We start from the raw sequence: 72,089 nt of genomic DNA on the forward strand, positions 1-72,089 counted from the left end.
GTGATTGAAGCGTGGAAGCATTCTATTTTTTGTGCAAGAATTATATTCTTAGCGAACTGGATGATAATCTGTATAATGTATACAGTGGCGTGGAAACGTCAAAAGAATTGTGGAATGCGCTTGAAAAGAAATATAAAACTGAAGATGCCGGGATGAAGAAATTCGTTGCCGCAAAATTTTTGGACTACAAAATGGTAGATAGCAAGTCTGTTATTACCCAAGTCCAAGAATTGCAAGTGATTATTCATGATCTACTTGCTGAAGGTCTTGTCATCAACGAAGCATTCCAAGTAGCAGCAATGATTGAGAAGTTGCCTCCGTTGTGGAAGGACTTCAAAAATTATTTGAAATACAAACGAAAGAAAATGTCCCTTGAAGATCTCATTGTTCGGTTGAGAATCGAAGAGGACAATAAAGCTGCTGAAAGGAGAGGCCGTGGAAATTCAACAATAATGAGAGCAAATATTATTGAAGATAACAAAAAGAGGAAGAAGGCTTCTGGTCCGAAATACAACCCAAGCAAGAAGCGGTTCAGTAGAAATTGCTACAACTGTGGGAAAACCGGACACAAATCTACGGAGTGTCGTGCTCCGAAGAAAGACAAGAAAAGGGGTCAAGCAAACATGGTAGTAAACCATGATGATGTTGATAGCTTGTGTGCCATGCTTTCTGAATGTAACTTGGTGGGAAATCCTAAACTGTGGTGGTTTAATTCAGGAGCCACTCGCCATGTTTGTGCAGTTAAAGAAGCTTTTGCTACTTATGCTCCTGCTGGACCCGGAGAGACAGTTTATATGGAAAATGCTTCAACAGCAAAAGTTGAAGGATATGGGAAGATATTTCTAAAAATGACTTCTGGCAAGGTCATGACTTTGAACAATATCCTTCATGTTCCCGAAATGAGAAAGAATTTAGTCTCTACTGGACTTCTTGTTAAGCACGATTTTAAGTGTATTTTTGTGTCCAACAAGGTTGTCATTAGTAAGAATGAAATATTTGTAGGAAAAGGTTACCTCACTGAGGGCCTTTTCAATCTGAATGTAATGGTTATGGAAAACAATAATAATATTTCAGCTTCTTCTTACTTACTTGAGTCAAATGATTTATGGCATGTACGTTTGGGTCATGTCAATTATAAAACCTTGCGAAAAATGATTAACTTGGAAGTACTGCCCAAGTTTGAATGCGAAAAATCAAAATGTCAAACATGTGTGGAATCTAAGTATGTTAAACATCCTTATAAGTCAGTTGAAAGGAATTCAAATCCTTTAGACTTAATTCACACAGATATTTGTGACATGAAGTCAATACCATCTCGCGGTGGAAAGAAGTATTTCATAACTTTTATTGACGATGGTACTCGATATTGCTATGTTTACTTACTGAATAGTAAAGATGAAGCAATAGACGCATTCAGGCAATACAAAAATGAAGTTGAAACGCAACTTAATAAGAAAGTAAAAATGATAAGAAGTGATAGGGGTGGTGAATATGAATCTCCTTTTGAAGAAATATGTTTAGAATATGGAATTATTCATCAAACAACAGCCCCTTACACGCCCCAATCTAATGGGATTGCGGAAAGAAAGAATCGCACATTAAAGGAGATGATGAATGCGTTGTTGATAAGTTCTGGTTTGCCACAGAACTTGTGGGGGAAGCCATTCTTACGGCTAATTGAATATTAAATCGAGTGCCCCATAGCAAAACACAATCCATTCCATATGAAAAATGAAAAGGAAGAAAGCCCAACTTGAATTATTTTAAAGTGTGGGGGTGTTTGGCAAAAGTGCAAGTTCCTAAACCCAAAAGGGTAAAGATAGGACCAAAAATCGTTGATTGTGTTTTCATAGGATATGCGACAAATAGTAAAGCATATCGATTTCTGGTTCATAAATCAGAAAATCCCGACATTCATAATAATACGGTTATAGAATCAGATAATACTGAGTTTTTTGAAAATATATATCCGTATAAAAAGGAATGTGAGTGTTTGGTGAAGGATCTAAACGACCTCGGGAAGAAACAAAAGAAAGTACATATAATCAGGAGGATCCAAGACGTAGTAAACGTCAAAGAACGTCTACTTCATTTGGACCAGATTTTGTGACTTTCTTATTGGAGAATGAGCCTCAAACATTTAAAGAAGCTATGATTTCTTCGGAATCATTGTTTTGGAAAGAGGCAGTTAATAGTGAAATAGAATCCATATTAAACAACCATACATAGGAATTGGTTGATCTTCCTCCTGGAAATAAACCTTTGGGTTCTAAATGGATTTTTAAGAGAAAAATCAAAGATGATGGCACTATTGATAAATTCAAGGCAAGGCTCGTAGTCAAAGGGTATAGACAACGAGAAGGTCTAGACTACTTTGATACATACTCTCCAGTTACAAGAATTACGTCCATACGGATGTTAGTAGCATTAGCTGCAGTGTATGGTCTTGAAATTCATCAAATGGATGTTAAGACGGCCTTCTTAAATGGAGAGTTGGAGGAAGAAATTTACATAGAACAACCTGAAGGGTTTGTGGTTCCAGGTAAAGAAAAGAAGGTATGTAGACTTGTTAAGTCTCTTTACGGACTAAAACAAGCACCCAAACAATGGCATGTGAAATTTGACCAAACAATGTTGTCAAATGATTTTAAGATAAATGAATGTGATAAATGTGAGTACATTAAAAATATTCCAAATCACATAGTCATTGTTTGCCTATATGTGGATGATATGCTGATAATGAGTAATGACATTGCCAACATAAATGCTACTAAGCGTATGCTCAATAGCAAGTTTGATATGAAAGACTTGGGAGTTGCTGATTTAATTCTGGGAATTAAGATCCATAAGACTCCTCAAGGTCTGGAATTGTCACAATCTCATTATATTAAGACAGTACTTGAAAAATTCAAGCACTTGGGCTTTAAAGTTGCAAAGACTCCAATTGACGTGAATCTTGCATTAGCAAAGAATAAAGGCCAAAGCATATCACAATTGGATTATGCTCGTGTGTTGGGATGCTTAATGTATATCATGAATTGTACACGACCAGATATAGCTTGTGTTATAAGTAAACTGAGTCAATATACGAGCAATTCAGGCCAATCTCATTGGATGGCAATGAAACGAGTTTTGGGATATTTAGAACATACCCAGAACTTTGAATTGCACTACAGTAAATTCCCTGCGGTGATTGAGGGATACTGTGATGCAAATTGGATCACCGGTTCAACTGATTCTAAGTCCACGAGTGGATATATATTCACTATTGGTGGAGGAGCGGTATCTTGGAAGTCGTCCAAACAAACATGTATTGCCCGCTCTACAATGGAGGCTGAATTCATAGCCTTAGATAAAGCCGGTGAAGAAGCTGAATGGCTCCGAAATTTCTTGGAAGACATTTCATTTTGGCCCAAACCGTTGGCACCAATATGCATACATTGTGATAGTCAAGTGGCAATTGGAAGGGCTGGGAGCGTTATGTATAACGGTAAATCTCGTCATATACGACGAAGACATAAAACCGTTAGGCAATTACTCTCTAGAGGAATTATCACGATTGACTATGTAAAGTCAAGTGATAATGTGTCGGATCCACTTACAAAAGGCCTAACTAGAGAGGTAGTTGAGAAATCATCAAGGGGAATAAGGCTATGGCCGAGAACAAGTCATTGTGGCGGTAACTCTACCTAGAAGACTGGAGATCCCAAGATCTAGGTTCAAGGAGATTAAACAAAGTCATTAATGACGGTTCAACATTGTCAAATAAAATTTAAGTCCGTTCTCATGATGAGACAATGTTCAGTACCAAGGATAAAGCATTAAGGCTTTTTAATGATTTCTAAATTTGATACGGGGTATATCAAATAGTGTATCTACAGGATGACACGTTTAGAAATCACCTATGTAAGTGTGAAGTGCTAGCCGCTTCAAGGAAAACTTTGTAAGGCCAGTTCTCTACGCACTTATGAAACCAGGCGGTGTTCATGGTTGAAACGAACACAACAATGAGAACCAAAGACGGTTAAGGGTTGATTGTGTGACTTATGGTTGTCTAGGTATACACCAAAGATCGACGGTTCAAAGATATCAAATCTACCGATTGACCGAGTATATCCGACATAAGTTTACTACGGAAAGTTCAAAGGGAAACCTACTTATCCAGATGCGATTAATCCTTGCTTGTAAATCACACAGTTTTTTCATGCATACTTCCGTGATATAGCCATTCCCCATTCATGTGGGGGATTGTTGAGGTTTTTGGTTTTAAGATGAAATAGTCTTAAAATGAGGGTGAATGGGAAATGGAGGGAAAATGAAATTTTTGAGTAAAATTTTAAGTTTTCCCCTCTTGACAATGAGACATTGTCCCATATTGGAAGAGGAAAAGATTTTTGGTGGGTATATATATAATTGCTCTTCTTGTAGCTCTTAAAGAGTTAAGAAGAAAGCAAGCCTCGCGCCGTCGTCGTCGTCGCTCGCTCGGCTCGGCTTCGGCTACGGCTACGGCTTCGGCTTCGGATTTGGGTTTGGATTTGGATTTGGATTTGGTCAAATGATCGATTGATTGATTAATTTTGACACCAAGTTAATATCAAAATGAATATCCCTGTCGGGTGGCATGCCCGGTGGGTCTGCAGAAAACACATCTGTAAAGTCTCGCACTATCAGAACAAAATCAATAGTAGAAGTATCAGCACCAACATCCCTCACAAAGGCCAAATATGACAGACACCCCTTCCCAACCATCTGTTGGGCCTTCAGATAAGAAATCACCTTGCTGGGAACATAATCTAGAGAACCTCTCCACTCGATCCTAGGTAACCCCGGCATCACCAATGTCACGGTCTTAGCGTGACAATCTAGAATAGCATGACATGGAGACAACCAATCGAGTAAATATTAACGTAAGATTATCCGTATTTGTAACGGATATTTTCCAATCCGTGTATTGACCACAAGGCAGCCGCCTAATGCTCTTTCCACCATGATTGTGCTTGCTCCACAAACAAGCTAATGCTTGCTCCACCATGGAGTGTGGACGATTGTTCTTCTTCAACATTGGCTGCTATATATATGTGCAGCAGCTGTTGAAGAAAGACACTCAACACACAACACACAAGAAACAAACTGAAAATCGCTCAACAGATTTGGCTATACATTGCACTCCTTCCTCTCAGCATTTCCATACGATTTTCTGAGTTTCTACTCCCTCGTTCTGCATTGTTTTTAACTTCAAACAAAGCAATTGTAAGTGTGATTTGCTACCGAACTTTGTGTTCGCTGAAACACTGAAACACTGGGGTTTGAAGTACCGCTATACCAGTGTGTGATTCGTTCTATCCTGGGAGGAAATAATCCATTACCTTGGGTACTAGGAGGGATTAAATTCCTTAAAAAAACACTGTGAATTCAGTGGGCTCGAATTAATTACTGTTTCATTACGTTTACTTATATTTTGCAGAATTATTATTTATAAATACAGCAATATTGGCGGGAATAACAAATTTTAGATTGGAATGAGCACAAGTATCTAATTAAATTTTAATGGTTCATCCTCATAGTTAAGACGATATCCAATTATTTGAACTCGACAAACAAGTCATTTTACGAAAATTCATGTTGGTTAATTCACAAAAACGTGTACTTTGTTCTTCCATATATAATTATTGATTCAAATTTTTATTTAAAGTTTGATATTATTTTACAAAACTGTATACTTTATGATTCGGTATATACATAACGCACATGTCAAGAAATTAGTTCTGATAAATTTTTGTAATGCCTTCAAAATAGAATGAAATAAACAAGTATGAAGTCTAATGCCTTCAAAATAGAATGAAATAAGCAAGTGTTGTCATAAATGTGGAGCACTGTCCATATTCTTTAACAATGCTCAGTATTTATAGTTTTTTTCTTCTTCTTGAGTGAGGTAATTAATTAGGTTTCTGATCTTATAGTTCAAAATATTTAAGTAACTTTACACCAAATTAGGTCCTTCAGAATTAACAATAGTGCGAAATTAGACATCACAAACTGACGCCTCTAAACTGGCACCTTTAATGATCCTTGCTGTAGTATTTTGAATCCCATTTCGTTAAGTCAAAACAGATAAAGAGAAAAATAAGGAAGTACTGTAGTACAAATAAGCAATTGAAGTCGTATACGTCCACGTCATATTTTTCCCAAGAAGGCAAAATGAAGCATTAAAAACAAATTGCATACTCTGTTATTTCAATTTAGAGACACACTTTTATTATTAATCTGTTCCAAAAAGAATAACGCATTTCTATAATTTGAAATAATTTAAAATTAAACTTTTTATTTTACCAATTTTACTCTTATGGTGTATTTGGTATGAAGGAAAACATTTTCCGGAAAATATTTTTCAATTTTTTCATGTTTGGTTGGTTTAAGTGTTTTAGAAAATATTTTCCTAATATTTTCTTTATCAAAAGAAGGGAAAACATTTTCCAAAACTCCTTCTCAACCTTCTCCACCCTATTCCCCAACCAACCCCACACCCACCCATCCACCTAACCCCACCCCATGCATATCCACCCCACCCCCTCTCTCCAAAAAGGCTTCTTTTTCTTTTTAAATTTTACTTTTTTTCCATTACCACCCATCCTACTAACCCCCGCAAAAAAATATTTTTTTTACCTTTTTTTTTTGTAATTTTAAATTTCTGCTTTTTTCGTTTTTCTGCACCACCCATCCCCGTCAATCCCCCCACCCCACTGCTCCCCCTCCCCCGCACAAAAAAAAATTACTTTTTTTGTAATTTTCAAATTTTTATTTTTTCTTTTTTCTGCACCACCCACCTCCCACTCCCGCCCCCGCCAACCCAGGTCAGTTTGCATGTAGTTTGATTCCTTCGAACAACGACCATAGCAAGGTGTCGTTCTTGGGCAGAATGAAGGCACACCTTCACCATGCAAAAGAAAACAGGTTTAATGCCACACGGCCTTCGTACTTGCTCCCCTCCAACACTATAAGAAGGAGGCCTCAGTCTCTCTAAATCTCATCCCATCTTTGTAGTTAACAAATCAATCCTAATTAGCCATGGCGTTCACTACTAGACTCCTCTTAGCTTTACTCCTCTCTGCTTTTCTCTTGTCTGCAACAAATGCAGTTCGAGATTACCAGGGTCAGCAAGCTGGTCAGCAGGGGGAGAGAGGCACTCGTCTGACTGAAGCCCAACAATGCCGTTTAACAAGGCTCACTGCTAGCCAGCCCACTAACCGAATTGAGTCAGAGGGCGGCGTCACTGAGCTGTGGGACGAGAACGAGGAGCAATTCCAGTGTGCTGGAGTTGCTCCCATGAGGAGTGTCATCCGCCGCAATTCTCTTTCCCTGCCTAATTTCCATCCCATGCCTCGCTTGGTTTACATTGAGCGGGGCCAGGGACTGATTGGCATTACTTACCCTGGCTGTGCTGAGACTTTCCAATCTCAGTCTCAGCCCTTCCAGGCTGGCCGAGAGCCAAGGGAAGAGAGGGGCCGAGGCCGCAGAAGTGACCAACACCAGAAGGTCCACCGCATTCGCCAAGGAGATGTCGTGGCACTTCCAGCTGGCGCTGCTCATTGGTGCTATAATGATGGTGAGGAGGAGCTCGTTGCCGTCTCTGTCAACGACCTCAACCACCGGTCCAACCAGCTTGATCAGAACTTGAGGGTAAAATTCATTAGTTTCTACAATTTGATGACTTTTTGTTCATGCAATTTCATAATTGGTTGGCTATGTCTTTGGACTGCAGGCATTCTACTTGGCTGGTGGAGTACCAGAAAGTGGAAGGCAACAAACTCAAGAAGGCCAAAGACTACAGAGCAGGCAGAGGTTCCAGAACATTTTCCGTGCTTTCGACGCAGAATTGATGGCTGAGGCCTTCAACATCCCAGCCGAGATTGTAAGGAGGATGCAAGAAGAGCAGAGCGAACGTGGACTAATTGTGAATGTGAGGGAAGGAATGAGAATGATTAGGCCCGACGAAGAAGGAGAATTTGAAGAAGAGCAAGGGCGACCACGACGAGGACAGCAATGGTGGGAGGAAGCAACCGGAAATGGCTTGGAAGAAAACATTTGCACAATGAAAATCCGCACCAACCTTGAACACCGAACACAAGCTGACATCTTCTCAAGGCAAGCCGGCAAAATTAACCATGTCAATCGCCAAAAACTTCCCATCCTTAAATACATGGACATGAGTGCTTCTAGAGGCACCCTCTATCCGGTAAATCTTTGTTTAATTTTCTCAAGTTGATTAAACTGAAAAAACCTCTATTACTATGACTTAATTATACTGAATTGGTGGATGCAGAATGCATTGTTGACCCCACATTGGTCAGTGAACAGCCACTGCGTGGTGTACGTGCAAAGAGGAGAGGCACAAGTGCAAGTAGTAGACCACAGCGGACAACAAGTGATGAACGACAGAGTGAACCAGGGAGAGATGTTTGTGGTTCCTCAGTACTTCGTTTCAACTGTGAGAGCAGGACAGAATGGATTGGAATTTGTAGTATGGAGGACAGGCAGTGAGCCCATGAACAGCCAACTAGCAGGTTACACATCAGTGATTAGAGCCATGCCTATTGAGGTCCTCACCAACGCTTACCAGATTTCTCCGAATGAAGCACAGCGCTTGAAGACGAACAGGGGCGGAGAGAGCTTCCTCCTATCTCCCCAGCGAAGGTCCTTTTAAAATGGCTTACAATGTGTATCATCTAGCCATGTGTGCTAAGTAGTAAATATGGTTTCTCGTTTTTGTTTCTGAGCAAGGAAATTGCAGGTAACTTGTACGAAGAGTTGTGTTTAGTTAAGAGCAAGTAATAAAATCAATAAAGTACCTGCCTTTTTGTTACTGAAATTCTAGACTTCCTTAATCTATCTGAGCTGTGTGCAAAATGTCTGATCAACTTTTACTTAGCCTGAAGTAACCGGTCAACTCACGCGAGATGTGGGAATTCCTTTACAGACTGAACAAGGAGAAAGAGAAATTGATATATGCAGTCAAAAGTTCAGTACGCAAGGCAAACTAGGCATATTTTATGAGTTGTGCCATATAGAAAGATGGTAATTCATTAATTTCTCTGGGATAATATGGTAACTCATTAGTTATGGCCTATGGGGTTAACTTAAATGTAGCATATTTCACAGGCAGAAGCGGGAGAGAAAGAGAAAGCCAATAATGGGGCCTCATTAGCTGTGGCAAATGTTGGGCCACAATACCAACACCGGATCTTTATTCCAGTCTATCAGATGGTAGGATGGATAAGCAAAAATAATTTTAGGATAAGAATTTAGTATACAACATACTAAACAATCAAACCAAATAACCCCTAAGGGCTCGTTTGATATGAGGGATGAAGAATAATTAATCTCGGAATTAAATTTGAGATGAGTTTATCTCATGTTTGGTTGTGATAAAATCGTGATATAACTAATCCCGAGATTGTAGTATTTTTTTATCCCTATGGGAACGTGGAATAACTAATCTCAGAATAATTAATCCCGATATAATTAATCATGAGATAACTTGTTTCCCAACCAAACGACCCCTAAGGGTCCGAGGGATGATTCTTTAAAATCACTCTTAAAAATATTAAATATTAAATATTCCGCTAAATAATAATTAAAAATAACTTCAATCATGAAAACAGTGTTATTATCATTACTGTGGTTGTTTTAGTGATTTTTCCTTAATATTAATGCTAATGTATGAGCGAAGCAGAGGCACAAAGGGTTTATCTCAATTCTCTTTATCGAAAAATTATATTGTTTATATAAGGTCAAAATTACTTTTTATGTATCCTCTAAGCTAACGGGAAACTAAGATAGAATAGGACGATTCTTTTACTAAAGGTTGAGTGTAAGCATGTAAATATTGGGATAGACGCTTGTATGTGCACATAAATATAGATTTTAACTGAAAAGTTAGTGAAAAAAAATAAAAGAGTGCTGGAGAAAATGTGGGGGAATACAAGTAACTACTATGTGCATATAAATATAGATTTAGTTAGAAAAAGTTAATGAAGACTGAAGAATACACAATAAAGAGTAGGGGTGTTCATGGTTCGGTTTGGGTCGGTTTTTCCCTAAAAAGAAACCAAACCAAGTAAGTCAGTTTTTCAAATATTGGAACCAAACCAAACCAATTAAGTCGGGTTTTTATCGATTCGATTTTTGTCGGTTTTTTGTCGGTTATTTTCTTAAATATGAGACATACACTACCAAACGCATATTCCGGCGAGTACATTTTCAACGTAACGCTATCAAACCAATTGCTTTTTGAGAAATCTATCATTTACCAATATATATTGATGATAATTGACTCAAATAGTGATGAATAACTTAAGTACTCAATTAAAAATTGATTATTTTTAACACAAAATAAATTTTTGTACTTAATAAAAGAAAACTACCAATCGAACTAGAAGGCAAAGAATTAGATTATTATAATAGCAAAGAACTAGACTACAAATACAAATGACTAATATGTACCATAAAATTTTAGAAACTTTATATAAAAATATACATATATATAGGTGTAATAATAAATTTAAATAGTTACTTTTATAGTCGGTTTGATTTGGTTTTTTCTTTTATTAAAACCAAAACCAAACCAAATTTGATCGGAATTTAAAATTTAAAACCAAAACCAAACCAAACCTAAAAATATCGATTTTTTTGGTCGGTTTGGTTTGATTTTCGATTTGGTTCGATTTTTCGGATTTTTATGAACACCCCTAATAAAGAGAACTGGAGAGGTGGTGGAATACAACTAAGAACACTTCTGATCCTAATTTTTCTGAAAAAAAATAATTGTGAAACACTCTTGAAAAACTAAGCTGTTTGTTGAAGAAAAATAAATTGTTACTGTTAACCACGGAGAGAACATCGGGGTTAAGTCACAACTCATTTGAAGCGTGTTCACCATAATTATAAAATGATAAGTCTTAAATTGAATGAGGTATTTCCCCTCTCGTGCGTAGCGTGAGAAAACTCAATAGTTTAGTATTATCCTCTACTCTCCTTCGAAACATCGGCGAAGGTAAAATTGCTCATATCCGAGTAGTAGATGGATAAAATTGCTCCAAACGAATAGAAAAGGGGTAAATTTGGCCCAAATAAGACAAAAAGATAATTAAGTTTTTGACAAGTTTCCACGTGGCATCCACTTGAGAAAATTGCTAGAACTTTCTAACGTTAGCGGAGAGGATTACTTTTGGACCTTTAGGTAATAGTAGGAGCTTTAATTTTTTGTTCACGTAATATAAATGTTTGGTCAAAATCGGGCTTGACTTTCGTGTGACTGATCGAGACTAGAACATGGTAGGGTAAGGTTCAAACTCGTGTTATATCGAAACATGGTGCGAAAGTTAGATTGCCGAGCTCGTGACCCAGAGATCGATTAAGATCGAGATCGGCCAAGATCGAGACTGGCCAAGATCGAGACCGAGCAAGATAGAGATTGAACGAGACCAAGAAAAGCTTACCGAGCCAAATAACGGAGAGCCGAAATATCCGCAATCGGGCGAGGATCGCGGCGGAAATCCCAGCACGTATCAAGGAGAGGCCGATTAATTAGCCTATCATGGGATTCCTTACTGTATTTAGAATTGTATCAAAAGTACGACTCCCCTACTATATAAAGGGGGTATGATCATTTGTAAGGGAGATCACATTTACGCAATACAAAGCAATATACTGCCTCATTTTAGCTTTCAATATCTTGTTACTCTGTTCTTATATCATTTGAACATTCACTTGGTTTGAGGGTGACCGAACTCAAGGGCCAAGTCTATTCGATTCGTTTGGTTTTGTTTGTATTTATTTCTTTCACAGTCAATTTTAATATTAATATATATATATATTCTCAATTTGTGCCAAGTTATATCACGTATCCTTAAAATTGTGTATAAATTCAATTGTTATCCGTTTTTTGGGTAAACAGTTTGGCGCCCACCGTGGGGCTAAGGATAATAATGATCGCCTGGTACTAACTTTCGTAACACACACTATTTTACACTTGTTCTTATGAGTATTTTTGATTCCAGGCTAAAAAACAAAAATGTCAAACTCTCAATCAGCGCCTCTACATGTTGACAACGAGTCCGGTCACCAAGGTGAAAATAACAACATAGCGCCTGGTAACGAGATACTGCTTGCTGATCTCACAGGAATTCCGATCGCAGATCCGATCGACGCTAATTCACATGTGGCTATCGATGCAAATTTGCCTACCGACCCCGAAAATAGCGTTCGTGGTGGAGCCCGGTCGGTGACTCGGAACGCACAAAACGTTGAAGGAGACGGGATCAACCTACGAACGATCTTTGAAATGTTGCAGGCTCAACAGACGGCGATAGCTCAGTTACAGAACCAAAATCGCGCACCAAGCAAGGCTGAGCCCGATCCTCCCTGGGAAGTCACCCGCAGGGATGAATCAGTCGTAGAAAGGTCAAACGAACGTGAATCGGGGGCTAGCTCCGAAGTTATAAAGATGCTTGAGGAGCTGACGAAACGGATAGAATCAGGGGAGAAGAAGATCGAGGCTAACGACAAAAAGGTAGAAACTTACAATTCCAGGGTAGATCAAATCCCAGGAGCACCTCCGATATTGAAGGACCTGGATTCCAAGAAGTTCGTACAAAAACCTTTTCCTCCGAGTGAGGCTTCGAAGCCGATCCCTAAAATATTTCGCATGCCCGAGATTCCTAAGTACAACGGAACGACTGACCCAAACGAGCATGTCACCTCTTACACATGTGCAATTAAAGAGAATGATCTAGAGGACGACGAAATCGAATCCGTGTTACTAAAGAAATTTGGGGAGACCCTGTCAAAAGTGGCTATGATATGGTACCACAATTTACCACCTAACTCTATCGAATTTTTTGCTATGCTTGCAGATTCTTTCGTAAATGCACACGCCGGAGCCATCAAGGTTGAAACCAGGAAATTAGACCTTTTTAAGGTAAGACAGAAGGACAACGAAATGCTCAGAGAATTCGTGTCTAGATTCCAAATAGAACGAATGGACCTACCACCGGTCACCGACGATTGGGCAGTTCAAGCTTTCACCCAAGGACTCAATGTTCGAAGCTCGGCGGCTTCGCAGCAGTTGAAGCAGAATTTGATAGAATACCCGGCTGTCACTTGGGCCGATGTACATAATCTGTATCAATCGAAGATCAGGGTCGAAGATGACCAACTCGGGGCTCCTCCCGTTGTCCGCTTATCCTATCAGACCCATCGACAGAATTAAGAGGGATATCGACCAAGAACCAAGGTCGAACAGGGATCGATACCAACCGTATAATAGAGATCGTAGGGGCAACGGAACTGGGCGCAACACTGTACGAGGTGAAAGGAAAAATGATCGAGGCCAGAGCTCTCGAGGGCTCATGAGCAAGAATGGTTTCGACAGGCATACCGGACCTAAAGAAGCACCACGATTGTCAGAATATAACTTCAACGTCGATGCATCCGCCATCGTATCGGCTATCGGACGCATCAAAGATACTAAATGGTCTCGACCTTTACAAATCGATTCAACACAAAGGTATCCCAACAAAATATGAAAATATCATGGCACACATGGCCACAGAACGGAGGATTGTCGACAACTGAGAGAAGAAGTAGCCCGGTTATTCAATGACGGGCATCTTCGAGAATTTCTGAGCAATAAAGCTAAGAATCATTTCAGAAATAGGGATTCCAATAAATAGAATGAATAAGACGATCCCCCACACGTCATTCATATGATCATCGGAGGGGTCGATGTTCCTCAAAGTCCGATGATAAAGCGCACCAAAATACCAATCACAATGGAAAAATAGACTCGAGATTACATACCAGAAGGAACTTTATCTTTCAACAGCGATGACGCAGAAGGAATCATACAGCCCCATAATGATGCATTGGTAATTTCTATACTCATGAATAAAACTCGAGTTAAACGTGTGTTTATTGATCCAGGTAGTTCGGTCAACATCATTCAATCGAGGGTCGTAGAACAACTCGGCCTACAGGACCAAATTGTGCATGCGACCCGAGTTCTAAACAGATTCAACATGGCTTGTGAAACTACTAAGGGAGAAATAACGTTGCCAGTAAACGTGGCTGGTACCATCCATGAGACCAAGTTTTATGTGATCGAAGGAGACATGAGGTACAATGCCCTATTCGGGAGACCGTGGATCCATAACATGAGGGTTGTGCCCTCGACCCTTCACTATGTATTAAAATTTTTGACACCATAAGGGATAAAGATGGTTTATGGGGAGCAGCCCGCCACAAAGGAGATGTTTGCAGTCGATGAAGTAATTCCAATATCAACACTCTCATCGACAATGGACTCAGGTTCGGAAGTGAAACAGGAAGCCAAATAGCAATCATCGATGCCAGCCTCGACCCAATCGAACAAGCAAAGGATTGACGAAGACGACGATTACGGGGTTCCTCGATCCTTCATAATCCTCGATGATTCTGACGCCACCGAATCGATGGTCGAAGAACTGGAGCAAGTCATACTAATCGAACATCTTCCCAAACAAAAGGTATACCTGGGAACAGGGTTAACTCCCGAGCTCGGGAAAAAACTTATATAATTTCTTATAGCTAACATGGATTATTTTGCTTGGTCCCATCTCGACTTAACAGGGATCCCACTGGAAATCACCACCCATAAATTAAGCTTGGACCTAAAGTTCCATCCGGTGAAGCAGAAAAGAAGACTCCAGTCCGAGATCAAGCATGCCTTCATCAAAGACGAGGTAACCAAGATTCTTAAAATAGGGTCCATCCGGGAAGTAAAATACCCTGAATGGTTAGCAAACGTAGTGGTAGTCCCTAAAAAAGGAAACAAACTTAGAATGTGTGTAAATTACAAAGATCTAAATAAAGCATGCCCCGTGGATTCTTTTCCTTTTCCTAATATCGATTGCAAGATCGATGCAACAACCGGCCACGAGATCCTTAGTTTTTTCGATGCCTATTCCGGGTACAACCAAATACAAATGAACTCGGATGATCAGGAGAAGACCACGTTCATCACTAAGTATAGAATCTACTGCTATAACGTAATGCTATTTGGATTAAAAAAATGATGGTGCCACGTACCAACGCCTAGTAAACCGGATGCTCGAAGAACAAATAGGGAAATCTATGGAAGTGTACATAGATGATATGTTAGTTAAGTCCCTGCGAGCAGAGGACCATTTGAAGCATTTGTAGGAAACCTTCAGTATATTGAGGAAATACAACATGAAGCTAAACCCGAAAAAATGCGCGTTCGGGGTCGGGTCAGGCAAATTTCTCGGATTCATGGTATCCAACCGAGGAATCGAGATCAACCCCAACAAGATCAAAGCTATCGAGGACATCACGGTAGTAGACAACGTAAAGGCCGTGCAGAGGTTAATCAGGCGCATAGCAGCCCTGGGGCGATTCATCTTGAGGTCCTCCGATAAGATCCATCAATTTTTCTTGTTGCTCAAGAAGAAAAATAACTTCACATGGACCCCGGAATGCCAGCAGGCCTTGGAAGAGCTTAAACGTTACTTATCGAGCCCGCCACTGCTGTACTTATATCTGGCAGTATCAGAAATAGCGGTAAGTGGAGTCCTGGTCCAGGAAGAACAAGGTACGCAATTTCCAGTTTATTACATTAGCCGGACCTTAGGTGAGGCCGAAACTAGGTATCCCCACCTAGAAAAGTTGGCCCTCATTTTGATAAGCGCCTCTAGGAAACTAAAACCGTACTTCTAATGTCACCCCATATGTGTTGTAACAACTTATCCACTTCGAAATATTATGCATAAGCCCGAGCTTTTGGGGCGGTTGGCTAAATGGACCGTAGAAATCAGTAGGTATGATATCGAATATCGACCCCGAACAGCCATTAAATCTCAAATTTTGGCAGACTTCATGCCGGCCCTAGTACCCGAAGTTAAAAGAGAGCTTTTTGTAAACTCGGTACAACCTCAGGAATCTGGACCCTCTTTACGGATGGGGCTTCAAATGCAAAAGGGTCCGGACTCGGTATCGTACTAAAACTGCCCACAGGCAACATGGTTAGACAATCTATTAGAACTGTGAAGTTGACTAATAACGAGGCCGAATATGAGGCCATGATTGCAGATCTCGAACTAGCAAAAGGCTTGGGAGCAGAGGTGATCGAAGCCAAATGCGACTCCCTCATCGTGGTGAATCAGGTTAACGGAACCTTTGAAGTTAGGGAAGAACGGATGCAAAGATACCTAGATAAGTTACAAGTAACTTTGCACCGATTTAAGGAGTGGACTTTGCAACATGTGCCTCGAGATTAGAATAGTGAGGCCGATGCCCTCGCAAACTTAAGGTCATCGGTCGAAGACAACGAGCTCAATTCAGAGGCCATCGTGCAACTCACGAGGTCAGTAGTCAAAGAAGGCCACGCCAAAATAAACTCCACAAGCTTGACCTGGGATTGGAGAAATAAATACATAGAATATTTGAAAACCAGAAAGCTTCCCTCAGATCCAAAAGAATCGAGGGCCCTGCGCACGAAGGCAACACGATTCTCCTTATTCGAAGACGAAACCTTGTTCAAAAAAATGTTCGATGGCCCATTAGCGATATGTCTGGGACCAGGAGACACCGAGTATGTTCTGAGGGAAGTTCACGAGGGCACTTGCAGAAATCATTTCGGTGCCGAATCATTGGTTTGAAAGGTAATCAGAGCCGGCTATTATTTTATAGATATGGAAAAAAATGCGAAGGAGTTCGTTCGAAAATGTGACAAATGCCAAAAACATGCACCGTTGATTCACCAACCTGGGGAACTACTCCATTCGGTCTTGTTACCATGGCCATTCATGAAGTGGGGAATGTATATCGTTTGGCCCTCTTCCATGGGTACCAGGTAAAGCTCAATTTATTTTGTCTATAACTGACTATTTTTCTAAGTGGGTTGAAGCACAGGCCTTCGAGAAAGTTAAGGAAAAAGAAGTCATCGACTTCATTTGGGATCACATCATATGTCGATTCGGGATGACGTCTGAAATTGTGTGTGATAACGAGAAACAATTCATCGGCAACAAAGTAACCAAATTTTTCGAAGATCATAAGATCAAAAGAATCCTATCAACACCTTATCATCCTAGCAGGAACGGGCAAGCCGAATCGACCAACAAAACCATCATCCAAAATCTTAAGAAGAGGCTAACCGACGCTAAAGGAAAGTGGAAGGAAATTCTGCCCGAAGTTCTTTGGGCATACCGCACAACCTCGAAATCCAGTACCGGGGCTACCCCATTCTTATTAGTCTATGGCACCGAAGCTCTAATATCAGTCGAAATTGGAGAGCCGAGTATTCGGCTCCGATATGCAACAAAGGAATCAAACGACGAGGCCATGAATATAAGCCTAGAACTATTGGATGAAAGGCGTGAAGCTGCCCTCATCCGGTTGGCCACCCAAAAGCAACAGATCGAGAGATATTACAATCTAAGAGCCAATCTTCGATATTTTAACATCGGGGACTTAGTGCTAAGGAAAGTCATCCTCAACACCCGGAATTCGAATGAAGGGAAATTGGGTCCGAATTGGGAAGGACCGTACCAAATTCTCGAGGTTACCAGAAAAGGGTCCTACAAGCTTGGAACGATGAATGGAGAACAACTATCGAGCAATTGGAACATATCTCACCTAAAACGGTATTACTGCTAAGGTACGACTATTTTGCATTTCCTTTTCTATTTCCTTTTTTATTTTTCAGACTAACACTTGCAGGTAGTCAACAAGAAACGACAATGGATTTTTTGGCGAACGGCAAAAAGTTTTTAGGTATGAAAGCACGTGTTGCACTCTTTTTCTCTTAGACCGGTTTTGTCCCAAATGGATTTTTCGGCGAGGTTTTTAACGAGGAAACTATGAATCTTGCTAACTTAGAATGGAGCCTGATTATGAATCAACACCGAAGATCAATTCAACAATATCAGAGGTCACTTTGCAATCAACCTCGAATACTGGGGGGCTACCCTCCGATATGCATTGTCTTCGAGTATCAACTCTAGCGAGAAAACTACTTCATAAAGGGAGGGTCTCGATAAAAATGATTTATAGTAAGGGCCAAATGGTCAAAACGAACTGTGCCCATATAGATTGCTCGAGCCTTGGCATAAAACATGTACGCATGTATGATTATTTCGATCGAGAATAAAGAGAAGTACTTTCCTTGCAATCATATTATGTTTTAAAAATTTTCCTCTTTACCCCCCTTTAAAGAACTTCGTACTTTCGAAAATAACAAGCCGAAGGGCAATACATAACCAGAATGTGAACGACCATCCCAACTCAAACAGCCCGAGTCATCGGGCCTCGGCGAAAAAAGACCTATTAGGAAACTCCCTAATTTCTAAAAGGCCACGGCCACCCCAATCAGGGACTGCTATCTCGAGCAAGCCCCGATGACTCGAGAAAATAAGCCCAATGGAAAGTTTTTGAACTAAAAAGGCTATGGCCAATTTAATACGGCTCGGAGACGTCCGAGACCCGTAACAAAAACAGGCCTTCGAAAAAGAGAAAATGTTTCACAACCGGTTCTAAAGGCTGCTCTCGGCAAAGTTATAAACTCAAGATATTTTCAGGGTAAAATCTTTGGTATCATCGAACCCCAATAATGCCTCAACCCAGAAAGGTAATAAAGGTAAGATTTGTTCGAACCCTCGAACACAACCTTATTATTTCACGCTAAGGTATTCCGACCTTTGTGAATACAAGTAATAAAGCAAAGATAAAATTTGAGAGCCTAAAGGGAAAGAAAAGCCTTATATATATATATAATAATAATTTTTACAAAGGCCGGATCGGCCTAATAAAAAATTTTACAACGGCCAAAACGGCCTCAAAAAAGGTGCTAAAGAAAGAAAAAATATAAAGGCCTAAGTGGCCTGGTCCTCATCGGGGGTAACATCACCATCCCCGTCTTCGGATTCGGTTAAGCTATCGGAGTATTCCTCAGGAAAGGCCAGCTTCCAGGTCCTGGTTTCCTCTGCTTTGGCGTTCTCGATTTCGGCCATAACATCGAAGCCCTGAGCGTGAACTCCCTTGAGGGCTTCCCTTCGAACTTGCCATTTTGCATGATCCACCATGCTCTTAGCCTTCGCCTGGATGGCCTCGACATCGACCTTAAATTGGGCCACTTTGGCATCAGCTTTGGTGTTGGCCACGGCAACCTCAGATTTGGCCACTTCGAGTTTGCTAGCCAAGTTTGCCTTATCAGAAACAACCAAGTCCAATCGAGATTAAAGCTCCTTGATTTTCTCGACTTGTACCGAGGCCTTCTCTTTTGTAGCTTGGATCTGGGTCTCGGCCGACTCCAGTTGTGATTGGACAGCTTCCTTTTTTGAGGCTAAAATGTCCATATTCTTCTTGAATTCTTCAACCTCGGCTTGTATTGTATCTACTTGTTTCTGAAGCTCCCCGATCTGTTCGAGCCTCTAACGGACCTGCAGGATCGGATAGTTATTTACTATCTCCAATTCATCTTCACTATCGTGAAGCACTCGGAATACCTGCTCGGCCATCTCTGTATGTTCGTCCCGAACCGTTATTAAATCGACCTGAAGCTTCTCACTGAGAAGCTTGTAGGTGTCACTTTTCTTAGTGAGGTCCCGGACCTCGGCTTCATGATGAGTCAATTCCTCCCGATATCGGAGGAAAGCCTCATGATGCAGCATCGAAGCCTACAAGCATAAGGGAAGATGTTATGGTTATTTAAAACTTTAAAAGTTAGAATATATGAGAAAGAAAAGGCACGCCAATTTACCCGATTTAATGCTTGTCAGGCTTAATTGAATAGACCAATAGCGCCCGACGACGATTCCTTCCTTGATACCGGCAGGTCACTGAGCTCGGTGACATCTTCTAAAGCAGCGGACTCAATCCCATCCAAGAAGCTGTGGATATCAGTCACCCCCTGAGGACTCAACATACCGGCCTCATGGATCATGGCATCCGAAATCTGAGGAGACCTGCTGAGGTCGACCTCTCCAAGTTCGTCTATTGGGGCACTTTCCCCGCTCTCTCTCTCAACCCCTCTAGCTTGGGGCGGAATGAGCTCGACCCTTTCTGGCTCGGAAGCTTCAACTTGAGCTCTCTCACCGACCTCCTCATGTTGGGATGCTTCAACTTCAGCGCTCGCCGGTTCGAGAACCTCTTGTACGGTGACGCCGGCCCGCACACGGGCCACCAATTTGGAATTATCTTCGTCTTCTTCTTCAAACTCATCCCTTAATCGGCGGATTGAATCCGAAGATATAGCACCGACATCCCCCCTGGGCTTGCGAGACCTCCTCGTCGGTCTTTTCTTTTCCGAGCCCGGGGAACTCGGAGCTCCTTTCCTCTTCTTCTCTTTGGCCTGCTTCGGAGCAGGGGGTGGGGAAAGACTTCTTCGTCACCATATGGGGGCTTCATTGCAACATCCTTTCCGAGGCCTACAAAGGAAAAACGATGAGTAAGATCGAGAAAAAGCCCGAACGATCACCGTTCTAAGAAGGAAACTTACCATGATTGCGGGCCTCCCATCGACCCTTAGACAACTCCATCCAAGCATGCTTTAAGTATGACCTCTGTAACACAAGGCCTTCGACCCATTATTTAAGTTTCAGAATTGGGTCCGGCATCTGGGCCACAGCTACGACACCAAAAAATATCAATGGAGAAAGAAATAAGAAGAAAAGCAACGAGATTAAACCTTTAAAGCGAAGTACTACTTACGTTTTATGTTCCATTTTCTCGAAAAATGGCATGTCTTCAGCAGGGATCAAGTCGGAAGTCCTTACTCAAACAAATCGGCTCATCCAACCTCGGTCCCGACCTTCATCTATACTCGAGAACGGAGCCTTACTGGCTCGGCGAGCAAGCATGATCAGCCACCCTCGATAGAGTTGGGGACTGTAGAGGCGCATAAGGTGGTCGAGGGTAAAGGAACATCCCTCGATTTTGCTTACAAAATATCGGAGGAGAATCACTATTCTCCAGAAGGAGGGGTGGATCTGGCCGAGGGTCACATCATACCTCTTGCAAAAGGCAATGATGATGGGGTCTAAGGGACCCAACATAAAGGGGTAAGTATAAGCACTTAGAAACCCCTCCACGTGGGTAGTGATCGATTCCCCGGGCGAAGGAACCACCACATGCTTATCAACCCAGTTGCAGTCCTGTTTAACCCTAGCGAGGAGTTTTTCGGTGATTGTGCATATGTACCTCGAGTCCGGCTCGCATCTGCCAGTTACCAAGGAAGCCTTTTCGACCCTAAAATCAGTAACAATCGGGCACCCTGCCGGAACGAATTCCTCAGGGTAGGGTTCTACCGCAGCCTCACCGCCGGCGGGCCGTGATGAAGAAACAACCTTTTTTTGTGGTACGGTCTTTGAAGTTTTCGCCATTTAAGAACAAGGGAAAAGAGAATTAAGATAGTATGCGGATTGATGAGAATTCAAGAAATTTGGGTGCAAAAGTTGTAAAGCAAATGGATTTTTGAAGAAAAAGCAAGAGTAGGAAGAGCTTTGAACGTAAAAAGTTTGAATGAGAAAAGGCTAGGGTATTTATAGCTTGCTGGTGACGGTTCATAACCGGTAGTGGATGACTAACGACTGACAGGCATTTAATACCTTGATAACTGGACCGACGGGACATTTCGAGTTGTTGCTTACGCCATGATCGGGTGTACCAGTGACGTTCGTCGTTTACGTTATTACCCGTCGAGACGGAGCTCAGAAATTCATATCGGTTCTTGTCATCTTCTCTCCGAGAAATGAGGGGGCTATCTATATACGGTCAAAATCGGGCTTGCCTTTCGTATGACTGATCGAGACTAGAACATGATATGATAAGGTTCAAACTCGTGTTATATCGAACCATGGCGCGAAAGTTATATTGCCGAGCTCGTGACCCAGAGATCGATTAAGATCGAGACCGGCTAAGATCGAGACTGGCCAAGATCGAGACCGGCCAAGATCGAGACCGAGCAAGATAGAGATCGAACGAGACCAAGGAAAGCTTACCGAGCCAAATAACGAAAAGCTGAAATATCCGCAATTGAGCGAGGATCGCGGCACAAATCCCGGCACGTATCAAGGAGAGGCCGATTAATTAGCCTATCATGGGATTCCTTACTGTATTTAGAATTGTATCAAGAGTAGGACTCCCCTACTATATAAAGGGGGTCTGATCATTTGTAAGGGAGATCACATTTACGCAATACAAAGCAATATACTTCCTCCTTTTAACTTTCAATATCTTGTTACTCTGTTTTATATCATTTGAACCTTCACTTGGTTTGAGGGTGACCGAACTCAAGGGCCAAGACTATTCGATTCGTTTGGTTTGCATTCATTTCTTTCACAATCAATTTCAATATTAATAATATATATATATATATATTCATTTTGTGCCAAGTTATATCACGTATCCTTAAAATCGCGTATAAATTCAATTGTTATCCGTTTTTTTGGGTAAACAATAACAAAGACAAATGTAAATATTTTTCGAATAATAGAGGGGCAAATTTGGCACTTTTTCTTTTTTATATTTAAGACTGTTTAAACTGACAATTGGGCAAAAGCTAAGTAAGATTGCACCGGAAATATTTGACTCCAAAAACTGATTTGTTGTTGCTTTTCTCCTTATCTGCTCTTTATCCGTTTAAGGTAGGTAGGTTATTCGAAATTGAAAGAAGAAAAGATGGAAAAGACGGTCTTTTTCTAAAGAGCTTGTCCAGTTCCTTTGCCGCAGGCCTTAGTTTAGTCGAGAACTTTTCATAATGAGAATCTTCAATAAAGATCCTTCTTTATATTAAGGAAGAAATTGGATCCAGGCTGTCTTAACAAGAATTAAATCTCACCCATCTTGCAAGCCCACACTATTTTTTAGCACGATTTTTACTGTTTTCTAATAATATATTATTCGGTTAACGATAGAGGTGGGCATAGTTTGAGCAAACTCGAAATTCAAATCAAAATCCGAATTTTTTAAATTTTTGGTTTAGATTACGGATTGAGTTTCAGATTTAATTTTTTTAATTTTTTTTGAATTTCGGATTGGATATTGGATTGGGTACTTCAGATTTTTGGATATCCGAAAATCCAATTTTTTTATACTTTATATTTAGCGCATTATCCATATGTCGATAGTAATAAGTCAAATACCCTATCCATTAGACATTATCTCATAAATTCAATTTTAATTACTAAGTTACTGTCAGAATACTTTCTATTTGGACATAGTTTTACTATTGCTACTTCTTATCGGCCTTATTGATGCCTTTGTTGTATTTTCTTGATAATAATTTTATTACTTGAATACTTTATTTGGATGATTGCAGTGAGAATGAAGAACATTAATTTTACGTAATTTAACATGAATACTTTATTTAGATATTCGTTTTTGTAAGAAGAAGAAACATCTAAACAAATAGAGTCAAAACCGAGAATCCAAAATATCCAAACCGATTAATGCAAAACTGAACTTAAAAAATCCTATCCAATCCGAGCTTTTTTGGTTTGGATTTGGATTGTCATTTATTTAATCCAAAAATCGAATATCCAAACAGAAATTTTTATATTCAATCCGAAACCGAACGCCCGCCCCCTAGTTATCGAGGGTCAAGTTGTAACCGCTTTTAAAATCTGATTATTTTGAAAAGTATTTTTGAAAATGTACTTTCGTAGAGAATAGTTTGCATTTAATTAATGAAGGTAGGGGTTAAACTATTTAAAAATAAAAATACACTTTTAGAGCATCCATGATTCCATGTATACTGATCCCTTCATTGTTAATCATCATGTAACAATCCTTAATCATTAATTCATGCATAAACAATCTCAATATTATAATCCTCACATAATTAACACGTGAACAAACGATAGTGTTTAACCTTCATGTAATGATTGTTTAAATTTTCTTTAACCATCAGATTAACTTGGCCTGTAACAATAAATAATTGATACAAAAATTTAATATGTAACTGAAAATTAAAATAAATAATTTGCCATAAAAGATTAGATTATAATGACAATACAACAGGGGTGAAGATCAAGTTACCTCGTTAATAATGTAGTAGTAGACTCATTGATGTTTATGGACTTCACATTCACTGGATAAAACGATTCAGAGTAAAACAAATCACTCTAAAACAAAACTCCTATTTGTTTTGTTCTCAGAAGGAAGAAGCCACCTAAACTCCCAATGCATGAGGCAGACTTATTAGGTGTAAAGCAGCATGCTTTGATAGCCATGCAAAGCGCAAAATGGCAGAGCTCTTCTCTTACATTCTGCTATGTGTCAATCCCTTACGTACCTCTCCCTCCTATAAATACTAGCAATTTCCACTCGCCACTTCCCATCAGCAATACTTTAAGATCTTCTCTACTCAATATTAATCATGGCTTCTAACTGGCTCTCTTTCTCCTTGAGTTTCCTTCTGGTATTGCACGGTACCTTTGCTCAGCAAAGATACCAACAGCAGCAAGGCGAGTGCCAACTCAATAGACTTAGCCCTCAGGAACCCACCGTCCGCATTCAAGCCGAAGCTGGAGTCACTGAGTTATGGGACCCAAATAACCAGCAGTTCCAATGTGCTGGCGTCTCCCTAATTCGCCACGTCATCCAGTCTAGGGGAATGCTGTTGCCTTCTTATGTTAACACTCCCCTACTTGCCTATGTTGAACGAGGTGCATATATAGTAATTTTTTGATTTCTCATGTTCAGTTCGCATTGATTTTGCATTGATTGATTAACATTTTTGTGTGGGTAATTAATGTTCAGGTCGAGGATTTTATGGCATCATGCAATCTGGATGCCCAGAAACATTCCAGTCATCCCAGCAAATGCAGCAAGGTGAAAGGGGTGCAGGTTCAAGATTCCAAGATCGCCACCAGAGAATTGGACAGTTTAGGCAGGGTGACATTATTGCCTTCCCTGCTGGAGCTGCTCACTGGGTTTATAACGAAGGAAATGAGGAGCTTGTTCTTGTTGTTCTTGAAGATAGCAGTAACAATGCCAACCAGCTTGGTCGCACTTCAAGGGTACGTAATAGAACCATAGTACCATAGTATTGGTTAATTATTAAATCTGATTTTCATTATTTACAGAGGTTCTTCATAGCTGGAAACCCACAACAAGGACAGCAACAACAGCAACAGGGACAGTACGGTGGCCGCAGCTTGCGCAGGGAACAATTCCAATCTGGAAATGTTTTCAATGGCTTTGACGTACAGGTCTTGGCCGAGGCATTTGGCGTTGACCAGGAGACAGCCAGGAGACTTCAGGGACAGGAAGACCAGAGAGGCCACATTGTTAACATTCAGCAAGGACTCAGAGTTGTGAGGCCACCATTCTCACAGGAACAAGAGGAGCGTGAAGAGCGACAAGAGCAGGGACAATACGGTCCTCGCATGAACGGAATTGAGGAAACCATCTGCTCCGCTAAAGTCAGGCAGAACATTGACAACCCCTCACGTGCTGATATCTACAACCCACATGCCGGACGCTTCACCACTGTTAACAGTCTCACTCTGCCAATCCTCAGCTTCCTCCGACTTAGCGCTGCCAGGGGAGTTCTTTACAGAGTAAGCCACCAATTGCTAATTGGGTTAAAAAATCACTTGGGTTGATAATTGGGGGCCCTGCCCTATGAGACAATTTACATCATTATTTATAACTAGTTTATGTAGACTGATTACTATCATTTAATGGGGCAGGATTCAATCATGGCACCACACTGGGTCACCAATGCACACAAGGTGATCTACATAACAAAGGGAGAATCAAGGATCCAGATAGTGGATCACAGAGGACAAGCAGTGCTAGATGACAGAGTCCGACAGGGGCAGGTTGTTGTGGTGCCACAGAACTACGCTGTGGTGAAACACGCTGAGACCGAAGGTTGTGAGTGGGTAGAATTCAACACCAATGACAATGCCATGATCAACACTCTGAGCGGCCGCACTTCTGCTATCAGGGGACTGCCTGTGGATGTGATCGCCAACTCATACCAGATTTCAAGGGATGAGGCAAGGAGGCTAAAGTTCAACAGGGAGGAAACTCTCATTTTCCGCTCTTCAGGAAGAGCTCGCTCATCCGAGAGAGTTGCTGCTGCTTAATTAAAACGAAACGTGTAATAGTTTTGCTTTTTACTCCTATGTAAGCTAAAAAAAGCATCCTTAATAAAACGAGGACCTTATGGGGTCATCTTTCTTCTATGATGTAATGGCAACTGTTATGTATGTAACTATGATGTAAAAGCGGCAAGTTCTTGTACTTTTGGGAAATAAAAGGAGAACTATGTAGCTTTTGCCTTTTTGAGCTAATCATGTGCGTTAATTTGGATCGGACTGCCTTTTTCTGGGTTCTTTTTTTTGGGTCAACATAATAATGCAACTTTGATTAGGTAATCAATGTTTCGTAAGTATTCTTACTAGCAAGTAAATTTGACTATCTTCAAAATTTAATATGAGAAAATATTTGAAAAAGTAATTATCTAACTGTACTACTCAAAAACACTAAAGTATCTTTTTCCTATAAGTATAGTCAAATACCCCAACTTTCTAAAATATGCACTATTGTTTTTTGCCTAAACAAAGCTATAATGCGCTCCTGGATTCATTTGCCAAAGTACATATGCGGTGATTGTCTTCAGCGAATGTTCTGCAATATTTATGCCTTTTCTTGTTTACTCTTTTTCATGGGAAATTTCACATCTTATAGATGAAGCAATATGCAGATAGCTTTTAGGACAAATGTTTTCACCCTATTTTCTTTTTAAACCTAGGATAAAACAATTAAATTTATATACAATCGATTCAAACCAGAGCTTTAGTTGAATAAATCACAGCTAACCTAGAGCTTTAGTTGAATAAATAACGGCTAAGCTAAGTAAGCAATAAGCAATAAAAAAGAAAGAATAATCTTATTGAGATTTGAGATTATTTATTGTGGACCCATAAATGAATTAAAGAAAAGGATGAAAAAGTGGCCGAAAGTAGGTGGACGTTGAAGCCAAGTTGGGCGGCTTGTTGAATAAACCAATATGATTGGTTGGTTTGCTGGCAAATTTGCCTATAAATAGAGATTTTTCCTCTCTGTTTAATACACCAAAACAAAGAAAAGCTAAGCAGAAAGCAAAGCAGTGAGAGTAATCACAGATTGTTGTCTGTGAGATAAATAGTGAGTGACAATAATATTGTAGTGAGATGTTTTAAATAAAGAGTGTTATTTCTTTCAAAATTGTAGTAGTCTCTTGACACTACTAAGTTATAATATTATAGTGGTAATATTGCTCCGCTCGGATATTATATTTACCTCGTTAAAAGAGTTGGTATCGTCGTTATTCTCTTGTGTTATTATTATTTTCCGTGGATATTATTTTTGGGCGGGATTAGTATTTTTTTCAATAACGTGGTATCAGAGCCATGGCGAATAATGGTCCGCTATCTTTTCAATACCCCCGTCTCACAAAAGATAATTATGAGAAATTGTGTCTACGTATGAAAGTTATTCTTGGCTCTCAGGATGTATGGGAAATCGTAGACAAAGGGTATTGAAAACCCGATAATGAGGAAGTTCTGCCTCAAAAAGAAAAAGAGGTCTTGGCAAAGACGAGGAAGAAGGATCAACAAGCTTTCACGCTCATCCACCAATGTTTGAATGATGCCATGTTTGAGAAGGTGACAGATGCTACCACCTCAAAGTAAGCTTGGGGATTTTACAAAATTCTCTTCAAGGAGTTGACAAGGTGAGGAATGTAAAACTTCAAACTCTAAGGGCTGATTTTGAAGTTTTAAAAATGAAAGAATCCAAATGCATTTTGGATTATTGTACAAAAGTGAAGGCTGTTGTAAATCAACTAAGAAGATACGGGGAGGACATAGAAGATGTCTGTGTGCTATTGAGGAATCTAAATATTTAGACTCTATGATGGTAGAGCAATTGGAGAGCTCTTTACAGGCCCACGAAGAAAAGATCAAAAGGAGACAATAAGTGCCATTGGAGCAATTTCTTATAACTCAGGCATCCTTCAAGGATTATGGAGGTGAAAACAGCTATCGAGGGAATGGACGGGGACGAGGCCGTGGCGGTCATGTAAGAGGAAGAAGTAACGGTAACAACTTCAATAATGAAGTTAAAATCCACCAGACATTCAGAGGTCGTGGTCGTGGACATAGAGGAGGAGGAGGACGTGGCTACTACTAGAAAATAATGAACAAAGGTATGACAAATCAAAAATTGAGTGTTATAATTGTCATAAATTTGGCCATTACTCTTGGGAATGTCGTTGCAATGTTGAAGAAAAAGTTAACCTTGTTGACGACAAGAAAGAAAAATATGAGTCAACGTTGTTGATGACACTCAAGGAAGAAGACAAGGATGATTGCAGCTCGTGGTATTTGGACAATTGATCAAGCAATCATATGTGTGGATGCAAAGAGAAATTTGTGGAGATTAATAACACGGTGAGAGGTAATGTGTCCTTTGGAGATGCCTCAAAGATTCAAATCAAAGGGATAAGTACGATTCTGATCTTCTGTAAAGATGGTAGTCACAAGCTAATTCAACATGTTTATTATGTGCCAAAATTAAAAAGTAATATTTTGAGTTTGGGCCAACTTCTTGAAAAGGAATATGACATCCACATGAAAAATATACATCTTTGGCTTAGAGATTCAGGTGAAATTCTAATTGCTAAAGTGCATATAGCAAAGAATAGATTATTTTCTCTTAATTTTAAAACAATTGATGCAAAATGTTTGAAGGATAATGTGCAAGATGAATCATGGTGTTGACACATGCGATTTGGGCACTTGAATTTTAAAGCACTCAAATCAATGGGAGAAAATAACATAGTGCATGGGATACCATCAATCAACCATCCCAATCAATTGTGCGAAGCTTGTCTTCTTGAAAAACATGCAAAGAGGAGTTTTCCAAAGGAGGCTATATCAAGATCAACTAAACTGCTTCAGCTTGTTCACACTGATGTGTGTGGACCAATCAATTCACCTTTCTTTGGTAAAAATAAATACTTTCTACTTTTCATTGATGACTTTAGTAGAAAGACTTGAGTTTATTTCTTGAACCAAAAATTTGAAGCTTTTGCTGCTTTTAAAAATTTTAAAGTACTTGTGGAGAAAGAAAGTGGCTATAAAATAAAAACTTTAAGGTCCGATAGAGGAGGAAAATTCACTTCAAAATAATTTAATGACTTCTGTCAGTCTCATGGAATTTGTCGTCCTCTAACGGTACCTTATTCACCCCCAACAAAATGGAGTTGCAGAGAGAGAACGATTCTTAATATAGCTAGATGTATGTTAAAAGTTAAAAATATGCCCAAGAAATTTTTGGCAGAAGCTATATCTTGTGAAGTTTATTTGAACAACAGGTCTCCAACAAAGAATGTTAGAGATCAAACCCCTCAAGAAGCATTGAGTGGAAGAAAGCCAAGTGTCAAGCACTTGAGAATCTTTGCGAGCATAGCGTATGCTCATGTGCCACATCGAGGGAGAGCGAAGCTTGATGATCGAAGTGTCAAGAATATGTTTGTTGGCTATGATACAAGTTCAAAAGGTTACAAGCTATACAACCCAAGTAGCGGCAAGATGGTGTTGAGTCGTGATGTTGAATTTGATGAAGAATTGGCATGGAATTGGGAAGCTCAGGAAGAAACTTCATATGATTTTCTTCCATACTTTGGCGATGAAGAAGAACCAGAGACCATGAAACTTGTGCAGGATACAACTCCACCTCCTTATCCAACCAATGTTGCATCTCCTTCTTCTCAACAAAGTTCAAATGAGCAACCTCAAAGAACAAGGAGCATTCAAGAGCTCTATGATGGCACGAAAGAAGTTACTAATTTTGATTTTTTATATTGTCTCTTTGCTGACAGTGAACCAATAAACTTTGATGAAGCTGTTACAGATAAAAGGTATAGACAAGCCATGGAGGAGGAGATCGAGTCAATAGAGAAGAACAACACTTGGGAGTTAACAACTCTTCCCAAGGGTCATCGTGCAATTGGAGTAAAGTGGGTATACAAGACAAAGAAGAATGCTGATGAAGATGTGGAGAGATACAAAGCATGACTTGTGGCTAATGGCTACAAGCAAAGGAAAGGCATTGACTATGAAGAAGTCTATGCACCTGTTGCCCACATGGAGACGATTCGTTTGCTGATCTCTTTGAGGGGGCAAATGAAGTGGAAGATCCATCAACTAGACGTCAAGTCAGCCTTCTTGAATGGCTATCTTGAAGAAGAAGTCTATGTTGAACAACCATTGGGCTTCGTGGTCAAAAACCATGAAGATAAAGTGTTGTGGTTGAAGAAAGCTTTATATGATTGAAGCAAGCCCCACTAGCATGGAATAGTTGCATCGACAAGTATTTTCAAGACAATGGGTTTACTCGTTGTCTCCATGAATATACTTTTTACCTTAAAGTTCATACTAATGAAGATATCTTGCTTGTTTGTGTTTATGTTGATGATGTATTTTCACGGGTAATAATCCAATTTTGTTTGAAACTTTTAAGAAAGATATGTCCCGTGAGTTCGAGATGACAGACGTAGGGTTCATGTTATACTACCTGGACCTAGAAGTGAAGCAGATGGAGGATGAAATTTTCATCTCTCAAGAAAGCTATACGAAGGAGATCTTGAAGAAGTTCAACATGCTCGATTACAACCCCGTGAACACACCGATAGAGAATGGGACAAAATTGTCCAAGTTTGATGAAGGAGAAAATGTTGATCCCACATTTTTCAAAAGTCTTGCAGGAAGTTTGAGGTACTTGACTTGTACCTGGCCAGATATACTCTTTGCAGTTGGAGTAGTAAGCCGCTTCATGGAAGCTCCTACCTCCACCCATTTGAAAGTCACTAGAAGAATTCTTCGTTACCTAAAAGGTACGATTGATTTTGGGTTATTTTATTCTTCTTCTAGTGATTTCGACCTTATGGGATTTTGTGATAGTGATTATGCGGGAGATATTGATGATAGAAAAAATACAACTGATTTTGTATTTTTCTTGGGTGATACTGTTATTTTTTGGAGTTCAAAAAAATAATCCATTATTACTCTCTCGACTTGTGAAGCTGAATATATAGCAGCAACATTTTGTACATGTCATGCTATTTGGTTGAGAAAATTGTTGAAGGAGCTCAATTTATCACAAATTGAAACTACAGAGATTTGTATTGATAACAAATCCGCACATGCACTCGTGAAGAATCCGGTGTATCATGATCGAAGCAAGCATATAGACACAAGGTATCACTTCATCAGAGAATGCATTGTCAAGAAGGAAGTCGAGCTCAAATATGTGAAGTCTCATTATCAAGTTGCGGATATATTTACAAAGCCTCTCAAGTTCGAAGATTTTCAGAGGTTGAGATCAAGACTTGGAATGACTAAGAAAATTCAAAATTAAGGGGGAGATTTGTGGGACCCATAAATGAAATAAAGAAAAGGATAAAAAAGTGGCAGAAAGCAGGTGGGCGGCTGAAGCCAAGTTGGGCGGCTTGTTGAATGAGCCAATATGATTGGTTGGTTTGTTGGAAAATTTTCCTATAAATAGAGATGCTTCCCTCTCCGTTTAATACACCAAAACAAAGAGAAGTTAAGCAGAAAGCTAAGCAGTGAGAGTAATCCACAGATTGTTGTCTGTGAGATAAATAGTGAGTGGTAGTAATATTGTAGTGAGGTGTTTTAAATAAAGAGTGTTATTTCTTTAAAAATTATAGTAGTCTCTTGACACTGCTAAGTTGTAATATTATAATGGTAATATTGCTCCGCTCGAGTATTATATTTACCTCGTTAAAAGAGTTGGTGTCGTTGTTACTCTTTTATGTTATTATTATTTTCGTGGATATTATTTCTGGGCGGGATTATTATTTTTTTCCAACATTTATGAGCCACAATATTGCAAACTAAAGATTGACTGCCCGGCTTAACAAGAGCAAAATACAGTAGCTAATAAGAGTGAGTAAGTAGAACAGAATCAGAATGAATATACAAGTGAGAGAACCACATGTAGTTATAGCCTAAGCCTAACGTTCACATCTCTAGTTCCACTCTTACACGTTGCTCTGGGTGGTTCTTAGTGGCTGATATACTCGCCGGTTATGGGATAAACGTCAGGCATAGTGAATATGAGTGGATCATGAATAATTTGGAGGCAGTTGAAGACCAAGCAAAACTTCAAACTATAGCTTTATCAATGGATCCCTACAGTCATCTTTGGAGTGCTTTTATCGAGCACTGCTCTTATCTCCCCAGAAAGGAGCTGCCAGATCAAAGATAATTCTCGTGATGGCAAACATCCTATGTTCGTTCATCCCCGCGGCAAAACTTATCCCAAGCAACATGGTGTCTCCATGTGAACTATCCACGTGTCAAGGTAAGATTTTACTAATACAGATAGTCCTTTCATTTTTCGAATAATTCTCGAGAATTATCGAAGAGTAGTATGATCTTTGGCGCGTTCCAAAAGAACTTTTTAGGCAGAATTTACCACGCAACTGTCATCATTTTAAATCTGAAAGGATGTCCAATCACATTCATTTAAATCTTCGGATATGTGGCGGTCTTCAACGGGTTTTGACACCACAGAAATTATCAAGGTCATGATGACCTTGCCTGTAAGACTCGATCCTTTCCTCTCTTCTTACTACTTGAACATCTTATTTGAAATTTTTCCTGCAACTTCACTGTTGTTTCTAAGAAACCTTCAACTTTTTCATTTCTCATTTTTTTCTTCTCTTTTTATCACCATTTCTAATGGCTTTCAAGGTACTTAGTCTGAGCTCATGAAGTGACATTAATCGTCAAGAGCACAACCATTGCTTCTCTACCGGCGATCACTGCAGGTGTGAAGGAGATGATGGTGAAAGAGTCGTTCACACTTACTAGGAAAGGCAGGGCAACCAAATCTACCACGATGGTAAAAGAGGGGTCACCAGCTCCGTCGACGAAGGTAGATTTGTTCAGGCTGCCAGGCCCACAACGGAATTGGTTCCAGTCCCTGCCAAGAAAGGGAAAGGCCGACATAACCTCTGACAAAGGAAAGAAAAAGCACAACGAGCTAAAACTTGTAGAGGTTCTCCCGTAGACAATCAATTTCATTAGTCCATGTGTTCCTTGGAGCAGTGCTCCAAAAAAAGCTTTACTGGAAAAACACCTTCAGCCAATCCTGAAAGACTGTGCCTGGGAACGTAAGGTTCAGATTTTCCTGCCTGAAGAAAATGAGAACATAATCACACATCGAGAGGGTTCCTCATTTGTATTTACTTACCTGTTCACCCTCGGTTTTAAGCTGGCTATCGATCCGATGGTGAAGCATTCTTTTTCAAGGCATACAATATTTGCCTAGGTCAACTTGGACCAGATGTGTAGTGATCAGTGGCATGCTTGAAGTTCCTTGATAAAAAGGCACGAGAAAACTTTACTCTCAAGCATCTCATGTAAATTTACTGCCCCAAGCTTTATAAGGGGTCGATGATAATGTTGGTGAATCGGGGTACCTACACCCTTATTGCCAATGTAGAGGAAAATTTCGACTGTATATGATATGAGAGGTTCGTTAGAGTACCAACCCAAATATTTCAAGCAAAAATGACCTCCCCTTTCTGGAGAAGTGGAATTTCAAATGTAAGTTCTTTCCTTTTTTCTTATTTTTATTTTACCTTTTAGATTAGAATCTTCTAACCTTTATGATGGGCAACCGCTATGGATTCTGCCACTGGTTCACTTTCGGCTCTAGAGGAGTGGGTCGAAATTTTTTTGAAGTCGATGAAGATACAAGTGAGAACGTGGAAAGTGATCTCTGCCATCAAAAGATGAGAGTTTAAAAATTATGGTATGGATTTTTCAACCCCAGAGTACTCTAACTTCTCTTTCTCGTTGAGATTTCTGATACTCCCCTTCTGTTGGTGCAGGCGCCGGATCTAGGAGATCATCATCAACTTGGATCGAGGTCATTGATCTTGTCCAACAGTCATCCTTGCCGAAGAGAAAATCCAGCAAAGAAGGGCGTTCTGCTCCTAAACCAAATAAGCAGACGAAGAGCTTTAAAAGGGGACTCAAGAGAAAGAGGGGGGAGACAATCCTCGGGTCTTGTCTTCAGTAACTCTTTCCCGGCTCGGGGATGATCCCATGCAGATGAACTTATCCTTCCTCTTGCTACTCCTACCATTCTCATCAAGAATAATGACAAGCCAAAATCACCCCCAAAGCGGAGACCCGACAAAGAAAAAAAGATGTCGGATGGAAAACTACGACACTCCTGTTCGAGGGATTAGGTGAGTCAAGTGAGGTCCTTCTAGAGGGGCCTAAACTTAGTTCCGTCGGGTCTGAGGTAGATTCATACTTTAGTTCTTGTCCTAAGATATCCCTATGCTCCGAACCCAAAGATTTTACTATTCCAAAGAGGCAAGTGCTGGTAGAAATACCTTTGTATGTGAACATTTTTTGTAGGCCCAAGAAGATTATTCCATAGTTCAAAGGTTTTATTGGGTCTTTGGAATAAGAATTCATGGTTAGGGATTCGATAAAAGCCCTAGAAAATTATGTAATATAATCTGGTTTGAAAGTGAAGTTCCAAACATCTCTTTTTTTGCCGATTCATGTTATTTTCTCATTTTTCCAATGGCCTATTTTTAGCTCAACCTGACAGCAGCAGAACTGTATGCAAGAATTGCAAAAAGTGATGCTATCTGGCGTGAGCAAGAAAAAGAGATCTAGAGGTTGACAAAAACCCTAGCCAAGAGGGATTCAAAGAAGGAAGCTATGTCCGTAGAGATCAAATAAGCTTTCAAAAATATCCGCTAACTAGAGCGGGAGAATGAGGCTCAAGAGTTAGAGTTTTCATAGAAATTCAGAGAGCTGGATCAGAAAGTGTAGGATCTTGAAGTCATTATCTAGAAGTTTGAGGACCAATATATTAGTCTGGTTGAAGAACGGAGCAAGGCTATCTCCAAGAGGAAGGCCCTGGAGAATTGGTGCTGGGGCTGTCCAATGAGGTAAACGAGCTAAAAGGGGCTCTAAAAATATTTGATATGGAGAGGAACAAATTCTAATCCCAGCGAGTCGATGTTTCCTAGAAGTTGAAGACGACTAGAGATGAGGCAGAAGAGGATAAAAAGTATGCCTACTCGTTGGCTCATCAAAAAGTCCTCTATAAGATTCGTTCTAAGTCCTTGGATGAGGAGATTTTTAAGGTGGATGACATTATTGAGAGGACGAGGCCCACGAGTTCCTCTGCTTCTGATGACTCCGAAGGGTCCGATAATGAAGACGAAAAAGAAAATAAAGACGCGACCTTATTCAACTCGCTGAGTCCCCTGGAACGAGGGTAATGAAGCAAATCCTTCACCTCTAGTTCTCTCAGTTGCACCTTCTTCATCTCTTTCTTCTCTTCCTCTCAAGCACCTTTTCCGAGATCAAGAGACCTATGAAGGTCTTTTTTGTAATGTATTTTCATTTTATATGTATTATGGGCATTTTGAGCTTTTGGTAATAAATGACCTGTTTAATTGTACTTATTATTGTTTGTTTTTGTATATTAAAAGTTATAATTATTGCAGTCTTATAGGTTGATATAACCTAGGTAGTTTTTGGGATGAACTTATCAAATATTTACGAAATTGGTTAAAGTTTCATTTTAGGGCTTTTTACCATTTTCACCGCCTATGAAAAAGACGTCTCCTCTTTATTTTGGGGCATAAGTTATTTGAAAAACATAAGCAAGTCTCCGCCTTTCAAGATTTTTTATACGAGTGTAAGGACTTGAAATATGACCCAAGAACTGGTGCATGAGAGATTTTCTCTTTATAATTTTACAGATATTTAATGTGAACGGGGTCCCCAGACCTAGGCATTTCTTGAGAGAAGCTGTCTTCGGGATAGAGAATCTTAGTTTGGTCCATCCATTTCTAGGGAGATCACTGGTCATAGGTGCCAAATGTGGTCTTCGAACAGTCTCTAGTCACACGACTGCGCATGATCTTCCGAAAAAAAAGAGCTTAGCTTTGTAAAGCTATTTTCATCATGATTTAGCCATCAATCTAGCATGTTACTTAGATACTGATACCATAGTCCCCTTATTTTTCGAGTGGTTCAGAGGAAGTACCCGGGAAGTGGAAAACTCTTAAGATGATAAATCTTGATAAATATCTTGGCAGGAAAGATTGCTCATTTATATCCTCATGATAATGTGATTTTATATGTGATTGACGAGATGTGCACAATCTGTTATCAATGCTTACAGCACGTGGCTAAATATCACAGGCTCTGTTGTCAGTGGAAGTTTCCTATGTAATAATGTTACTTTTAGTGATTGATGTGAGCCTGACCCTTTAGAGTTTTTGGCTTTGATTTTTGCCTATATATACACATAATCAGTACCATCTTTTTATTTTGCTTTCCCCATTTCTTTCTTCCTTACTTGTTGTGTTAGCTTTCTTGCCAAATGCTTTGGATTCACAAGATATTCCTTACTTGTTGTGTGAGCTTTCTTGCCAAGTTCTATGAATTCACAAGACATTTATCATGTCGCTGCTGCCGCCTTACTTCCTCAGGCAATGTAGCCTTTTGGTGGGGCGGTTGAAATATTATTCAGGGCAAGAGGAAGAAGTTAGCAACAACTTCTTCTAGTAAACGGGCAAAGACAAAGGTTAAACCAACCGTTTTAGATGTCTTGTTAAAGCAGGGTAATACTAGCACAAACAGAGGCATGTGGAGTAGCACGACGTTCCTTGTAAAGGCCCAAGCTTCTCTTGTGCGACCAGACTTGTAACGACCAAACATCCCACCAATATCGTGATGACACCTAACCCAACCCGCTAGGTAAGCCAAATAGTATAATCTACAATTATAATGAGATAAATAAAAATTGCAAAAGAATACAGTAAAACTACCCCAAGGACTGGTGGTACAAGTCACGAGCCACTATAATTTAGATTTACAAAGTTGGTAAAGGAATTGAATGCAATATCTGTTTGAAGGTTACATAAACAGAAATGAGGTCCTAGTCTACCATGAGCAAATGGTAGCTCGAATCAGGAACACTGGTACGTCTTCTATGCAAAGCTCCGTCTTCCATAACTACTCAACTCCAGAATCTGCACGCAAGGTACAAAAGTTTAGTATGAGTACAACCGACCCCATGTACTTAGTAATTATCTTGATTAACCTCAGAGAAGTAGTGACGAGGTTTTTAAGTGGAAAGATACTCACTAGTCAAATAACTTGTACAATATATCAAAGACTGGCAACAAGAAGTATAGCAGAAAACAATAACTATAATCTCATCAGAATAAGTGATAACATTTTAATACAAGTAAAGGTCAGCTTCAACAACAAGTCATTAAATGGAATAGCACACATATGGCACCTCGTACCTACATTATCAATCACCCTCGCATGTCAAGGACCTCGTGCCACAACATATGTCACACCCGCACGCCAAGGACCTCGTGCCACAATATAAATTACACTTGCACGGTAAAGACCACGTGCCACATTATAATCCGATTCTGTATTTCAAGAAAGAGATAACCCAGCTAGTTGTATTGATAGATGAACCCTTCCACTCCAATTTAGGCAACTCTAGCATTGCCAAGGTAACAATCTTGGCATAGCAATCTAGAACAACATGGTATAGAGACAACCAGTCTATTCCTAGGATGACTTCAAAGTCGGTTATGTCGATCAACAGAAGATCCACTATTGTCTCATAACCACAAAAAATCACAATACCAGACCAGTAAACCTGATCCACAACAACATAATCACTTATTGGCGTGGACACATATATAGGAGCACCTAAGGACTCACGAGAGATCCAAATAATGAGAAAATAGAGAAGTAATATATGAATATGTAAACCCTGGATCAAATAATACCGAAGCATCCCTACTATAGACAGAAATAATACATGTGATCATGGTGTCTGAGGCTATTGCATCTAGTTTGGCTGGAAAGGCATAGAACCTAGATGGAGCGCTACCTAGCTAGCCTCGACCTCTAGCGCGACCCCTACCCACCCGCCCTCCACCTCCGATCGGCCGAACAGCTGGTGAAGTTGCTGGTGTGCTGATCATGGGGTGATCGCCCTGTTGTACTTCGTTGCTCCGAAGTTTGGGGAAAAACCTCCTTATATGACCAAGAACCCCACACTTATAGCAACCTCTCGGTGCGGAAGATGACTAACCCTAGGTCTCACCCTGGGGAACTAAATACCCACTGGAAGAACCCTGAATAGCTGGTGGATGGTAGGAGCTCTCTGGAATGGTGCTGAAATAGGGCCATAATGGAGCACCCCCAGAAGGCGGTGCTGCTGAATATGTGGGCCTGCTAGACTGGCTCCTTACAAACAGACCTCTGCCCCTAGATGGAGCACCATTGATTCCTCCAGAATATCGAGGCCTCTTGTCCCTCGGTGCATGCTCTCGTCTCTACTGACAAATACCCTCGATCCTCCGAGCTATCTCCATAACCTCCTCGTAAGGGATCCCCATCTTAATCTCTTGGGCCATAGTAACCTGGATACAATAGTGCAAGCCCACAATAAACCTCCACACTCTATCTGCATTGGTGGGGAATATTATAAGCGCATGACGAGACAACTAAGAGAATCTCACCTCATAATCGGTCATAAACATCTAACCTTGTTGGAGCAGCTCCAACTGACCCCGTAGCTCTTCCCTCTGAGAGGGTGGAATATATATTTCTAGGAAGAGATGTGTGAACTTGTCCTAAGTCAATGGAGACAAACCTGCAGTCTTCTACAAAGATAGGACTACCACTATCTACGGGCCCTGCCCTCCAACTGAAATGTGGTGAATTCCACCATGTTGGACTCCAATTCTCTCATGTTGTCAGCCTATCGCTGCAATGATCAATAAAGTCCTATGGATCCTCATGTCACTCACTACCAAAGGCAGGATGATTAGCCTGGTCCATGTATCCAACAACTTCTATTGCTTGACGTCGTGACTAGTCTAGGCTCTCCATTACGCTACCAATAACTCAACGGAATATGAGAAAGCAACTCCATGTAGGTAAATCTATCTTGGCAACCAAATCATCAAGTAATAACGGAGGCATAGATTAGCATGTTAGGAATAACACAACAAATCATGTAAAAATTCATGACACACATAAAGAAGTCATAAGTACAAACAAGAATGCCCCTATTGCACCACCACACAAACATAATCAATGAAATCTCCCCCAGGCTATCACATAACATCCCCACTGTTGCACCTTATTTTGCACTAGTCAAAATAAGATTCAACTTGTGGTTTCTCTGTTGTTGATTAAAGAGGGTTGCCACCTAATATTTAAAGGTATACTAGGGTACCTATTTAATTACTAAAGCCATATTCTTTATTGGTCTGCTAACCGTTGAGATTTTGGGTAAGAATTTTTATTCTTCTAAGGGGAAGGTGTTAGGAACCCCTTAAAATCTATCTGAGGTAGCTCCATAGGACTTAGACTAGGTTAAAGGGTTAGTTATTTGTATTATGCTTAAACTAGTATTAAAGAGGCGGCATACTATGTATCCATTTGCGAAGACTTAATACTTGAGACGAGGGTGTGTGGTTTTAGAAGACATAGGTTTAGAAAAGCTTTCGAAGATAATGTTATATATACATATGATTGAAACATAATGTTTGTATTTGTAAAAATATGAGATGGGATTAACTTGTAAACATTTTTAATGATTATGGCTATTTATGTAACTATAGTGAAAATATTGTGAAGGAATAGGTTAATATATATACCTTGGTTTTCAAATTCATTTCTTTGAAGAAAATTGCTAGAAGTTCCTTTAAACTGGGCGACAATATTTGTTCAATTTTGTGGATAAGCGCAGCTTAAAAGACCGATTTTAGATTCCACTGCAGGTTTTTGAAAAGAGAGGATTATTGCCTTTGCTAAAGCTGTTTTCTTCCCAAAAGACTTCATAAAATCGTTAGTAAAGATTAGTATAATCAATGTATAATTAACAAATTAAGGCTATCTATTACTAAGATATTTCTTTTAATCCTACATCCTTTAAGACTTGCCTAGATTGTCTACTTGATTCAACGAGGTAAAGTAAAGCATTCAATCAAATATAATAATTGTTGTATACATGTGAGAGATAAGGACAACAAAATGCAGCAAAGAAAGTGAAGCAGTAAAGCAGTAAAGCAGTAAAGAGAAAGGATGGACTCTGGTTTTGGGCCTAAAAGAGGCAGGCCCAGCAGATAGCAGAAACAAACAACAACTGACTTCACACTTTCCAAAATGCAATAACGCGAGGGTTGGGCCTGAGTTCCTTGAGAAATCAGCAGGCCCAACAATTGTACATGTTCAAAAGGAAACGAGAAAGTAATTAGAAAACAATACTTTATACATGGGTCCATACATGAAATATGCGAGCAAATGGCTTAAATAAAATATAGCAATTTAACAATACCTAAATATTATGAAGGGTCATACTCATGTGGTGGTTATGTATAGTAAAATGATTTCCAATGAAAATTTTCCGTTGTCATTAAACACTAAACCCAAAGAGAGTAATGAATATCAATGAATTAAAAGCTAAAGGTAGAGTTCCACTCAAGGTCAAAGCCCCCTTTAAATCCCCTGACACTTTAAAATTCCCAAGAGTCTCAAGGCCCAAGGCAATTCTTGTGCCAGGGAGAGTAGCCCAACCAAGAGTTAACCTCTACTCCCAAATACCCCTAACCACTAATGATTCATTCTTCCCCACAAGTTTAAGTGCCAATGAGGCACTTTCAATGTAAACAAATTACCATAACATAGAAGTATATACCCCTCTTAATAGAGCCAAACAAAATACCATCATAACCATGTCTCTAAACCAAGTAGATGACTAAGACATTAACAGGTCAAAGGGCTGAGTTTCAGACACACATAAAAGCATGGACATTATCATGTTACTATCAAAGAACCAAGCACCTGAAATCAGGTATCTTGAGGGTATAAAAAGCATACAATTCATGCCTTCAACAGTTAATGACTGCAAGTGTATTGTCCTTTACAACCCCTTAATTAAACCAAAAGCACTGATTATTTAAACTCAAGTATGGTTTTATCATATACAACTTAATGGGACTACTGGAAGTTCTAATAGAATCAGCCAAGGTTTTAGACAAATAATCATAGTCAGAACTTCTATAGATTACTGTTAAAGATACCAAAGTACACCCAGAGTTTCAATCAAGACTACTGGTTTATAAATCTAGATAGAACTCCCAAGAGTTCTTAATAGAAACTCATGTTACCAGTCTTTCTTATCTTTAAGATCAATGACATGACTACTCCTTTCTAAGAATGTTAAACACTCACTAAGAATAAGCAGACTGTTATATTTAAGAAGGAACAACAAGAGGTTTACCTTAGATTTCTCAAACTAGATTTAATTTATTTAAAAAAAAATAAAGAACTTGATATAGTTTTAAAGTAGTGCAGACATACATGAAATCATGAAAGACAAAACAGAAGCATTGAGGAATCAGAATGAGTACAAGATCACAAGAAGGAACATACATAAAGGCACTTAGCAGAGGTTATAGACTAAGCCTTGACTTATATTAGATGTTGAATTGCTAGCTTCATTTAGGAACCTCTTAAAGAACATTAATAGGACTGCTTGTGTTGGCTAACATGCTAGTACTATCCTAAGGCATAAGACATGACTGCATTCTTTTGAAAAGGGCCTTAGGTTTCACATTCATGCTATCCTTCTTTGAAGGCCAAACATATTACAATATATAGGCAAAACAAATAGCCTCAAAGTTTTCATTAGTTCTAGTAGTAGATTACAGTAGACCAAACAAACTCAATAGGTTTTAATGATGCTGTATACACAAACATGGATATAGAGGACAAACAAATATGGGCACAAAATTCTCATTCAAGTTATACATAGGATGTTCTAGCCAAGGCTTTTACCAAATAAGATTGAATTTTATTCATTATAAAGTCAGGTCAATAATAGCATTAGAGAAGTTCAAATCAAGAGAGACCTTATGCTAAGAATATTTAGCTTAACTGTATAGATTAAAGGGTGGTAGTATAAACATGATGAGATTCATTTCAACTTACTGACACAGTAATTGATACTCAGCCACAACTAGTACGATTTTTAACCTAACTCACAAAAGTTCACTTAGTCATAACATAGCATATACAAAAATAGTCACTGAGGTTCATCAAAGTCGGCTTGGTTACCTTAATGAGGTTGTTTCATATGCTAAGGCTTATGAATGTGATTAATAGTTGAGTATAAGCACAAGACTATTACAGTAATGACTCAAAGGCTATTTTAGATTACCAAACATTTATGTAAAGAAGGAAAGCATCTTAAACATTTAAACTTAATATACTTTAACTGAGTTGTAAAGGATTAAACCCTGAGCATTCATATCCCTCTTTGTTAAAATAACAACTTCAAGTATAGAATAACAGACTACATTGAACATGATTAGTATAATAGGCATGGATATCACAACATAACATTTATGAAAAATCTGAAATCAGAACAAATATGTGAAGCTATCGAGACACATTAAAAGAACTTGATCGTATAGTCTGTTTGATTCAGAGTAGCAATCCTCAAGTTCACATAATGACTTAATCAAATTGACTCGAGACATATAAAATCATAAAAGTCAACCATAAGTTAGTAATAAATTATTAAAAGCAGGAACAAATAATTAAGAGCTAATGACAAACATTATAAATGAAAGCAGTCAATAGAAAGACAACAATAGGATCATGATTTTAAATAAAATAGTCAAAAAGAAGGAGTGAAGGAATATAACCCCCTTGTGTGCAACATACCAAACAAGAGTTCAACTTAGCTATGTAAGGACTAAAGCTTCAAGCTTCAAGCAGTGAGAACTCGAAAACAAAAGAAAACAGAAGTTAATCAAAGAGTGAGTGAGAGAGAGAGCCTAAGCTTTTGAAGTCCGAATAGTTTTGATACTCATATTAGGGTTTTTAGTTCTTGTTAGGTTTGTTAGGTGAGAGCACTAAAGACTCTATTTATAGTGGCATTAAATGCCCTTGGTTACAGATTCAAACTTAAGATAGCGGAAGATGACGGAGAGTGGACGATGTGAGCAAACTCGAGTGAAATCAGAGATGTCATAGGTGAGAACAAGAATTGCTTTTAACTTAGGGAGGTTGAGTAGCTTTACTTCAGGTATTATGACTCGTACATGTGGTTAGAATTGAATTTCGGGAAGTTCGGAGCTGATTTGGAAAGAAAATTCTAATTTCGGAAGCTTTAAGTTGGAAGAATTTACTAAGGTTTGACTTTTGAGTAAACGACCTCGGAATCGGGATTTGAAGGTTCCAATAGGTTCGTATGATGATTTCAAACTTGGGCATGTGTTCGGGTTGAGTATCGGGTGGCTTGGGAGTATTTCGGCGCTTATTATGGAAAGCTAATATTTTAAAAGTTTAAGAACTTCTAAAGTTTGATTTGAAGTGGACTTTGGTGTTATCGATGTCCGTTTGAGGTTATAAGACTTGGAATAGGTTCGTATCATGATTTGTGACTTGCACGCAAAGTTTGGCGTCATTCCAGAATGTTTTGATATGGTTCGGATGCGTTCGTTAAAGTTTGAAAGTTTGAAAGTTTAAAGAAGGATTTCAATCGTCGATTCGTAGTTTCGATGTTGTTTGGCATGATTTGAGGCCTCGACTAAGTTCATAATATATTTTGGGATGTGTTGGTATATTTGGTTAAGGTTCCGGGGGGTCTCGGGTGGATTTCGGATGGTTAACGGATTAGATTTTGGGCTAAAGGAAGAGCTGGAAAATTATGGTTGCCGATGCAACCGCTTCTGCGGAAGCTTCATCGCAGAAGCGAGGCAGTGAATCGCAGAAGCGACTCGAAGTGAACTGGGCAGAAGTCGTAGGTGCGAAGAAATTCCCGTACCTGCATGATCGCAGATGCGACCACTGGAGCGCAAGAGCGGACAAAGGCAGTTGGGCATGGCTACACAGAAGCGATCGTTTTGTCGCAGAAGCGACATCGCAGATGCGAAATGCCTTCCACATGTGCGATGGGATTCTGTCCAGGGACTTCTGCAGAAGCTAGTTGTCTCGCAAAAGCAAGACTGCTGGTGCGCAAACTATATCCGCATATGCGAAGCAGCGCTGGGCAGATTGTTTTAAGATGGGATTTTTGCTCATTTCACTCATTTCTCTCTTGGTATGGGCAACTGTTGGAGAGCTTCAAGGGGATATTTTCATCATCTATTTCAAGGTAAGTAATTCCCGCATATTGTAAGTTAATTACATGGATTATATATGGATTTAACATGGAAATTTATAGAAAATGGTGGGATTTTGAAGAAAATCTAGAATTTGGTATGTTTAGATTTTGACCACGAAATTTGGATATTGAATTGAGAATAAATTATATATTTGAGTTCGTATTATCATGGGTAATATTTATCTTCGAAAATTTTTGGAATCCGGGTATGTGGGCTCGAGGGTTGACTTTATCGACTTTTCTAGCAGAGTTGGAAATTTGTTTGAATTGATTTATTATGGGTATTGGAGTATATTTTGATTGGATTTCTCATTGTTCGACTAGTTTTGGGAGAATGTCCATTGGTTCGAGGTGTTAGAGAGACGTTGGAGCCGGTTATGGAACTTCGAAGCAAGGTAAGTCTCCTATCTAACCCTGTGAGGGGAAGCTACCCCTAGGTGATGTATTTGTTATGTGCTACTTATTGCGGGGGCTATGTACGCACGAGGTGACGAGAGTCTGTACGTAGCTAGATTCATGTTATGTTTGGGTAGACTTAGGTTCATGCCATGTTATAATTGTACTATTGGAGTTATCCTTGCTCGTTTAATTCCTTTATTTTACGTTACGACTTGATACTAGACTTGCGTAGAGTGTTAGACTTGCTATTATAGAGATTTGATGCGCTACTTGATTTAGCCGTGGAATAATTGTGCTTCCCTTACGAATTTCTCCCGCGTTGTGTGTTTTCATCAAAAAGCTTCATTAAAGTCCATAACTCACACGTTATTCGTGAATGGGGTCAAGGACCCATTAAAGTTTCTTATTCTAATGGGATCGAGCCATTCTCCTCGGCAGTATAATAGATGCATCTATGGTTCATTCCATTCGACCCTCGCCAGTGTGCACATTATGATGGGATCGGGTCGTTCGTCTTGGCAAGATTATGTATCACACTCTCATGAGAATGGGTCGTTCACCTCGGCAATATAATAGATGTATCTATGGTTTATGTCATTCAACCCTAGACAGTGCACACATTATGATGGGATCGGGCCATACGCCTCGACATTTCTATAAAATACTCTTATAGAATCGTGCGTAATGTTTGACAAGAAGCCAATGCATCTGTGAGTTTTCCTGATTTGAACTGTGACGACCTGTCTGGTGAGGTCCCTTTTATACATATACTCCGGTTGAGGAGGTAACTGCTAACGGAGAGCTTGAGTTTATTGTTGAGAGGAGGATTGTACCACGTATTTATACTTGTTTATTTCGTTTATTTACTCTGCCTCACATCTGTTTACTTCCTATTGTATTTGATTTATTGGACCACTAGTAAGTGTCGATGTCGACCCCTCATCACTACTTCTCCAGGGTTAGGCTAGATACTTACTGGGTACGCGTTGATTTATGTACTCATGCTACACTTAATGCACTTATTGTGCAAGTATATATATGTCTCCGGTGGTCCTCTGAGTACAGAGGCGCGGCTATTGCGGAGACTTTATGGTGAGTTGCATTCCATGTTACGATCCGCAGCATACAGAGTCTCCATCAGAGTTATTTATATTCTCCTGTCTAACTTGTATTCCAGACGGATGTTGTATTTTTATTGTACTCCTAGCAGATGCTCATGCACTTGTGACACCGGGTTTTGGGGATTCCTACTGGTTTTTCATTGTTGTAGTTCACATAAATATTATCATTTTACCCTGTAAATTTTATTTTATACTATTCAATTAATGGGAGTTATGATTTCGAAATAATAAAATGAGTAATTAAGTTGATCAATCACCATTGGCTTGCCTGACGGCGACGTTAGACGCCATCACGACCTATAGTAGATTTTGGGTCGTGACAGTTAACTCTTTCAACTTCAAGCTTCTCAAGTGAGAGTCATCCTTCTAAATAAATCCCGAACTACTTGAAAATCAAAGCCGACGATACACGCAAGTCATAATCAATCCCGAACTACTTGTATCGTCGGCTTTGATTTTCAAGTAGTTCTGGATTGATTTAGAAGGATGACTCTCACTTGAGAAGCTTGAAGTGGAAAGAGTTAACTGTCACGACCAAAAATCTACTATAGGTCGTGATGGCGTCTAACGTTGCCGTCAGGAAAGCCAACGGTGATTGATCAACTTAATTACTCATTTTATTATTTCCGAAATCATAACTCCCATTAATTGAATAGTATAAAATAGAATTTACATGGTAAAATGATAATATTTACGTGAACTACAACAATGAACAACCAGTAGGAACCCCCAAAACCCGGTGTCACAAGTGCAGAAGCATCTACTAAGGAGTACAATAAAAATACAACATCCGCCTAGAATACAAGTTAGACAGGAGAATATAAATAACTCTGATGGAGACTCTGTATGATGCGGATCGTAACATGGAATGCAGCTCACCGTAAAGTCCCCGCAATAGCCGCGCCTCTGCACCCAGAGGACCACCGGAAACATATATATATACAAGATGTACATGTCTTAATACCTGCACAATTAGTGCAGAAGTGTAGTATGAGTATGTAAATCAACGCATACCCAGTAAGTATCTAGTCTAACCTCGAAGAAGTAGTGACGAGGGGTCGACATCGACACGTACTAGTGGTCTAATAAAACAAGTATAGTAAAAGTAGATAGGTATGAAGCATGGCAAGTAAAATAGTGATAACAAATATATGTACATAACATGATCCTCATCCAAAGAGTAAACACAAAATCCTCGAATACTGAATACTACCACGAATGGAATGTATGCCAGGTCAATAACCTCTAAGATATCACGTCTCAATTCAGATAGATTCATAGATACGCTGACTCCTCATCGAATATCAAGCATGCTCTTACCGAGGAGAACGACCCGATCCCATAAGAGTGATGGTATGATATCATGTCATGGCGTACGGTCTGATCCCATAAGAATAGTGTACTCTGCCGAGGCGAACGGCCCGATCCCATAAGAATATGTCCCACTCACGAATATACGTGTGAGTTATGAATTTCAAGTAAACTTTCGGATGAATACGCACAACGCGGGAGAAATCCATAAACTACAGTATGATTTCCATGACTAATCAAGTGACTCGACAAGTATTTTAAAATAGCAAGTCGGATACCTTACTCAAGTCTCGTCTCAGGCTAAAGTATAAATTAAAGCATTTAAACAAGCAAAAATAACCATCAAATAGTACAACTAAAACATGGTGTGAGTCTACGTCTACCTTAACAAAACCAGGAAAATCTGGCATACGCACGGATACTCGTCACCTCATATGTGCGTAGCTCCCATAACATGTAGCACATAACAAATATAGCACCTATGGGTGAATTCCCTTCACAAGGTTAGACAAGAGACTTACCTCGCTCCGAAATTCGATAACCGGCTCCAATGCCTCTCTAACATCTCCAACCAATGTCACACGATCTGAAACTAGTCAAAGAACGTGCAAACAATCAAAATATACTCAACGACTCATAATTTAACAATTAGAAACAATTCCCAACTCTACACGAAAGGTCAACAAGGTCAACCCCTGGGCCCACGCACCCGAATTCCGAAAATTCTCGAAGATAAATATTGCCCATAATACCATAAACTCAAATATATAATTTATTCTCAATTCCAATGTCTGATTTTGTGGTCAAAACTCAAAAAAACCATTTCTAGGTTTTCTTCCAAAATCTCACAATTTTTACCAATTTTCATGTTAAAATCCATATATAATCCATATATTAAGCTCACAATGAGTAGGAATCACTTACTTTGTGATGGATGATGAAAAAGCCCCTTTAAAATCGCCCCAAAATCGGCTCCAATGAGAGAAATGATATAAAAATGAGCCAAGTCTCGATTAGCATTCTTATACACTGTTTAGGCATCTTTCTCCGCGATCGCGGAAGCCAAATCTGCCATTGCCCAAATTCCTCTATCGCGATCGTGGACATCAAATCGCGATGGCAGAGCATCACCCCTTCAAACCTATGCGTTCACATAGGGCCAACAGTGTTTGCGTGGCCAAAAGTCTCCCAACTATGAGCCCTTCTTCGCTTTCACGGTCTCCCCTCAGCGTTCGCAAATGGCAATCTGCCCTGCTCATACTCTTCGCGTTTGCGACTCCTCCATCACGTTCGCGTAAATCAAAATACCCTTGCCCTCTGTTCCTTCTCGGCGGTCTCAACTCCCTTGTCGCAATCACGAAGCACAAAATGGCAGCCCACCAATTCCTTCATCGCGATCGCGAACATCCACTCATAATCATGAAGCACAACACCAGCACCAGCAACCAACACCAGCAAAAAACCCCAACTTAGTCTGAAACCACCCCGAATCACACCTGAGGCCCCTGAAACCCCGTCCAATCATACCAACTAGTCCTAATACCTTATTTAAACTTATTAATATGCCTCGAAACGCAACGGATAACATCAAAACCACGAATCGTCGATCAAAATCTTTATTTTAACTTTAAAACCTTCAAACTTCACCGAACGCGTTCGAATCAGGCCTAGACATTTCGGATCATGACTAAACATCACACACAAGTTCCAATGAATAAAACGAACCTATGCAAGGTCCCAAAATACCACCCGGGGTCCGATAACACCGAATTCCACTCCAAATCAAACTTAGAAATTTTCAAAACCTTTAAAATGTAAATTTCCGATAATAAGCGCTGAATCGCTCCCGAACTATCCTATATTCAACTGAATATACGCCCAAGCTTGAAATCGCCCTACACACCTATAGAAACCTTAAAATCTCGATTTCGAGGCCATTTACTCAAAAGCCAAATTATGGTCAACTCTTTCAACTTAAAGCTTCCGAATAGAGAATTATTCTTCCAAATTAACTCCGAACTTCTCGAAAATGAAACCGACTACACGTGCAATTCATAATACATATAGTGAAGCTACTCATCTCAGACCGCCAAACGACATACTAGAGCTCAAAACAACTGGTCGGGTCATTACATTCTCCCACTTAAATATATGTTCGTCCTCGAACGTGCCAAGAACCGTTCCAAAGTTGCCAAAATTACTTAATAACTTCTCGTGCACCTATCTGTGCCATCACAATCCATATGAGCACATTAGCTCAACCCAGACGGAAGATCCTTCCTGCTACTTTAGCCTACAGCCTTAGAACTAAATTCCAACATCCGGAATTTCCTATAGGGTCTGATTCTAGCATATATACACCGTATCAATCTCCATAAGTTGTACCAAGCATACATATACACCCAAGTCATAACCACATGATGTACCACATCGCTCAAGTTCCCATAGTAGTGTCATCCAACCACAATAGCTGTAAGTTTTCCGAATCTGGTATCGCTAATACACCTCCTAACACATGAAGTCCCTATTCCAACCGTTGCAGTACTGTAACGAAGAAAGAGGCATACAGAATCAGTTCAGAATGTAAGTTTTCATTCGACTTGAACCATTGTTGCATTCTGAACTGATTAGCTACATTTCCCCTCCAAACATACATTATACAAATCTGATTGCACTGATTTCAGGTCCAACAACCTCGTCTCACTCAGTACAAGCTACTTGTCCGATAAGCCACATCAGATACCATCTAAAATCTCAAATGACACAATCCATGCACCCAACAAGCCACAACTCAAATATGGCCAGTAAGGAAAGGAAACTCAGGTACAGAACTACCCAGCATGCATTACAGATATAACACCCAAACAAATTGCTATGAACCTATCCTTTAGAGGAGGAGTAAAACACACAAAATAGTATAAGGAATCATACACAACATCTCATCGTTTCAGCGTGCAACCAGATCTAAATATCATACCCGTTGCGACGTGTCACCCGATCCACACAAATCATCAGTATGGGAACACCCATCGAGCCAAAATTCTCATACTCACTAGACATACCTATATCAACCACAATCATGCCAAGTTCATAAACATAACACTAGGGAGACGGATAGCATCACGCGCTACAAAGGCACAAGCACGACTAAGGTGCAATAAAGAAATCAGCATCTCGAGATTTATCTCGCTCATATAACACCACAACCTTCACAGGACTACGACATGCATGTGAATAATCAAGTCGCCTCATAACCCACATGGAATAAAAGAGTAATACATGGAATAGATGATGATAGGAATAACATCCAACTCTCCCGAAGACTCATCCATAGACAAATGTCGTGTTGAATATGCATATCCGATCTAGTGTAGAATATACCTTCACATTAGGCCCGTCAATGGACCCCTAAACCGATTCCGATCATCTTGAAATAGGTCAATAGCCTTCCAAAGATCCACAATAACCCTATCCAAAGATCCACATACGATCACTACAAGAAAAGTGCCATTTACATGGGGATTGTTTAGGGACTTTAATAAAAAATTCGCAGGTAAAATATATACCTAGGGATTTTCATGCAAACATGAATCCGCAGGAATAAAGGTCGTAGGTAACTATTACCTACAAATTTTAAAGCCCCCAGGTACGTTACCTGGGGATAAATTGGCCGCAGGTACATTACCTGAGAATGTTAAATCCCTATATAAATTACTTGCGGACTTTTCCACAATAAATACCAAAATATCGTAAGTAAAATTTGGTAAAGAATTGTGAAAGAAAGGAGTTTTCCTGGGGATTGTCATTAGCAAATATTCGCATGTAATTCGGCAGCAAAACCCCCAAGTAAATTTGCAGAAAATATTCAATAAAAATTCCGTGGGAAAGGCGAATTTCGTGGGAATTTGATGTGATAATTTCGCAGGAAAATTCCTAACAAAGTCCCCATGTAAATTCCCATGTACTGTATATTTGCAGGTAAATTTCTAACAAAAGATTGTTCCGCTTCAAGGCACTTCCCCATGAAAATCCACAAGTAACATGTACATTTTTAAAAGCAAATTTATTGGTATTTAGTCCCAAATTATATTCCACACAATTCAATGTACATATGATATTAATCCTTTTTTTCAAACAAATAACTCTGCACAAATCTGAAGTAATATATAACCAAAATATGATCCATAAATTAATAAATAATAATGCATAATTCCTAAATAAATAAAAAATAAAAAGTCTAAAGTGTAAATCTTAAATAGTACTACCAAATATCTCAATCCTAATCAAACTCATCTACAGAGTTGTTGTTATCATCATTGTCACTCTGAATCTTGATTGTCTTCCGAAGATGAAAATGAAAAGTCTAAATTGTAAATCTTAAATAGTACTACCAAGTATCTCAATCCTAATCATACTCATTTACAGAGCCAATACCTGCAACTCTTCCTTTTTTTCTTTCCACCAACTGATAGCACCCAAATATCCATTTCACCTAATTGAGATAGCTCGCTAGCTGAATTAGTTTCTCCATCAACAGATGCACTTTGGGAAGCTAATAATTCTTCTTTCTTTTTTTCAAACTTATTCTGCACAAAAGCATTGAAACAAATATTAGTGATTTTGCATTAAAACAAATATTAATAATTTTGACAATTGCTAGCACTTAAGCACATCTTTCCCTGGCATTTTAATTGGACTGGAGAATACTAAAGAAAATGGAGCAAAGACTCCACACAAGTAATCAGATGTTTACCTGAATTAAACCAAAAAGGGTACTTAAGAATAGAGTTTAATATAATTAATTTTTCGGGATTAACTAATATAGGCTGACGAGTATAAAAATATATCTACACTAACAAGTCATTTAAAAGGCAATTACATGCCTAAGTTTATGGTTCAATTAGAAGCTTTAATTTGATAAAGCTAGTAGGTCCAATTTAGAAATATTAATATTACTCTTGCTTATTATCACTACAATAAAATAATGGCTACTTGGCCACTTTCTTTTTCTTATTTCCTTTTCTATCTTTTATGTTTTTCATAATGGTCTAATCTAAAGATATGCCTAGGCCTTGATAAGGCATATTAATTACATAGAACAAGTTTGTGCATAAGTTTGTTGGACTATTAAATTCTCTAATGTTCTTGAAACAACCAATTATATATCAACTTAATAGAGTAATGACAGTTAAATAATTTCAATACATATATGTTGTAGAAGGAAGACTTACATAAGCAGCTTCAGCTTTCTCATTTACCCAACTTTTATCTTTCTCCTTTCGATGAGTGCGAAAATAAAATTCTGAAAATGAAGGATCTTTTCCAGTAGCTTCCTTCTATAATTAAAGGAAGATGTGTATGCTATCAATATTTATATGATCTATGTACTAAAAAAAATAAATTAAAAAGGAACTATATATTACCAGTCTCTTCCAAATCACGCGATAAAGTATACAATTACATGTATGAACCGAGGCACCTACATTTGCATCGCGATTCTTTTTTTTTGTTCCGACTTTAACTTAAATTGAGGGGACTCCCAATGCTCCTTCATCTCCTTGAATACTGCATCACCCATCCAATTTGGCTTCATCACAAACAAGTCCTTTCTAATATCTTGGAAAAGTTGGGTCATTCTTGAAGATGCCCTTTTCTCAAAATTGCGTAGTAGAGCATCATTATAATGAGAGAGCCATCTAAATTTAGTATTTTATAACACAACACATATAAGCATAAAATCTGAATCAGTCCTATAAACTTACACACCAACATTTGAACATGAATCGTATTATAAACATCCTTACCTTGAATTCTTCAAACCACATATCCCGAGTAGGTTGTGGGAATTTCTTCCAAGAAGGTTTAGCCAGCTCAAATTTACTACGAATGCAACTAGCAATGCCTTCAATAACTGGCTTATGAGGATCAAACCTACATAAACCCTCAATGGTAGACAAATAATCAAAATATCCGAAAATATACCTTCTAAATTAGTCTTAGCAAGTAGGGTACTAAAGTAGGAACAACCAATATAATAACTTAAAGTAAAGGAAACTTTTACCAAGACTCAAGCTATTCAATTAACTCCAACAAAATAAAGTGAGTGAATAATTCAAGTTTATAACGCTCAACCAAATATTAAGGAAATATAAATTCTCAAAGCAAGTCAAGCCATTATATGTCATTGGGTCTCTACAATTCACAATTCTTAAGGAGAAAATCTGGGCAGCAGCTCTTCCCTATATTGCAGCAGATTTTTGAGGTAGTAAATCACAGAACTGGACATCTTGGTCTTATAATAATTGTAGATATATCTCTTATCTCTTTACAGCCTTTTGAATCACCCCAATCCGATTTTTAGAGAAAAAGTTATGACCAAAACAGTAACTGCTGTCCAATTCAAAAACGGGATTAAATTTCTGATTTTAAATGACTAAAATTCACCATGCAAAAGATATACTAATTCATTTAGAGTTGCATTTGAAATAAATAAATAAATAAATAAATAAATAATTTCTCACTAAAAGAATTATTTTAATAAGATAAAACTATAATTAATAAAACAATACTTATAGTAATTTTACTATCATCGAGGCCAAAAACAATATGTGAAAAAACATCATCACCTCAATGATAGTAAGATTACTATAAGTATTATCGTCAAGCAAACTGAGTATAAAGGTGATATATTAGTTTATATAAGCAATATATTGCTTATATCACCTTTATATTAGTTTATAAACCAATAAACCAATATATCACTGTTATAGTTAGTTTACTCGACGATAATCATTTTGTTCTTTATATATTGCTTATATAAACCAATATATCACCTTTATAGTCAATTTACTCGACGATAATGATTATAACAGCGAGTCCCTCTACTCTTTGATAATCATTAATTATAATATTTTTTAAATAAAACGCTCTGGAGAGGAGCGTTAGTAGACATGGAGTAGGCGAAGTGTATCGTTCGTAATGCAAAGAAAGATACCATAAAAGTCAATTATGTGATGATAATATACTTCTACAATGTATTTTACGTGGCTCAATAACACGTGAAATTTCCTAAATAATACCGCAGGTATATATATACCCATGTAAATCCCCAAGAATAAGTCCCCATCTAAAATCGCAACAACTTTATTTCTATGTAATTCTGCAGGTAGTAATATCCCCAAGTAAATCCCCAAGAATAAATCCCCAATTAAAATCGCAGCAACTATATCCCCAGTTAATTCCACAGGTACGTATTTCCCCAGGTAAATCCCCAAGAATAGATCCCCAGAAAATCTGGAACAATAATATCCCCAAGTAATTCCCCAAGTAAATAATATCCCCATGTAAAACCCCATGTGATTATCCCTAGCAAAACTCGCAGGTAGACTACCTAGAGATATTCATGCAGATTATCAAAGGAAAAGTTTTTATTATTTTTTCGTTCTCGTTCCTGCGGATTTACCTGTGAATATGGTATATACGGATTGAATTCCCAACTAATTTTCCAAGTGTTATTTTCGCGCTAGATGGTGCTAAATATACCTGCAGAATTTCCTGGGAATTCTGTTTTCGCAAGTACAATATTCTTATATTTAGGAATTTTAGATTTTTCCATGAAAATCTGCAAGTATTACGTGCAGAAAAAATTCTCATGTAATTGACACTTTTCTTGTAGTGGATCAACCGTAAAATCTGGAACAAACTTCCATAGTCCACAACCAAAAGGAATAGTGTGTTCCTCAGACATAAACTCTGTAATCCGCGTTAGTACCAGAATCTCCGTACCTGACCTCAATCTCTACTACGTAAAGGACCGATACATCACACGTACATAATCATCTTATGGGAGATACGCCCACAACCTTCGGCACCAAGCAACAAAAATCTGGCAAACTAAACTACAACCTTGACTTTTCAATCCCAATTCTACATCGCTCACTGCACCTATTATGTTATTATGCGAAAGTACAGGGATTTTATCATAACTCCTGAGCCACCAGTATAATAAACACTTCATTGGCTAGAAACCTTTCACTTAACTCATTATAGAAGAAGAATCGCAACCCCCAACTAACTTCACATAACCGCAGAAGACACAACCTCAAATCATGGTCGAAATCGTAATTACTTCTTCGGGACCCATCTGCACATAACTGAGCCATCAAAACGGAGTCTTCTAAATCACTTGAAACATGCAATCTACCAACCGGAAAGTCCTTGCCACAACATCTGTTTTGCCTAACATACCGAAAAAACCAATAATTTCCCCTACCATACTGATCCAGGACACTAATAAACTGACCCAACTTCATCAGATTTATATTGACTTACCTCTAAAATAATACCTCTCTTTTCCAGCACACAATGGATCTCAATCGACACTCATCCCGAAGTTCGATAATACCAAAGTCCACTCCAAGTCAAACTTAGAAATTTTTAAAATATTTAAAATGTAAACTTCCGATAATAAGCGTCGAATCACTACCGAACTATCCGATACTCAACTCGAACATACACCCAATTCTGAAATCACCCTACGAACCTATAGGAACATTCAAATCCCGATTCCGAAGTCATTTGCTCAAAAGTCAAACCTTGAACAACTCTTCCAACTTAAAGCTTCCGAATAGAGATTTATTCTTCCAAATCAACTCCGAACTTCTCGAAAATCAAAACTGACTACATGTGCAAGTCATAATATATATATATAGTGAAGCTACTCAAGGTCTCAAATCGCCGAACAATATGCTAGAGCTTAAAACGACCTGTCGGGTCGTTACAATTGATCCTTTGTTGTAGCTCTTCTTGGGATGAACATGTTCCTTCTTCATGTTCATTTATTCCGCTCTCTCGTTTTTACACTCAATATCCCACATAGAATAGTTCTCGATTATATGATCAGCTTTTCCACATTTGTAGCATCCATCAATCGCATGTTTTTAGTTGTTTTGATTTGTTGTAGCTTTCACTTCTTGAAGAATATTTTCTATCCTTACGTACTTCTTGAAGTCTTTGGTGATCATAGTCATTTCATCATCTTCTAAACCATAACCCTTAGTGATTATGAGTACCAGACTTATTTCCTTCTTAGGTAGTCCATCTTCATGGTTTGTCTCTTAAGCTCATAAGTTTTGAGATTTCCAATCAACTCATCCAAGGGAAGTGTAGCATGTTAATTGATTCTTTAGTGATATTGTTTTTTCTTTCTCAAGTGACTGGTAGAACCCTAGTTAGGATTTTTACAACCCTTCCTTCTTCAGTGAGAATCCTTCTAAGAGACCTTAATTCATTTGTCAAGGTAGTAAACCTTGGGTCATATACTGAATGGTTTCCCCATCCTTCATATCAAAGTTTTCATATTGTGAAAACAACAAAGTTCCTCTTGATCTTTTCACTTGACTTGTTCCTTCATGAGCTACTTGCAGTGTGTCCCATATTTGTTTAGCAATGGAACAACCTTGGATTTTACTGTATTCATTAAGACCAAGTCCACAAATAAATCATTTCTTGGCTTTAGCATTCTTCTCCCATTTATTAAGATCCTCAGTATTGCAGACAACTCTTGTTTTTGGAACATCCTCACCTTGAGCATTCTTCTTTAGTGTTGATAGTGGGCTGTTAGTGATTATGTCCTATAACTCATAATCTTCTACCTGTAAGTGATCTCTCATCCTTTCCTTCCTCCATGAGTAGTACTGGCTATTGAAGAGTGGTGAGCTAGTAGTGGGTTCCCCTTTATAATTTTCCGGTGGTGCACTCATCTTGATATTTTCCCAAGGTGTTAACCTCTTCTAGATATCCAACTCTAATACCAAATGACGTTTTATACTTCAATACCACAGAAGAAAGGGGGGTGATTTGTGTGGTGTCTAATTTTTACGTGCACTAGATTATCGAAGGATCTAGTTCTTCGATGCGTTCCTTATACTACAATTGCATAATAAATAATGTAGAAACTAAAGAACACAAGAATTTTTATGTGAAAAACACCCGGCTCAAAAGGTGAAAAAAAAATCACGACCTACTTCCTAGTAGGATTTTTCCCAAACACTTCACTACAACTCTAAGCCAAAAACAAAGTTTACAAACACTTGCAAACCTAAGGATTAAACTCTAACCCTTGAAGCAACACACCACAGTCTATTACGATTACTTCAAGTTAACTCTAACTTGAATGATACAACTCAAGTACCTAGTACAATTTGTTTCTAAAGAAAGCTGAAAGGTACAACTCAAAAGCTCCTACTACAATTGAACTAGAATCAAAGATAAATACATGAAATTGGTTCTTCAATCTAGTTCATGTAACTTCAGGTTCGCACCCTTGAATCTCACAGAAATTGCTCCCAAAATGCCTTGCTATTTTACTCTCAATTCTTGCTTTACTTCAATATATGTGTGTCACCTGTAAAAGATAACAAACTAATATTTATAGAGTTAGTACAATAAGGATTAACTAGAGGTCTAATATTTTACTCTTCCTTGGTGGAAGAGTTATAGTCTAGTTAAATTCAACTTCTAACTCTTTCTTTATCTTGCATAGAGTTCTTTTCAAGTAAGGAGTCTTGCTCCTTATCAAATATGCAATTTTTTCATTCAAAAAATATCATAAATAACCACATATACTTATCTCTTGTATGTGCATGCCTTTTGCTTGATTCTGGCCGTAATCGATGTACGGTGTTCATGAATCTGGTTCATGTATGTGTTCCTTTGTCAATCATCAAAACCTATACCGCTCTGTTAGCATCTTTGAATGACGGGTACCCATGACTGCCGTAATGAAGGAATGAATCTATTAAGTGGAAAAGAGCTCTCGTAAGGCCTTTCTCATCCCTTGATTATGCTGAATCAAGATTTTATTGGTCTTCTTTGACCCATGGGTGCGAATCGGTTGCTATGAAACTAGCTCTGGCTTGAAGACTGTCTTTTTCTCTATACGGAAGAAGCTGGTTCAAAGCTAAGGTATCAATCGACTTTCTTTCCGTCTTCTTTTCTGCCAAGGGTAGATGAGATGTTCATCAGCTCGAACCTCATTCTTCTGCAGTTAATGTTACGGATTAGCCTCACTCTTCAGGCTAGCAGCTTTCCTCAATATTTTCTGCCGATTGACAGCCTGTTCAACTAACCCCAGAGGATTCCTATCACCCGGCACAATATGTTTATTCTAGACGGCGATTACAGTCTCTTTCCCAAGGTCAGGCTACTCCAGAAGATCAGCGGTCTAGCCCAGTTGCTTCCCTTCCAGTCGCTTCCTCAAATTCTGGGTCACACAATGCAGTTGGAGCTAGAGACGAGGATGGAACCGTAAATGCTTTGCTCCATGGATCTCATCGGAAATGTTTGATGCTTTTTTGTGCTTCTTTGGCGACCGTGAAGTCACCGGATGAATTGCGGAGTAAATAGATCAGATCAGGACGCCCTCAAGAAGTTCGGCTGGATTCAAAGTATGGAAGACTTTTTATGAAGAAAAAGAATGTTCTAGTTGTTATGATAGCGAATGAATTACCAGAGTGCGTTGCTGCAAATGGGCCTTTCCACGAGAGATTCATGGTCTTACACTTCCGCGAAAAGGGTAAATGATCTCCAAGAAGAGAGGGTGATAGCCACTATATGGGGCTGCATACAACGAAGGAACCTCTGCTAAGAATGGAATGCATTGATTTGGGGCACTTCTTCTCCTTATTTAGCTTTCAAGTGGGAGAGGACTTCCATAGAGTCATTTTTGTTAACCCCTGCTTTGTGGTACTATCTCAGTCTAAGGCTTTGGGAGCCTTTATTGTTTCCTTTTCTCTTCGAACCGATTAGAAGGAAGGCAGTAGCTCCTCCTACATACTCGTATGTAGATCCTGAACTAAGGTATGATTGCGAACATTATTGAGGTCAGTCTTTTCGGATTACGGGTGCAACTCAACTCTTCTCCGTATGGCTTAATGCCGGGTTTGAATTCCTCCCTTTTAGTTACTGCCTCATGGGTTCTTTCATTCTCGATTCTACGAAAATTTTTATGAAAGCCTTTCATTTGCTTCTCTTCGATGGAAGTTTGATTTTACAAGACTTAGACAACTTCCTTAGACAACTTCGAGAAGACTCCCTGCCTTAGGAGCTATTTCAAATGAGACATGAATAAAAGAAGGCCGAGAGGGGGAGAGAATAGAATACTAGGGGAGAATGAAAGTGAGGCGTATGGTGCCTATACCTAGAGCGCATAAGCTCGCATTCCAAGACCGCTCAGGTGCATTTGTTGGGGAGGAAGAGGCAAGGCTGAATTAGATCAAATTGAAAATAAAATTTTGTCGTTAACTCAAAAGACAACCAGTTAAAGTAAGGTGCTGAAGACTTCCTAATTAATTGCAACGGCTCAGTTGTGAGTCTTGGTTTTAAAAGATAAGTTGAATTGAATTGAAAAGAAAGAATGAGGGGGAAATGACAAAGAAAGGGTGAAAATAGATAAATTGATTTCGTGGCTTTAGAGAGTGCCATTGATATATAGATTACAATTATTAGTCCTTTCATTTCCAAAGTTCATTGAGTACGTCTCTAGCAAATTCAGATTTTAGTTCTTCATTCTTCCCGCGTTAATTTCTTGTTGATTATTTTAGGCTATGTAAGATTTTCCAGGAAATTTTGCACACTCATCTGCAGGAAAAACTTGGGTCAGATTCAGAAACAAAAAGGCAGGAGCTTTATTAGTTTTACATTATTTGCTCCTAAGTACAAGTTGCTCTTGCTTGTCCTTGCATAAAAACAAAAACGAGGAACGAGTACTACTAGATAACATGGCTAGACTAGCGCTGCACCTCATTTGGAGATATCTGGTAGGATGCTTTACATAGGAAAAAGCAAAACCATTAAAAGTTCTAATTAAGCAGCAGCAACTCTCTCTGATGAGCGAGCTCTTCCTGAAGAACGGAAAATGAGAGTTTCCTCCCTGTTGAACTTCAGCCTCCTCGCCTCATCCCTTGAAATCTGGTATGAATTGGCAATCACATCCACAGGCAATCCTCGGATAGCGGAAGTGCGGCCGCTCAGAGTGTTGATCATGGCATTGTCATTGGTGTTGAATTCTACCCACTCACAACCTTCGGTCTCAGCGTGTTTCACCACAGCGTAGTTCTGTGGCACCACAACAACCTGCCCCTGTCGGACTCTGTCATCTAGCACTGCTTGTCCTCTGTGATCCACTATCTGGATCCTTGATTCTCCCTTTGTTATGTAGATCACCTTGTGTGCATTGGTGACCCAGTGTGGTGCCATGATTGAATCCTGCCCCATTAAATGATAGTAATCAGTCTACATAAACTAGTGATAAATAATGGTGTAAATTGTCTCATAGGGCAGGGACCCTAATTATCAACCCAAGTGATTTTTTTATCCAACTTAGCAATTGGTGACTTACTCTGTATAGAACTCCCCTGGCAGCGCTAAGACGGAGGAAGCTAAGGATGGGAAGAGTGAGGCTGTTGACAGTGGTGAATCTTCCAGCATGTGGGTTGTAGATATCAGCACGTGAGGGGTTGTCAATGTTCTGCCTGACTTTGGCGGAGCAAATGGTTTCCTCAATTCCGTTCATGCGAGGACCATATTGTCCTTGCTCTTGTCGCTCCTCCCTCTCCTCTTGTTCCTGAGAAAATGGTGGCCTCACAACTCTAAGTCCTTGCTGAATGTTAACAATGTGGCCTCTCTGGTCGTCCTGTCCTTGAAGTCTCCTTGCTATCTCCCTGTCTACGCCAAATGCCTCGGCCAAAACCTCTACGTCAAAGCCATTGAAGACATTTCCAGATTCGAATCGTTCCCTGCGCAAACTTTTGCCACCGTATTGCCCCTGTTGTTGCTGTCCTTGTTGTGGGTTTCCTGCTATGAAGAATCTCTGCAAATAATGTAAACCAGAATTGTTATTTATTAACCAACACTATGGTTCTTGCTATAGGATTTTTTTTTTTAGTATGTTCGCTGAACCTTTCCAGTTTCTAACATACCCTTGAAAATTGACCAAGTTGGTTGGCATTGTTACTGCTGTCTTCTAAACAAACAAGAACAAGCTCCTCATTTCCTTCGTTATAGGCCCAGTGAGCAGCTCCAGCAGGGAAGGCAATAATGTCACCCTGTCTGAACTGTCCAATCCTCTGATGGCGATCTTGGAATCTTGAACCTGCACCCCTTTCACCTTGCTGCATTTGCTGGGACGACTGGAAAGTTTCGGGGCATCCAGATTGCATAATGCCATAAAATCCCCGACCTGAACATTAATTACCCACGCAAAAATGTTAATCAATCAATGCAAATTAAATACAATTACCAATTATGAGAAATCAAAAATTACTAATATATGTATGTACCTCGCTCAACATAGGCAAGTAGGGGAGTGTTAACGTAGGAAGGCAACAGCATTCCCCTGGACTGGATGACGTGGCGAATTAGGGAGACGCCAGCACATTGGAACTGCTGGTTATTTTGGTCCCATAACTCGGTGACTCCAGCTTCAGCTTGAATGCGGGTGGTGGGTTCCTGAGGGCTAAGTCTATTGAGTTGGCACTCGCCTTGCTGCTGTTGGTATCTTTGCTGAGCAAAGGTACCGTGCAATACCAGAAGAAAACTCAAGGAGAAAGAGAGCCAGCTAGAAGCCATGATTATTATTGTTGTGTAGAGAAGATATTAAACTATTTGCTGATGGGAAGTGGCGAGTGGAAATTGATGGTATTTATAGGAGGGAGAGGTACGTAAGGGATTGACACATAGAGAAAACCTCTGCCATCTTGCGCTTTGCATGGCTATCAAAGCATGCTGCTTTACACCTAATAAGTATTCCCATGCATTCAGAGTTTAGGTGGCTTCATCCTTCTGAGAACAAAACAAATAGGAGTTCTGTTTGAGAGTGATTTTGTTTTAATCTAAGTTGTTTTATCCAGCGAGTGTGAAGTCCATAAACTTGACTTTCACCCTGCTGGGTAAATATCTGTACATCATTATGGAGACTTTTACCTAGTTTATATAAGTATGATTTAAGTTATATAGAATAATGGAGCAAGGAATTTGCTTTGTTGATGATGAGCTCAAATTATAATATCCTATTTTTCAAGGTACGAAATGTGTTTGCTATGACAATTACATGTGTGACTATTATTACTGTATGTCAATTTAACCTTATAGTTTAAAAAGTATACACAGCATAAATTAGTGCAGTTGAACAATTTTACCCTCAATTCCTTTCTTTATTTTCATTTTCCAAATTTCTTGTCTTCTTTGGGTTTCTTATATTTCCTTTAGTTTTTACTTTAGCACTTGACTACAGATCAACAGTGACAAAATCAGAAATTAATATAAGAGGATTCAAAACTATAAACTTAAAATTTCAATCTATAATATAAAGCCATATTTGAATCCTTTTTGCTAATGTAATAGAACTTTCCCTTTTGTTAAAGGAGATTCAACAGCTTATAACGTGTCACCAAAAAAGTTAATTTTGTCTGATTTGCACAATATGATTTTTCAATGAATGAGATTCAATTAGAAGTGCTTCCTTCAAGCTAGCTCTTCCCCTGTTGATCGAACTTTTTGATTATAATAACTTCAACTTTCACAGCCTTTAATTTAAGAAATTAACTAAAGTTTCAACACATTTCTACTAAGGAAACTATATATTTAAATACTAATGAGTTTATATTGTGTGCACTTATAATATTAAAAAAGTACTCCAGTGACACGATCTTCATGTTAAATCTATTATGGTAACTTAGGAAACAAAGTAATAATTTATTATAACCAATTAAATTACAGTAATGTAAAAATTATATACTCTATCGATATACATTGTTGGAGTATATGATAGACTTCTCATAATAATATAAGGCACAAAAAGAATAGAAGAGGGAGATAAACATTAAGCTCTTTTCATAATATATTGAAACTTCATTACTCTTTGCTTCCAAGATTACAAAGTACTTATAGGTGTCCAAGAATCAATTTAGAATCACTTTAACCTAGGAAATTCAAAAGATTATTCTAGATTTTATTCTAAACTTATTCACCTAAAGAATGCAAAACGTATTTATAGAAAATTATCCACACTATCCAGTAAGGCTCCTAAACAATTCAAAATTATATATCCAACATATATAACTAAATTCGTGCTAAATATTAGCATTACTAAGGGTCAAATAGAGTTGACTGATAATAATTTTACTGTGATGAGTTTTGCTCCTGAAGATTTGTCAGACTAAAAATGGTATGGGCTAGGTGGTTTGCTTTTTAATGTTCAGCCACATTTTAAAATGCATTTGAAAAATAATCAAAAATTATGGAATACCAGATATAACCCACATCAAATACCAAATTGCATCAAATACCAAATACCAAATTGCTTTAGCTTATTCGAATTCATGAGAATATAATTTAATGATTGAATCAACTATTGCAGAGACAGTATAATTTTTGTTAAACTTTACCAATTTCTCTATGTATTGAGTTTGAGTTAGAGATATGTCATTATAGTTTTTTTTAGTATTCCTGTTCCATAAAGGATTCAGTAATTTTCCGCACTTTGTCCTAGGACAAATCAAAGGCTTTGGACGATTTTTTTACTGGCAAAGTAAGATTAGTCCTTTGACTTTCAAAGTTCATTCAGTACGTCTAGCAAATTAAGATTAGTTCTTCACTTGGCGTCCCATTTTTATTTCTTGTAGATTATTTTTGGCTAAGAAAGATTTGCACGGAAATTTTGCACACAGAGTAGGAAAATCTTGGATCACATTAAGAAACAAAAAGGCAGGAGCTTTATTAGTTACATTATTATTTGCTCCTAATTACAAGTCGCTCTCGCTTGTCTTTGCCTAAAAACAAAGACGAGAAACGAGTACTACTAGACATGGCTACATCATATCCATTTTAGATGGACCTTCGCTGAGGAGATAGAAGGAAGCTTTCTCCACCCCTGTTCATCTTCAAGCGCTGAGCCTCGTTTGGAGAAATTTGGTAGGCGTTTGTGAGGACTTCAACAGGCATTGCTCTAATCACTGATGTGTAACCTGCAAGTTGGCTGTTCATTGGCTCACTGCTTGTCCTCCACACCACAAATTCCAATCCATTCTGTCCTGCTCTCACTGTTGAGGCGAAGTACTGAGGAACCACAAACATTTCTCCCTGGTTTACTCTGTCGTTCATCACTTGTTGTCCGCTGTGGTCTACTACTTGCACTTGTGCCTCTCCTCTTTGCACGTATACCACGCAGTGGCTGTTCACGGACCAATGTGGGGTCAACAATGCATTCTGCATCCACCAATTTAGTACAATTTTAATCAACAAAGTCATAGTAATTGAGGTTGTTTCAGTTTAATCAACCTGAGAAAATTAAACAAAGATTTACCGGATAGAGGGTGCCTCTAGAAGCACTCATGTCCATGTATTTAAGGATGGGAAGTTTTTGGCGATTGACATGGTTAATTTTGCCGGCTTGCCTTGAGAAGATGTCAGCTTGTGTTCGGTGTTCAAGGTTGGTGCGGATTTTCATTGTGCAAATGTTTTCTTCCAAGCCATTTCCGGTTGCTTCCTCCCACCATTGCTGTCCTCGTCGTGGTCGCCCTTGCTCTTCTTCAAATTCTCCTTCTTCTTCGTCGGGCCTAATCATTCTCATTCCTTCCCTCACATTCACAATTAGTCCACGTTCGCTCTGCTGCTCTTCTTGCATTCTCCTTACAATCTCGGCTGGGATGTTGAAGGCCTCAGCCATCAATTCTGTGTCGAAAGCACGGAAAATGTTCTGGAACCTCTGCCTGCTCTGTAGTCTTTGACCTGCTTGAGTTTGTTGCCTTCCACTTTCTGGTACTCCACCAGCCAAGTAGAATGCCTGCAGTCCAAAGACATAGCCAACCAATTATGAAATTGCATGAACAAAAAGTCATCAAATTGTAGAAACTAATGAATTTTACCCTCAAGTTCTGATCAAGCTGGTTGGACCGGTGGTTGAGGTCATTGACAGAGACGGCAACGAGCTCCTCCTCACCATCATTATAACACCAATGAGCAGCACCAGCTGGAAGTGCCACGACATCTCCTTGGCGAATGCGGTGGACCTTCTGGTGTTGGTCACTTCTGCGGCCTTGGCCCCTCTCTTCCCTTGGCTCTCGGCCAGCCTGGAAGGGCTGAGACTGAGATTGGAAAGTCTCAGCACAGCCAGGGTAAGTAATGCCAATCAGTCCCTGGCCCCGCTCAATGTAAACCAAGCGAGGCATGGGATGGAAATTAGGCAGGGAAAGAGAATTGCGGCGGATGACACTCCTCATGGGAGCAACTCCAGCACACTGGAATTGCTCCTCGTTCTCGTCCCACAGCTCAGTGACGCCGCCCTCTGACTCAATTCGGTTAGTGGGCTGGCTAGCAGTGAGCCTTGTTAAACGGCATTGTTGGGCTTCAGTCAGACGAGTGCCTCTCTGACCCTCCTGACGGCCTTGCTGGCCCTGAAAGTCTCTAACTGCATTTGTTGCGGACAAGAGAAAAGCAGTGAGGAGTATAGCTAAAAGGAGTTTAGTGGTGACCGCCATGGCTAATTAGGATTGATTTGTTAACTACAAAAGATGGGATGAGATTTGGAGAAACTGAGGCCTCCTTCTTATAGTGTTGGAAGAGAACTAGTGGAGTGGCCGTGTGGCATTAATGAACTCTGTTTTCTTTTGCATGGTGAAGGTGTCTTCATTTCAGCTATTGAAGGACACCTTGCAATGGTTGTTCGAAGGAATCAAACTACATGCAAACTGACCCTATACGTGTGGAAGTTTGCAGCTGCTTTGCTTCCACCTTCTCCCTTTGCACCTACCACTTGTCTAAGCTCTCCTGTTTCGCTTAATTTTTTGTTTGTTTGACATTAGCACTGAAGTTGTTTGAACTCTCAAAATACTGGGCAAGCAGCATTATTTGGGTTGGGCTCCAATATTGGATCGACAAACCAACCCTCAAATTTGGGCCTCAACTAGTTGAATAGGGGCTTTGTTAAACAATATCCACTATCCAGTAGTAGCTTCACCAGGTTAGCAGTTCTTCTCTTATTCTTTTTTTTTCTTTTTCACGGTAAACAGAGGTGTAAAGGAAATAGCCTTAAGCCAATCATATATTTAAAAAATAGATAAGCTTGAAAGAAGCACTGCATGAAGTCATCATTATTTTCAAAGACTATAGTAGATCTCCTCCTCTTTCTTTCTCTTGGACCGATAGTATTATATCTAACCGATTATTAGATTTTTTTAATAAAATGATAGATCTATATATTAATATAAAGCAGGGCTCTTAGAAAGTAATGTGTTGATGCGGAAATGTATTTTGATGGAGTAAGAAGATGCGTGTCTTTTGAAGAAAGAGATAGAGCAAAGCCTGCTAACTCATATATTGATACTGAGTTTCGGATAATCATTTGAATCATGCAAGATGTATTATTACGAGAGACTTGACACAGAAGGGTGAAATTTTTGTTAACATCATTCATTATGAATAGGATGAGAATAGAGAAAAAGAAGCGGAGATGGAGATGCACCGGACTCCGAAATGTATATTGAATGAATGTGTGTATTTGTATAGAATAGTACAACAGATTTATCATTTTTGTTATAAAGCCAAATTAGGAGGAATTTTTTCTTAGTGATGGAGGAATTAGCATGTTAGGGGGAGAGAAAGAAGAAAAGAAATGAAAGAGACGATAAATGAAAGGGAAAAAAAAGAACTAGAAATGAAAGGGAAAAAGAAAAGAAGAGAGTACGTACATTTCCTTTTCCATTGTTACCTAATCTATAACTTTTCGATAAATCTTCGATCTTCTTTTTCATCTTTTAAATTTTTTCCTTCTTCTTATTATTTTTTTTTTTGGGTTTATTTTCCATTTCTCTTTTCTTTATCGTAAATATAGGAAAATTTCAAAAAGGAAAAGAAGGTGTAGAGTGTAGATTTTACATATATATTCCTATGGCCAAAAAACACGTTTATATTTTTCTTCTTCTTTTTTTCCTAATTAGCTTTGTTCGTTTTACCTCCCTTATATGAGGAATCCCACTTAAGGATAAGACAATCGTGTTTAATTTAGAGGAGTAGGAAACTGATAATTTTTATTATTATTATTTTATTTTTTTTGTGCTCAAATATCTTTGATTAGTTTGGTTATTTTCACCTTCCCTTACCTAAATTCCCCTATTCAAAGTCACTTATGAGGGGCTTTGAATCTGCAAATGCCGTTATTTTTCATCGACGACTACGCGGCTTTTGGGGATGCTAGAAGTATCGAATTTGCTTCTTCTTTTGGTATCTTGCTCATATACCATGAGAAACTAACTACTTAGTGCTTTTTATTGTTCATATAGGTAATAGTGCTTGACTTTGGGAAGTATACTCTTTATGATGATATATGAAGAGGTATGTTCCTTTTGTCAGAAGGAGTGTTTTAGTTGGATTAGAAGCCAACTATAGTTGAAGATTTAATAGTATGATATGATGAAGTGAAAGAAATAAAGAAAGAGGGGAAAGAAAAAAAATAAAGAAAATAATAATAGAAATTGCAACTTGATTCCATAATTGAAAATTAGTGGCTGAAATTGGTGTCATGCTCTCCGTAACTTCACCAAAATCGGAATAGTTCCTCCCTCTATGTGTTATTTCCGTTTGAATTTTTAAATACCTAATAAAGTTAATATCAAATATAAACATAGAACAAGTCCAAGTAAACCACCTAGATATAATATAAATATAAGAGAAATGAACTTTCTTGAAAAGTTTTTTCTCTTCTTTCATTTTAAGAAAATCAAAGAAATGATGGAATTAGTTAAATCGCTATTTGACTGAAAAAGAATAGAGTTTTTGATAACGTTTTCCCAATAATTACGTACAGACATATGGAGAAGTATAATGTCACAGTGAACATAGACATTTCTATAGTGGTTTAGAGATTACTTAATTTACAAAAGGAAAACAAATCAAAATTTTGCTAACTATAATGACAACACAATTTTACTAACGATGAATGACGAAAACATTAAAACATATACTGTGTGTTTTTATTACTAATTGTTGTTTCTTTACCACAAAAAGATTTGTTACCAAATGGTTGTATATGTGAAGTTATTAAGCATATATCGTTGTAGTCTAAATATCATTCTTTTTGTTGCCTTCAATTTGTTTTTCGTGAAACTGAGCTAACCGTTGAAATATAAATATGTTCTACATATTCAACTTATAGAATTAAAATTATAAAGGAAATTTGTAAAACTCATTTATTTATCTTTATGACCGCTTCACTAGTTGTTATATAAATCTATAATTGTACCAAATACTAGAGTAAGTTTTCAATTTTAGAAAAATAAATCAAAAAATATCAAATTGTATTGTTAAATATTTTAAAAAATATTATATATATATATATATATATATATATATATATATATATATATATATATATATTAAGTAACAAAGAATTTGTTGACCTGAGCGGTTTTAGTTTTGATGATTGACAAAGGAACACATGCATGAACCAGGTCCATGGATAGTGTACACAGGTGACGGACAGAATCAAGAAAAAAGCATGCACGTGAAAGGGATAAGTATAAGTAGTTATATCTGATATTCCCTGAACGAAAAGGTTGCATAATTGGTAAGGAGCAGGACTTCTTACTTGAAGAGAACTTTATCCAAGATAAGGAAAGAGTTAGAAATTGAAGATAACTAGAACTCTTCCACCAAGGAAGAGTAAAGCATTAGGTTAGCGTTTGGCCATAGATTTCTAAATTTGTTTTGAAAAATCTAATTTGGGTGAAGTTTGATTTGAAGATAAAAGACATGAGTTTTCAAAAGATATATCACTTTTGTTTTTTGAAAAACATGAAATATGACTTATACCCACAAGTTCTAAAAACTATCACAAATACCTAACAGTACCTTCATCAATAACATTCATTATATTATCGCAAACCATAGTCCTGAACATAAACAAATTTGGTACAAATTTATCATTTTTATAATGAACTATATAATACACTATCAGATGACCGAGAAGACGAAGCAGCATTGTTATAAAATAATAAATGATGGGCTCTTTTATAAAATACAAAAGTTTAGGGCAATTTTTAAAAAATATAATAGTAATATTTTGGGAGCTGGTTTTGGGGTTTGAGTTTTGGGTTTGGAAAATTTGCCAAAATATGGATAAAATTTATGAACAAACATGTATTTGCCAAAAAAAAAACCAAATATATTTTGGCAAAATCTATGGTCAAACCTAATATTAGTTGTCTTCTCTTTTACAGGTGATGCGCACATACTGAAGTTAATCAAGAATTGAGAACAAAATAGCAAGGCATTTTGTGAGCAATTCTTTTGAGTTTTAAGAGTGCGATCCTGAAGTTACACGAACCAGATTAAAGAAGCAGCTCCATAAAGAGCTTTATGTGTCTTTCTTCATTTCTAGTTCAAAGTGTAGTAGATGTTTTGAGTTGTACCTTTCAGCTTTCTTAGAAGCAAATTGTACTAGGTACCTGAGTTGTATCTGTTGATAAATTAATTTATTTCAAAAGATATTTTGGAATAGTATATGGCTTCTTGCATGAAGTCATATGTCCATGTGACAATATCTTCAATGAAACTTAACCAATTGTCATGCTAAATAACAAGTGGCATATGTATGGACAAGTGTATAAGTGTCCAATAAACTTGTCTTATTGCTAGCCCTCTTTAAAGCCTATATATAGGCTCACATTATACTTGAAAAGATAGATCACAAACATTCCCTTTCTTTCCTTTCCTTCTTACACATTTTAGTCAGTATGCTTTCCAACCAAAGCTTTAGTAATCTCCATTAATCATTAGCTATTATTCCTTAATAGTTAGCCACTGAAAAATAGAGAAAACCTTTATTTTTTCTTTAAGAAATTCCTATTCTAATTATTTCTTAAGATTTGCTGGTATATTATTTAATTTTGTTGATTCGTGTATCCTCTAAATAAATAGAGATGAGCTTGTTTAATCCTGAAAAAATATTTCACATTGCTGAAATAGTTTCTTAGGACAGTGCCTAACACGACTCAAGCTAATCCGTGTGTTTCCGCTTACAAATAATATTATTACAGTATTATTATCGTTATTTTCCAGTATCATTTTCCTACAATCTAAGAAACTAAAAAACTGTCTCTCAATAAGACTTGTTCAAATTTTTCATACCACTGCTTAGGAGCTTGTTTAAGGCCATAAAGAGATTTAATTAATTTACAGACTTTATTTTCTTATCCAGGAATGACACAGCCTTCAGGTTGAACCATATAAATTTCTTCTTCTAAATCATCATTTAGAAAAGCAGTTTTGACATCCATTTGGTGGATAAAAAGCTTATGGATTGAAGCTAAGGCAATTAAAACTCGAATAGAAGAAATTCTAGTCACTGGTGCAAATGTATCAAAATAGTCTATATTTTATTTTTTAGAAAATTCTTTTGCTACTAACCGAGCTTTATATTTATCTAAAGATCCATCGGGATTAAATTTCTTTTTGAAAATCCACTTACAACCAATAGGCTTTGCACCAGGAGGTAAATCAGTTAAAATCCATGTGTTATTTGTCAAAATAGAATCGATTTCAACTTTTATTGCTTCTTTCCAATAATTAGCTTCTGAAAAAGATATAGCTTCAAAATAATTTGATGGTTCATTATCGACAAGGAAAGTTTGAAAATCATTTCCATAAGAAAAATATTCTTTCTCTCAGTTCCTCATTAGAGGTAATTTCATTATTTGTTTCAACATGTGTATGAGAAATTTTATCAGACAGTGGAAGAATATGTTCAAAGAACTCTGCATTCTTTGTCTCAATTATAGTATTACAATCAAGCACATCACTTTTTAGTACAAGAAATCTATATGCAATACTATGTTTAGCATATCCAATAAGCATACAATCAGCAGTTTTAGAACCTATTTTTCTCTTTTTTTAGGTTCAGGCAAAAGAACTTTAGCAAGGCAACCCCACACTTTTAAATACTTCAAGTTAGATTTATAACTCTTCCACAATTCATAAAGAGTTTTGTCGGTTCTTCTATGTGGTATTCTATTTTGTAAGTGACATGTAGATAAAATAGCTTCACCCAACAAATTATCAGGAGCATTAGAACTAACTAACATAGAGTTCAACATCTCTTTCAATGTTCTATTTTTCCTTTCAACTACTCCATTTGACTCAGGTGAATAAATGTGTTTATACTAAAGTGGTAGACAATGATTATGTGATAATATGTCTGTATGTTGATCACATGCTTATATTTGGTACAAATTTAAATATATTGCAAAGTACAAAATTATTTCTGTCTGCTAATTTTGATATGAAAGATCTGGGTGAAGTAAATACAATATTGGGAGTTAAAGTTATAAGGAGTGAAGATGGAATAATGTTGTCACAAGAACATTATGTTGATAGACTTTTTAAGAAGTTTGAATATTTTAATGTCACACCTGTGAGCACTCCTTTTGATGCTAATTCTTAATTGAAAAAGAATAATGGTGACCCAGTTTTTCAGTCTAAATATGCTCAGATTATTGAATGTCTGATGCATTTAATGAATTTTACAAGGCTTGATATAGCCTATGTTGTGTGTAGACTGAGTAGATATACTCATAATCCCAACAGAGAGCATTAGTCTACATTAGCTAGACTAATGAAATATTTGAGAGGAACCATGAATTATGGTATCCTATATAGTAGATTTCCTTCTACTTTAGAAGGGTACAGTGATGCAAACTGGATCTCTGATTCAGATGAGACAAAATTCACTAGTGGTTATATATTCACCCTTTTGTGGTGGTGCAATATCGTGGAAATCAGCTAAACAGACGATCATTGCTAGATCGACTATGGAATCAGAGTTTGTAGCTCTAGAGTTAGATGGTTCTGAGGCTGAGTGGCTAA

The 72,089-nt window shown here is 38.4% G+C and overlaps 4 protein-coding genes and 1 long non-coding RNA gene across 5 annotated transcripts; 3 read left to right on the top strand and 2 right to left on the bottom strand.

The window, feature by feature from the left end:
- Window positions 1–7,050: 7,050 nt before the first annotated feature.
- LOC107779119 (11S globulin seed storage protein 2-like) lies at window positions 7,051–8,866 on the top strand. Its single transcript, XM_016599494.2, has 3 exons — window positions 7,051–7,677; window positions 7,760–8,233; window positions 8,321–8,866. The coding sequence occupies exons 1-3, from the start codon at window positions 7,066–7,068 to the stop codon at window positions 8,699–8,701; spliced, it is 1,467 nt and encodes a 488-aa protein (XP_016454980.2). The 5' UTR covers window positions 7,051–7,065; the 3' UTR covers window positions 8,702–8,866.
- A 15,512-nt stretch (window positions 8,867–24,378) lies between these two features.
- Window positions 24,379–26,357, top strand: LOC107779191 (11S globulin seed storage protein Jug r 4). Its single transcript, XM_016599595.2, has 4 exons — window positions 24,379–24,719; window positions 24,814–25,073; window positions 25,140–25,616; window positions 25,749–26,357. Exons 1-4 carry the CDS (start codon window positions 24,431–24,433, stop codon window positions 26,148–26,150), a joined length of 1,428 nt encoding a protein of 475 aa, XP_016455081.1. The 5' UTR covers window positions 24,379–24,430; the 3' UTR covers window positions 26,151–26,357.
- Window positions 26,358–32,047: 5,690 nt separating this feature from the next.
- LOC107779428 (uncharacterized) lies at window positions 32,048–34,642 on the top strand. The gene is made up of 5 exons (XR_012702683.1): window positions 32,048–32,439; window positions 32,543–32,680; window positions 32,832–33,689; window positions 33,802–33,897; window positions 33,977–34,642. It is a non-coding gene; the product is annotated as an uncharacterized LOC107779428 (long non-coding RNA).
- A 25,194-nt stretch (window positions 34,643–59,836) lies between these two features.
- On the bottom strand, window positions 59,837–61,838 carry LOC107779270 (11S globulin seed storage protein Jug r 4-like). The gene is made up of 4 exons (XM_016599696.2): window positions 61,514–61,838; window positions 61,154–61,413; window positions 60,574–61,044; window positions 59,837–60,440 (listed from the first exon to the last, which is right to left on the bottom strand). Exons 1-4 carry the CDS (start codon window positions 61,800–61,802, stop codon window positions 60,039–60,041), a joined length of 1,422 nt encoding a protein of 473 aa, XP_016455182.1. The 5' UTR covers window positions 61,803–61,838; the 3' UTR covers window positions 59,837–60,038.
- Window positions 61,839–63,923: 2,085 nt separating this feature from the next.
- On the bottom strand, window positions 63,924–65,784 carry LOC107779352 (11S globulin seed storage protein 2-like). Its single transcript, XM_016599793.2, has 3 exons — window positions 65,099–65,784; window positions 64,537–65,016; window positions 63,924–64,439 (listed from the first exon to the last, which is right to left on the bottom strand). Exons 1-3 carry the CDS (start codon window positions 65,708–65,710, stop codon window positions 64,059–64,061), a joined length of 1,473 nt encoding a protein of 490 aa, XP_016455279.1. The 5' UTR covers window positions 65,711–65,784; the 3' UTR covers window positions 63,924–64,058.
- Window positions 65,785–72,089: the final 6,305 nt, after the last annotated feature.

Source organism: Nicotiana tabacum, chromosome 19 (assembly GCF_000715075.1).
Source record: "Nicotiana tabacum cultivar K326 chromosome 19, ASM71507v2, whole genome shotgun sequence".
Lineage (NCBI taxonomy): Eukaryota > Viridiplantae > Streptophyta > Magnoliopsida > Solanales > Solanaceae > Nicotiana > Nicotiana tabacum.

Coding starts and splice junctions, on each gene's coding strand:
- LOC107779119 (XM_016599494.2), top strand. CDS start 7,066: ATGGCGTTCACTACTAGACTCCTCTTAGCTTTACTCCTCTCTGCTTTT. Junction 7,678..7,759: donor AGCTTGATCAGAACTTGAGG/GTAAAATTCATT, acceptor TTTGGACTGCAG/GCATTCTACTTGGCTGGTGG. Junction 8,234..8,320: donor CTAGAGGCACCCTCTATCCG/GTAAATCTTTGT, acceptor TGGTGGATGCAG/AATGCATTGTTGACCCCACA.
- LOC107779191 (XM_016599595.2), top strand. CDS start 24,431: ATGGCTTCTAACTGGCTCTCTTTCTCCTTGAGTTTCCTTCTGGTATTG. Junction 24,720..24,813: donor ACTTGCCTATGTTGAACGAG/GTGCATATATAG, acceptor ATTAATGTTCAG/GTCGAGGATTTTATGGCATC. Junction 25,617..25,748: donor CCAGGGGAGTTCTTTACAGA/GTAAGCCACCAA, acceptor TTAATGGGGCAG/GATTCAATCATGGCACCACA.
- LOC107779270 (XM_016599696.2), bottom strand. CDS start 61,802: ATGGCTTCTAGCTGGCTCTCTTTCTCCTTGAGTTTTCTTCTGGTATTG. Junction 61,045..61,153: donor AACTTGGTCAATTTTCAAGG/GTATGTTAGAAA, acceptor CATTATTTGCAG/AGATTCTTCATAGCAGGAAA. Junction 60,441..60,573: donor CCAGGGGAGTTCTATACAGA/GTAAGTCACCAA, acceptor TTAATGGGGCAG/GATTCAATCATGGCACCACA.
- LOC107779352 (XM_016599793.2), bottom strand. CDS start 65,710: ATGGCGGTCACCACTAAACTCCTTTTAGCTATACTCCTCACTGCTTTT. Junction 65,017..65,098: donor AGCTTGATCAGAACTTGAGG/GTAAAATTCATT, acceptor TTTGGACTGCAG/GCATTCTACTTGGCTGGTGG. Junction 64,440..64,536: donor CTAGAGGCACCCTCTATCCG/GTAAATCTTTGT, acceptor TGGTGGATGCAG/AATGCATTGTTGACCCCACA.